Source organism: Lacerta agilis, chromosome 7 (genome assembly GCF_009819535.1).
Source record: "Lacerta agilis isolate rLacAgi1 chromosome 7, rLacAgi1.pri, whole genome shotgun sequence".
Taxonomy (NCBI): domain Eukaryota; kingdom Metazoa; phylum Chordata; class Lepidosauria; order Squamata; family Lacertidae; genus Lacerta; species Lacerta agilis.
Window position 1 is genome coordinate 13,058,485 of NC_046318.1, and position 72,089 is coordinate 13,130,573.

Genomic DNA, 72,089 nt, shown 5'->3' on the forward strand with positions numbered 1-72,089 from the left:
TAATTATGTAATCCTAGATATCTTTACTTTATAGTCCCATCAAGTTCAGTGGCACTTGGGGAATGTGTTTACGATTGAAGGATGAGATCCAAACCAGAAGTGATGGTTGAATATCTGCATTTAACATGTTAAGTTTCTTCTCCTCCTCCTCAATAACAGGTATGGTGTATGGGAACAGGGTTAACCCTTTCCTCCCACCACAGTCCCAAATAAAACCATCCCTTCAGTTCCTCTTAACCCCAGGAAGGAAGCTGCCCTGCCACCAATAAAAAACTTCCTTCCTCTGAATGCAAGTTGCTGTGGAACACAAGTGGGGAGTGTGTTGTGGTGCTCAGTTCCACAGGCATCTCCTTGGCTGCTGTGACAACAAGATGCTCAACTAGATAGGCCTTGATCCAGCAGAGCTCTTTTAATGCCCCTGTGATCTGTGCCCCCACCCGCCATGGCTGTGAAGTAGAAAAGGGGAAGGAAACAGGACACATTAAATGGGATGACACATCTGGTTTTGCCCTGGTAGCTGTTTCTGAGGAGACAAGTATTACCACTCATGGCATCAGCCAGTCGTTAAAACAAATAATAGCTTTTTTCTTTGGCTTCTGGAGTATTATCAGGTACGTTGTGCCTGTGAAGGCATTTCTCCAGCAACCCTGCAGACAGTAAGGCTTATGATCTTGAGGATTTTCATTACCTGTAATGCTGTCAGGTGCAGCAGCAATAAACTTTGTTTCAGCAATAGGCAAGACCAATGTGCAAGAAGCTTAAAGAAAGTGATCTGCAGCCAGAGTAAAATCAGTAATTAAATATAAGATGATGGCATGCGTTTACTTAAGAACCGTTTGGAAAATCCTTGTTGCCTAAGATTCTGTCATTCAGGTTGTGGATGGAACCATTCACCAAATCATAAGCTCTTCATTGTCGTCATCAGTGCCATTAATTTATTAATTGCTTTCTATACAATTGTCTAAAGGCAAAATACCAATAAAAGCAGCTTCAAAAATACACAAAACCTAGCAGATGCCTTTAAAATAAAACTAAAACCATAACATATGCTCAGGGCAAAGACCTATCTATTCAGCAGACTGTTGGAACAAAAATGTCCTCAGTTGTTTCTACAGATAATGGATGCCTGTCATCTCCACAGGAATGCTAGTCTACAGAATAGCAGCCACACTAAAAGCTCTGCTCTGAGTTACTGTGGCTTGTGGAATTTTTGGGACTCGCAGAAGAAACTTTCTCACAGACTGCAGCAATCTACTAGATGTATAACAGGTAAGCAATCTCTCAATATCCCTTAAAGAAATGTAAGGATTCTCAAATTTCAGTCACTAGTTCCCAGAGGGTGTGTATATATATATATGTGAGAATGACCTGGAACTGACTTCTTTATTCGGATAGGTTGGATTTGAAACTAGGAATTCATCAAGAGAGTACCTAGGCAATGAGAGTTATTATAGGAATGATCTCTGAGGCATGAGTAAGTTTCTCCCGTAACCAATGAAGAAAGAACATCAGATGTGAGTCAGGCTTCAAACCAAGTTTAAATCACTTTATCCTAGATTTGTCTGAACCTTTGGAGTGTCAAAGAAAGTTTTATCGATCCAAGTAGCAGTGTTCTATTAAAAGGGAAATTTTAGTGTATTGGAGCAGATCTCGTTTTATGAGATCAGGGTATTTGGTCCCCATGGCATAGTACTATTTATTCTTATACAAGATGTCTACAATGGATAGTTGTAACTGCTGGTGGCAATTATTACAGTATGACATTTTGCAAATTATAACATATTTCTTCTACAGATGGTCATGCACGCGTGTAAACACACACACACACACACACACACACACACACAGAGTTCATTTACCCAGATTAGATTTTAACATTACAGTACATAGGATTTGACATCAATTACCGGTAATCACATTTATACTGTTTTTATCATTTATATTCTTTTTAAATCTTCCATTTCAGCACAACCTCCCTGTCAGGAAACCCCCCCCTTCACCTTGGTGGGAAGACAGCCCGCTTTTGCAGTACCGGGAACCCCCTCCTGCCTTGAGCAGCTCATCGTCTTCCCAGAGTGAGGGAAGCGACAGCCAATCCAGTGGGGAGGGGGAGCTGGTAGCAGGAAGTTGGCGCAGGGGCTGTGACAGAGTTGGAGAGCCTCAGCACCAGACAGGAAGTGGGGAACAGGGAGCTTTTCCCGTGCCCCGTTTTCGCAGCGAGGAAGGACGTGGAAGGGGGAGGCGGGGGTTCAGAATCCCGCGCCTCTTATGTTGGACTAAAAACCGGAAGCAGACATTCCCGGACTCTGCAGAGGAATGAGCTGGACGTCTTTACTGTAACTCCACTGTAAATATCGGCACAATAAAGAACTTAGTTTAGAAGAAGTTCTGCGTCTGCCTGATTCCTCATGAGCAACCACTGAGAGTCCTTACACTCCCAAAAAGAGATATATTTTTTGCTCCAAATGGCCTGAGAGAGATGATATTTTATTGCATATTAAACATTTTCACGCTTTTGTGATTTGACACTTGTTCTGGCTTGTCATTTGTTTGTTAAACAATCCTCTTTTTTGACTAATGACTAGAAATCTTGACACCCTTTTGCAGAACATCAAAGTAGGGATGGGGGATCAATTTTTGTTCAGTTTGTATTTAAAAGCACTTTTTGAAACAATGCATGGATCAAAACTCAGTAGTACTTCAAAATTTGTATGTCTGTGAATTCTGCAGTGCAGTTCTCCAGCCAATTAATGTGTACAAAGTACATTTGAAAACAGTGTAGAAAAATACATTATTTGAGGGGAAATGCTTGCAAAAAAAGTATTATTGGGCAAAGCCGCATATATTAAGAGAAATTTGCACCAAAATGCAGATTAATATTCATGATAGTGTTTGTTTGTTTGTTTGTTTGAATTACAAACTGATGTGGAAATGTGGAAAACTGAGCTTAACATTGGAAAATGGAGAAGCTGGAGAAACCAAAGCTGACAGATTTGCACAACCCTACACCAAAGGTGCAATCCTATGTACACTTAAAGGTAAAGGTAAAGGACCCCTGACAGTTAAGTGCAGTCGCAGACAACTCTGGGGTTGCGGTGTTCATCTCACTTTACTGGCCGAGGGAGCCGGTGTTTGTCCGCAGAGTTTTTCCCGGGTCATGTGGCCAGCATGACTAAGCCGCTTCTGGCGAAACCAGAACAGCGCACAGAAACGCCGTTTACCTTCCCGCAGGAGCAGTACCTATTTATCTACTTGCACTTTCTGTGGTGCTTTCGAACTGCTAGGTTGGCAGGAGCTGGGACCGAGCAACAGGAGCTCACCCTGTCGCGGGGATTCGAACAGCTGACCTTATGATCAGCAAACCCTAGGCGCAGTGGTTTCGACCACAGCGCCACCCACGTCCCATACACTTACATGCGAGCGAATCCACTGAACTCACTGGGGCAGACTTCCGAATAGGCATGCGTAGAACTTTATTGGGGGAGGCCCCCATTTTGAAGAAGTAAAACTGATTTATTTTTAGGTCTCTCCAATAATTTGGCATACTTTAGACTGTGCAATTTTTATACTGCAATCAGATGGTAGCAGATGAGCCAAGGTATGTTCATGGCTACAGCTTGCGCTTAGAGAGGAGAGAACTTAGCCATGAGCTTGAGTGGCACACTCAATGCGGCATAGCAGTTAAAAAGGACCAGGAAGAAGCAAAGAAGCTTGTAAATAATGGTGCTTGTAAATAACGAACCACTCGCCTTTGTTTTGTAGCTGACATTTCTCCCCTATGTGTACTAATGCTTACATCTGTATCACTGTTAGGATTCCTCACCTACATAAGGCACATGTTTCTTACAGGAATAAAGAACAGAGAGAGGCAGGGAGGTGAGGAATGCATGCCTCTTTGATGCAAGGAAGCAAAGGCCATATTGGCTCAACCTCATCGAAGTATTCAAACCATCAATTTTGTATACGGCAGCTTTGTTGTGTGTTTGGGGCTCATGGGACGAGGAAGAAAAAAGCACGGAGGCTAGGTTAGCGGCATTTGCATTTGATACAGAACTTGCTTTTTAGAGCAACAGGTCTGCTGTGATGCATCCATAAAGAGATTGCTGAAAAGAAAGAGAGGCCATTGTGGGTCTTTGGCCTCCAGTCATATGAAAGCACAAAGGGGCAAAGAAGCGTGATTGGAGATGAGCAGACTCTGCCTAAGCAATGGAGGCATAAACGAAAAGAACAATAAGTTCTGCTGTGCTGTGTGATATCAACTCTTAGGTTTTACTTCTACAGCCAGCAGGATTTTCCTCATACCATTCAGAGTAAGAGATACTGGTGCCTGCTCCCTTTCAAACAAGCATCAGTTTTCCCTCCTGCAAGTCGCTTCTGTTGATTCAGATCTCCCTACCACCTACAGATGGATTAAATGTCTACATTAACAACATGTAAACTGATCAGTTATATTCGATGTGAGACACTAATGCTATAGACAGGTCCCTCCATTGTCTAGTTATGATGCTCCTGGCTGCTGAGAGTAGGTGGCTTATGAGTTCTTTGTGGTGTGAGTGTGCATTATTGTCTTCGAAAATATTCAATAGGGCCAGTTCTGTAGAAAGGATTCTATGAATGGAAAAGAGAGGTGCTGTATGTACTTTTGTAACAACCACCACCACCACCACCACCACCACCACCACCACCACCACTACCGACACACATACAAACAACTTGAAGCTCAAAAGCACACTAAGAAATTCCTCCTTTGAACTTTGCAGGCTGATGTATTACTTTTATAGAAATTCCAGTTCATTAATACATGACAACTGCAATAAAGTCAATGGGACTTGCTTGTTAACAGGCCGCCTAGATCTAACTTAATTTTTATTATTACTGTGTTCATTGTTTCCAAACAGTTAAACAATGATTACTCGGTCCTGGGTGCTGCTTAGAGTCAAGTCCATGGTCACCTCCCGATTGGTTGGTTCTAGGACACAGTCATTTGGGGTATCTATGAATGTTGCCTGCTTCTTGTGACCAGAGCATGTATTCAGTGTATGTGCAGATAATCAAACTAACCCTATTGCCACAATGCCTTTGGATGAATCTCTGATTTAATTTTCCAACTCAAGATCACCCAGAGCACTTTGGTAAGAGGGGACTGATAGTACACCCTCAGTGCTAAATTACTACTGGGACCTCATATTGTCAACCAAAGCAATTCTGTGGGGGAGCCTTCTTTCTTCTTCTACACTACAGCATCTCACATCCATCTTTGGATACATGCCTCTTCAAGTTGCCTCCAGCGTTCTCTGGAGAGATAAGCCCTGCTGTTAGTTTTAGATTATCCACCCATCATATAGGTGGCTGTCCCCTTGAGCTTTTAAAATTGTAGGGTCTCCACACTAGCGCTGCTCTGCTCCATCAAACTTGAAACACTTCAGGTTGTATAGTATTTTCTGGAGTGCTTCAATAAATACGTTTCTTGGCCTCTTTTCAGATTCATGCCACTTCGTTAGATTTGCTCTTCTACAGTGGAATAGGACTCTTTGTGGCATCACTACTCTAAGAACGAGAGGTTCCAAATTAGTCTATCCTACCAATGCCTCGATTTGGCAAAGCAATATTGTACTTTGTTCTCTCCCCAGACAAACCGAACAAGCTTAAATGCGTGTATTACATATATATTTAACACTGGCTTTTTCAAGTGCCAAGCAAATGCAAAGCTGATGTTGCCAACTCTGAATTGAGATCATTTCAGCGCAAACACTTTGTTTTGCCCCAGACATTGTCATCTAGCAACAACAGAAGACTGAGATAAAGGCATTCATCTGCTTATATTTCCCATGGATTTCTTCCTATGCGCAGTATGCTCTTGGGCAAGTTATCAAAACCATCTTGGCAGCACACCAGGACAAGCTAATCATATATTGTGGAATCATAATTATCTGTCTGGGAGTTATTTGCATGGCTCTCCGAGTCAGTATTCTCTGTGCTCTTGCAAAATTAACCCAGAGCTTTAACTGCTCTAACAGCTAAGGCCTCTAATCATGGCTGCAACCCGGGAAGCTCTTTTTGGTATACCCATGAGCTTGCATGTGCCCTCTGGGAATTGATGTTGTCTGTTTTCCCTAACTATTTTAGATGCTTCTCAAGCTTCAGAAGTGCCTTGCTATGCAGTATAAAGGAGCTTTGCCTGGCAGTGGTGGAAGGAATATCAAAGGTCCTGCTGTGTGTCTGAAGCTAGTTTCTGGTTCTCTGGAGAATACAAATATGTGCCTTCCGCTGTCTGTGATAGAGGTACTCATTAAAGCAGTCCACCTGAGAGATGATGGTTGTCTGCATTGTGCATGCAGATCTCTCTAAAGATCCACCACCTCCTCCTTTGAAATGTTGTAAGTTAATACATTTATTTAATAATTGTAATCGCTGGTAGATTGATGTAGCAAGGCTACAAGCAAGATAAATTAAAGCTGCCAAGTGATACCTGTTTTCTTCCAAATCTGATCTCTTTCACAGGGTGGTGGGGTAACTAATAAGAGCCCGTTATCCTGGAACAAAGCAAAAGTACTGGGGTGATGTTGGTTTTTAAATTTTTTAATGTATCTATTGGATGAGGACTAGGATATTCGTTGTGGCTCCCATCTAAGTAAAAATGACCAGTATGCAGATGGATTGGTGGATTAGGGGGGCTGTGGTCTAAACCACTGAGCCTCTTGGGCATGCTGATCAGAAGGTCAGCAGTTCAAATCCCTGTGACGGGGTGAGCTCCCGTTGCTCTGTCCCAGCTCCTGCCAACCTAGCAGTTCAAAAGCACGCCAGTGCTAGTAAATAGGTACCGATGCAGCGGGAAGGTAAACAGCATTTCCGTGCACTCTGGTTTCCATCATGGCGTTCCGTTGCGCCAGAAGCGGTTTAGTCATGCTGGCCACATGACCCGGAAAGATGTCTGTGGACAAACGCCAGCTTCCTTGGCCTGAAAGCGAGAAGAGCACCGCACCCCATAAGTCGCTTTTGACTGGACTTAACTGTCCAGGGGTCCTTTTCCTTTACCTATACTCTATAAATTATCTCTTCTTCTTTTTCACCAGTCCTTCAAATAATTTAGTAGTCTGGTGGGCTATTCTATAGATGCCTACTCGGAAGTAATCCCATTGGGTTCAGTTGGACATATGCTCATTAAAGTGTATATAGGACTGCAATCTAACTTTGTTTTCAAGCAATGTTGTTTGTGAATCATGTCAGGAGCACTGTAATTTAAAATAAATAAATAAATAAATGATTTCATGTTCTCATTGAATATTTGTTTTGCTTTTGTTTGATGTACAGGAAAATGTATTTATGAATTTGGAGCGAGACTTTAAAACAGAGAAATAAAAGATTGTTTAAAATATAAACAGAGAATCCCATTGAACTGTGTCAGGCTAGCTGTGCATAAATAGTCACTGTACAAAGGAAGCCAGATGTCAAGAGAAAAGAGTGCTAGATCAACCTTCTCCATGACACATTGTTGTCTAACAACAAGAAAAAGAGAATATTATAAAAAACATATGGATTTCTCGGTAGCAAATCCCACTGATGGTCCTGGCTTCACTCCATCCTCACCACATTGTGTGTTCATTCCTTCAGCAGGGGTGCTGGACTATTTATTGTGCTGTTGGCAAGATAATGCCTTTGCATCTATGCTAGTCTTTCCAGTCTGGCGATGAATACCGAAGTGTGTATAATGAATACTGTGGCCAGCTTTGCCCATGTACGGACGTAGGTAAGGAGCCTATTGTTTCTCTAAACTGGTTGTCTCTCCAAATTGTCTGGGAATTTCTCAATAAAGGCCCATTTCAGTGCTGTAAATTCTCATTTATATATTTAGTGTCTGGCTTTGCTCATGGTGAGACCTCCTTTCCCCATCAATCTCTTGGTACAACATTGCCCCCAATCCACTACTGGTGGTATCTGTGTGCCAAGTAGAGAATGAATGGCTTACTTGCAACTGCAGAAGCTAACACTGGAGCCTATGTTAAGCACCAAATGATCTCATGAAACATTTTCTTGCAATCTCCATTCCATTGTGCTCCAAAAGATTCCAGTGGATCACGATAGAAAGCCTCTGATGGTTGCCCTGGTATTCTTGTTTTTCTTCTCCTTCTGGGTGTTGTTTTGCTGGACTGGTACTCTCGTTAGACCATTCAGTGGTTTAGAACAGCAGAATATTCAAGCACAACTTGTCTATAGCATCCAGTAAATCTAGGAAAGTATTCAGAGCCCTGCAATGGCAAGATTGTGACCATTGTCCTGCAATGTGACCATTGTCCTGAGTATAGCCCTGCAATGGCAAGATTGTGACGCTATGTGCTCCTTGAACTTGACAGATATCCTAGAAAGCATTTCTCAAGTGACAGATTAAGTCAATAAGATTCTAATCAGTCCTGCATCTTTAATAGTCTCCCCTCCTGTTTTCCAAACTATGGTGAAGTCATTCAGATAAGCCACCACTTGCAGAAGGTTCAAGTCTCCCAAAGCTTTTTCTATGAGCCTCTGGAAGGTAGCAAGAGACCCTGAGATGCCTTGAACCATCTTCTCAGGCTGATAGAATCCCACAGGGCAAATAAATACTGTGTTCTCTTTATTGTCCTATGCAAGGGTAATCTGGTAGTACAGCGGTACCTCGGGTTACAGACGCTTCAGGTTACAGACTCCACTAACCCAGAAATAGTACCTCGGGTTAAGAACTTTGCTTCAGGATGAGAACAGAATTTGTGCGGTGGCGGCACAGCGGCAGCAGGAGGTATACCCCGCATCACTTGACATCTTAACACAAGAACTCTTGCAATGGCTGGGCAACATCTATAAAGTCTCATGTACTCTCATATGTTTGCAGTTATCATGGGCATAGCCTGTTGTGCAAACCTGCGCGCAAACCTTGAGGAAAGCATTTATCTTAAGCAACAACCTTGCATCTGTACATTAAAACGTTCTATCCATTTTCAATTATAAAAGCATTCTGATGAAAAGGGAATCTTTATTTCAGTTTTGCACCTGCTGCTTAGTCCTCTTTTGACATCCTAATCCTTTGTTTGTGACAGTATTCATTGCCTCAGCAACCAAGTAAATGCGAATTTTCCGAACAGAGGATTAGGACTCCAGGTGGGAAAAACGCAGAACCAAGAACAATGAACCTCTTCTCTACCCTATAACCCCCTTTCCGAGCAATGTGCAGACAATATAGCCCAGATTTGAAAATGTCAAAGAGGGCATCTAATTGCTTGCAACAAAACCTGGGCCATTTCTTGCCACTGAAGCAGTTTTGGAAACTTTGCCTCAAACAGTTAAAAGATCACACGTGTTGTTAAAACGAATGGCGACCAGATGCCATCTTAATGGAGTATTAGACAAAACGCACAGACAGGGGATTGAGAGAGGAAGAGGCTGAAGGATTTCTCACTGCCAATTTCTCATCAGAGTTACTAATATATTCATTTGGCTTCTAGTCTGGCAGCCTCCGCAGAGGACTAAACAGACTTGGAACGAAGCCCACGAACTTCTTGTAGGCTGGCAAATCCTGCCATCTCTAATGGTGTTGACTAGATGGGAAGTGACCTGTGACAAGATATTGGCAACGATATCCCAAAATCATTGTGAACGGGAAAATTAAAATAGCAACATTAACACATAGATTGTGGAGGAAAACACCATCAAAAATAAGTTGGGGTGGGGGGGGGGAGAGAAGCATTGGAGATAAGGTTGCAGTTCACTCCATCACACTTTTCTTGACACATGTGTGTGGCATGTCTCTTACAGTCTTGCCAGTTTGTGGAAGACCTGAAGGGTCATATTTAGAAGTTCTTCCTTAAGACATAATTCCCCAGCCCTGACATTTTGCAAGGTACATGTCAGGAAACCCCCCTCCCCATGGCAGATAGCATCCCGGGATCGTTTGCAGTACAGGGAACCACCCCCTTTGTTCACCAGTTCGTCATCCCCCTCTTCAGGAGGAAGCGACCATTCCTCCAATGGGGAGGGGGAGCTGGAGGCAGGAAGTCGGCGCAGGGGCTGTGAAGGGATTGCAGAGCCTGAGCACCAAAGGGGAAGCGGGGGAACAGGGACAATTCCCGCGCCCCGAGTTCACAGACAGGAAAGACGTGGAAGGGGGAGGCGGAGGTTCAGGATCCCGCGCCTCTTTTGCTGGACCAAGAACCGGAAGGGTTCATTCCCGGACTCTGCGGAGGGATGAGATGGACGTTTGAACTTTTGCTCCACTGTATATATCTGCACAATAAAGAACTTAGTTTTTAGAAGTTCTGCGTTCGGCTGATTTCTCATGAGAAACCACTGAATGTCCTTACAGTACATGTTCAAGGTACATGGTACATCTGTTGCTGGACTGGCTTTAGATTCCTGAGTGAATATGCGCTGTGGTTATATTAGCTGACAACAGCCACTATCACCAGCCTGGGTCACTTAGATGCTACTTAAATATTAACACAGGCTGTGGGGGGGGGGAATCTTCTTTAAGGCCAGGGACCAGACATATAAGGTCCTGAGTTCTCCCTTTGCTCATCCCCTTTTCTTTCAAGAAAACATGTAACTAAGCAAAACAGGAGATTGGTTAAATAAAGTGAGTGCAAGCCAGGAGAGAGGTACAAGTAGCCATCTAAATGTTGCTGGACTCCCACCAGCCCTAAACACCAGAGTGGTTAGAGTTGATTAGAGCTGATTATGGAAACTGCAGTACAACATTACTGCAGTACAACATTGTTCAGAAACAAGCTCCAGTAAGTGTTGGAAATGTAAAGAAAATGAAGGCACATTTTTTTCACATGTGGTAGAATTGTAAATTAATTAAAAATTACTGGGATATGACTTATAATGAAATGAAAAGAATGTTTAAGATAACCTTTGTTAAAAGACCAGAAGCTTTCTTATTAGGCATTTTAGGTCAAGATTTGCCAAAAGACAAGAAGAATTTATTTATTTATGTATGCTACAACAGCGGCTAGAATTTTACTAGCTCAAAGGTGGAAAAGCGATGAAAAGCCAACGAAAGAACAATGGAAAGAAAAATTGATGGAATATGCCAAAATAGCGAAGCTGACTGAAAGACTTAAAGATAATGCCAATAGAGACTTCAAAAAAGATTGGGAACCTTTTGTGATGTATCTACAGAAACAATGTAAGGAAATGGACTTACTTGCAGGATTTGACTAAAACACTTAAAATTAACGAACATAAACAGAAAACACAAATATGAGGTTAAAATGTTAAGAATATAACAACAATTTACAATTTTAACTTTATTACATAACGGATAAAAAATAACAAGCAGGAGAAATGAATATGTTATAAACCAGAAAGGGAAGTTGGGGGAAGTCGGGGGGGGGGTCTTGAGAATTTATTTTGTGATTTTTTTCACCAGCTGCGATTATGTTAAAATTTGTTGTAAAATTTAATTTAAAAAAAATTTAATTGAAAAGCGTTCAGAAACTACAATGGCTGTAAGATGCTGCAGCCAGGCTTGCTGTGGCCAGAGCAGTTGACTGCACTGCTGGATCCACTTTCGTGACTTCCAAGGTCAGTTCAAAGTTGTGATGATCACCTTTAAAGTCCTAAGTAACTTGTTCTGATGATACCTGAAGGACCATCTCCTCCAACATGAACCTCTCCATTTGCTCAGGTTGGGGAGGGCGGGGTGTTATGTACTGAGTTGAATAGGATCCAAAATGCAGCAGTCTGATTGGTCCTAGAGCAATAGGATTCAGAATGCAGCAGTCTGATTGGTCCGCAGGAGCCACCCAATCCAGCTCCAGGTGGAAGTGAATCCGCAACCTGATTGGCCTACAGGAGTATCCCGGAATTAGCCAATCACGTGGGGGCCATTGTGTAAATAATGTATATAAAGCAGACGTTTCGGGGGAACTTCCAATTCCTCACTACTATGAGCTGAATAAAGAGCATGAAATTCAATCTTGACTCAGAGTATATTTCACGGGGCCTTCTCGGCATTCTGCATTTTGCATTCCCCATGGCAGCCCAGGGTGAAGATGTCTGCGTCCGGAGATCTGCCCAGCTCACTCACTAATGGCATTTTGCTGCTGTATAATGACACTGCTTCAGCAGACATTTGGCCTAACTCTGCCAACTCCCCTTGATTCGGTCACTTTCCCCATTCAATCCAGATTTTCACTTACCCTTCCCTTTTGTGGAGTATCCTTAATATGAGAAAGTCCAGGCTGAGGGAAGGGAAAGGATGGGAAGCCAGCGATTTGGAGAATGTCATTGGAGAATTAATGGAGGTATAAGAAGCATACCATCTACTGTACACTAAACAACACTGCAGATGGGGGAAAGGGGGTAGAGACCCTGAGATCAGGGACTTTGCTAGAATGTGAAATTGCATTAGGCCAGAGCACTTTAAGGTACGTCATAGCAGTAAGAGTGGAGGTGGTAGTCACAGAAATTGCAGGAAAGTACCAAGGAGGTTAGAATAAATGTCTTCTGAATGAGATAGCTGCGGCCTTCAGAAATATCAAGAAGTTTGCAACAATGGTTTTCAGCTCCTTTCCTGACAGAAACACCTATGATTTTCTTCGCTACAATACACTAGTAGGTATGATTCCCCCACACCTTTACAAAGCTACACAATGCATCTCTATCTGGGAAATGGCTGTCAGCTTGGCAAAGAGGAAATAATTAGGGGCCAGCCTAGCCAAGACGTTAGAATTAGATGACTGCATCCGGGATCTCTGTGTGTTTCTTTTTAAAATCAGCCGTGGGCTCCCCTGAACTGGATCGTGGCTGTCCGTATAACAGTTACACACTGGGAGAAGTAGGTTAAACCTTTTCTCTGTGAAATTTCCCCAATCACGCAGGCCTCCCGGGGCCACATGATGCCAGTGCATTACGCGTGCATGCCGTCACAGATGCTTGCCCCCCACCCACCCGCCAGCCCCATCCGGTTATTTGTTCATAAAATACACTGCTTTTGAAGCAAATATCAAGCTCAAAAGGATATTTGTTGGCATTATAAACATTACCAATAAGATGGCATCCATAAGACAGTAGTTTTCACACTGTTTGATTCACTAAAGGTAAAGGTAAAGTTTGAAAGCATGCCAGAACAAGTAGATAAATAGTTACCGCTGCGGCAGGAAGGTAAAAGGCCCTTCTGTGCACTCTGGTTTCCGTCACGGTATCCCGTTGCGCCAGAAGCGGTTTAGTCATGCTGGCCACATGACCCGGAAAGCTGTCTGTGGACAAATGCCGGCTCCCTCAGCCTGAAAGTGAGATGAGCATCACATTCCCATAGTCACCTTTGAACAGACTTGACCGTCCAGGGGTCTTTTACCTTTACCTTTTCCCTTTACCAATCCTCCAGCTTTCTAGAGAATGTCTAGGACTAAATGGCAGTAACCAGTGTGAAGACTGCAGCCAAGTATTGTTACAGGTTTTGGGTGCCAAAGTTTGAGGGGGCAAGGCACTCCTACTTCCTTCATTTAGAGAAGGCACAAAAGCAAAGTTTGTACCACTGGCTGGCTTGCTCTGTGACAGCTTATGCATTCTATGTATTTTTCTGGAAATCGTTTTTTTTTAAAGGAGTTGCCATCATCTTCATATGATTATTTATATTTGTGAATTCAAAGCAGCTTTCACAGACTGATATATATCACACTGCTTTGCAGGAAATTCTGTCAATCACTTCAGCTATACACCCACCAAACAAGTGTACGATATTAGCTGCCCTCAGCCATTACTACACTTGTTTTGTGACAACCACACATTGCTAAAAATTAATTAAAAGAGCTATTTAAGCAGAAAAAAGTGCATGCGTGGGGTAGGTAATTTCAACCTTTTTTCCTTGACAACAACGTGCTAGGTAATGCTATACCCTGTAGCAGTTGCTTTATTTTGCTCTCCAACAGTAGGGTGTTTCCTACCGCTCACTTCCCATCTGTATCCCATTTTCTCAGTCACTGAACAAATGCAATTAGCTTGCAGTCAGCCACATAATGATCTCCTACAAGTACCACTAAGGTGTTCTGTATCCATGGATTCTCACATCATTTTTTTCAGAATATTATGCTTTTCAACACTCAGTCTGATTCACAGGTCAATAGGATTCCTGCACTTCAGCCCGTTTCAAAAGTAAATCAAGCAGATTTTTTATAGGGTTTTATTCTAAGAAATTTCGCTTATCAGAGCAACTTTAGATTCACTGGACACATGCATGCTCATGACTGTGATGTGGAAAGATAACCTGAATGTTATCACAGATATAAGACCACACAGAGAGCTTGCCCTTCTGTGGTACAATGGGTCAGTGTGTCTGGCTGTTAACAAGAAGGTTGAGGGTTTGAGCCCAACCAGGGATGGCTGTGGGCAGGATTCCAACATTGCAGGGGGGTCGGACTAGATGACCCTTGGGATCCCTTCCAACTCTACAATTCAATGATTTCCCAACACCTGAAACAAAATGGAGTCCATTTATAAATCCAGTTACCAGTCACCACATATACAGTAAGTAAAATAGTGTACAGAAATTATAAGGTGTGAATCTGCCATTGGCTGAACTGGATTGGAGACCCCAGGGCATATAATACAAATCTTAACATTTCATGGCGAACTGAGAGTTATATAAAACTATATTCAGTTAAACATGATATACTTTATCTTGGGGATCAATTCTAGGTAATATATTTAAAAGGAGGAGGCAATAATTATGCTCCAGCAATATAAAATAAGTAGCAATACATGTAAAAGGTAAATGGCCCCTGGACAGTTAAGTCCAGTCAAAGGCAACTATAGGGTTGCGGCGCTCATCACGCTTTTCAGGTCGAGGGAGCCAGCGTTTGTCCACAGACAGCTTTCCAGGTCATATGGCCAGCAGACTAAACCGCTTCTGGTGCAATGGGACACTGTGACTGAAACCAGAGCACACGGAAACGCTGTTTACCTTTCCGCCGCAGCAGTACCCATTTATCTACTTGCACTGGTGTGCTTTTGAACTGGTAGGTTGGCAGAAGCTGGGACAGAGCAACGGGAGCTCACCCTGTCACAGGGATTTGAACCGCCAACCTTCCGATCGGCAAGCCCAAGAGGCTCAGTGGTTTAGACCACAGCGCCACTCGCTCCCTAGCAATATATTGTATGCTAGTCCAAACAAAGATCTTATGCTGGGTCTCACAATATGGAAATACAGCTATCATATATGTCTGCATATATGCATTATCAATGATAAGTATAGTAAGATTGCCAGCAGCTTTTCCTGTATTCCTTTTTTTAAAAAATTGGGGAGCGGGAGATCACTTTCATTGTGTGCCGCATCTTTGTGCCATGTAAACCCTACATGTGTAGGAAAGGACGCCAAATCCTCATGGATTCCATTAAACCAATATTGAATGTATCTAGCAGTATTAATCTCAATCGGCCTCAGCGCAGAGGAGAAAAAACATTGAAAAGGGCATGCTGGTGCTTATCACCATATGCATACAATAGAAGATGCTAACATGGGAAAGCGCCCCAGGGGTTCTACAACATGCTATGCTTGGCAGCTTTCCTTGTAGAAACCAGAGGCAAAACAAAAGCTTTTATTATTTTTTTATAGGTCTCTTTAGTCAGCTAGCATATGTTATCCCATTTTAGACACTTGGCCCAGCCCAGTGCTGTCAGAATATTTCATGTCTCGCTACAGGAAGCTGCCATATGTCCAAGAAAAATCACTTTCCTTACACCTTAGCCACCCACATAAGGAATCCTAACAGCCTCCGCTGGGAGGAGATGACTGACTTGAAAAGTAGTCGGCTATTTGAAAGTGTATGGGCCATCCCCCTCCTCAAAGGTTTACAGTACATAACCATAGAAACACAAAATCCTGTTACGTTCAGCTAAAAACAATACAGGCAGTGCCACATTCTTATACATGTCTACTCAAAATAAAGTTCCCCTTACCACAGGGAATTGGAGATGGGATTGCAGACTAAAGCACTAATCCGCTTTTAGATTAGCCCTAGTTTTGCCGCAAGCCAGAAAAATATATTGTTATAGACAGTGCTTTTCTTCTAGGGAAAAAAAAGGTGTCGGTACCCTTGAGTACTCCTGCAGAAAAAGCACTGGTTATAGATTTGAGGGGGTCCCCCCCCAAACCCTAGCTGTCGACCCTCCCTGCTGTTCCCCACTGCTATATACATAGCTGTCAACCCTCCCTGCTGCTTCCCAATGCTATAATAAGGGAATTTCCCACAAAAAAGGGAAAGGTTGACAGCTATGCCCTAAACCTCAGAAATTGATAAATGGTAGGATTCTGATTATTTGTAGTATTGCAGGACCCAACAAATACAATTAGATTCAGTTCTGAATAAACATGCATAGAACCACGTTGCTAGCAACCACAATAAAGATTTTAGTGGCTTTTATATAAAAAGCACTGTTTAAAGAAGGTGACAAAGAGCACACTTGCATTACTAAATACAGAAATCACAACCAAATTTGATGTTTTAAAAAAAAAAACCTGAAAAATCTACATTGTGTTGTTTAATTCAGGAACTCTGGTGTATGTACTTCCTTTCAGTGTTAGAAACAGAATGTAATCTGAAGCCCAGCTATAAGCACATTGAATGCATTTATTTCAATGTGACTCAGCATGCCTGTGCCTCTGTAGTCATGACTGCATGCATTGCCACCAAGAATACTGGGGAAAGTATTTTTCTTCTTCTCGTGGTTGCTACTGTCAGAATACCCAAATGTTAGTTATATATTTCTCTTTTTTTGCAGACTATAAACTTATCTCTAAGTGTTATGTTATCAATTTCACTTCATGTTGAAAGGATTCCAAATCCGTCTCATTTTTAAAATATTATACAGGTAAATCGCATCTTGTGCTAATTTCGCTTACGGAGATGCAGATTAATGTGTATTGACATTTAAAAAAAAAAAAAACTAAAAGGGTGGGGAGCGGGGGGGGGGACCCCTGGAAGGGCCATCTGAGACCTTGTGGGAGGCCTTACACAACCTGCTTACAAGCTGAGATCTATATTATGGAAAAAAACTACACAATATATATCTGCTGTATAGTATATATAAGATTCTACTAAATCATGCTCAGAGCAGACCCACCAAAATGAATGGGAGTTGAAAGTTTGCATTGGCAACTCCATTGATTTCAGTGGGTCTACTCAGAATATTACTTAAACACGTGGAATTATATTTCTTCCCTATACCTTTCCGACTGTTGGGATACAAAATGCCATTATTTTGACCGCTGTAAGCAGATGAAAACATTGATTTCAATGTCACTTGTAATGTAACAAAGATTATGGATAACATGGATGGATATAAAATATAGAGTATGGAATAATATGCAGTTGAAAATGTTGACAATAGGACCCATGGAGGGGATGGGGGGGTGGGAAGTCTTGAGATTGAGAGAATTCTCTATACATGGATATGTATTTGGTATTGTTATAAATTTCTATCTGTAAAATCAAATAAAATGATTTAAAAAAAAACAAAAACAAGAAGCCATTATTTCATCTCAACCTTCACGTGATTCACAATGTCAAATTTGCCCTCTGCCCCTTTCTTACCTTGTTTTCCATACCGAATCACTAGATTCTTTCTCCTCAGGGCCACTTTATTGTGGGTTCCTCAGAAATGCCGTCAACTTTAGTTCTCAAATGTTTCTTAGTAGCTGTATTTTCAACTGCTTTTCTTCCGTTTTAGAAAACACACTCTTAACCACTGTAAGATATAAAAAACAAGAAACACGATATTTGACAAAAATGTAATAAACATTTCAAAGGCTAATATTGTCTATTTTAAAATCTAAAAAAAATTCACTACCATCCACCAATATTTAATTGCCTTCCCATACTTCCAACATGTGTGCATGTCTGTGAACTCTCTTCGTTATTTACAAATATTTACAAATATTACATCTCCTTGGAAGACACATTCCGTCATGGGGACAGGAGGGGGAGCTTTTTGGTTTTGTACAAATTTAGTACATTCAATCTCCTTTTCACCAATTGTATTCATTTTGCAGGCCCATAAACACCACTGTACATACATCTAAAAGTGCTTTTCTTTATAATCTCTGTACCATTTCTTGATAAAGGTTTTATATTCTTCTACCTGAATATTAAATAATATCCCGTAATCATTTGATAGCTTATTTCTATTGGTTGGTGCTAACTTTTCTGGTCTTTTTACCTTTAACCCATGATTTACTCCTCACATTTTTTATTTATTTCCTTTCATCCCCAGTAAAATTGGAAAGCATTCTAATTATAAAGTAATGGGGGGGAGTGCATTAATTTGGAAGAAGAATGTGCCTCCCACAAGGTGTTTAACTATGATGAATTGCCAATCCAACAGCATTAATTGTAGGGAGTGCCCAGGAAAAGAAGTGGTTATCAATTCTGAAGAAACCAGACTTCTGGTGATTAAGAATACAGCAGTCATAATTAGAGATTATCTGGTACTTAAAAACGAGTCGAAAATACATTTCTATCTTCCTAAATAAATAATTTCTCTCTTAAACGCAGCCCATTTTAATACTGCCTGCTGCAGCCTAGCCATATATATACTTCACCAAGCTCCCTACATGAAAAATATGAGGTTATATTACACACAGACTTAGTGGAGACAGAATGCAAGGCCTTCACAATGCATTATTTATAGCCTACTACCAGTTCATATTCTTTGGGAGAAAAATGCACAGAGCAAAAGCCCTGAACCTTGTGATTGATAAAGTATGGAACAAAGTTAACAGAAATCTTAAATCATCTACCAAAGACCTGAAGGTAAAGCTCATGCAACAGCAAGTACCCAGCAGACTACATCTAAAATAGATAAACAGGGAATCAAAGCCTCCGACAGGGACTGGGAATATGGAAAGCTCAATATAGCTCCAGCTTCTTTGTTGGGCCTTCAGCTGCAGCAGTTCAGTTTTTGAGGCAATGTGATGTATCAGACTAGTAGAGTTATAAATCAGCCATTTCCCCCTATTTTTTATAATTCTGCAATTCCTGATCTTCACCACATTTTATCATGTTGAAAATTAGTTGGGGGGGGGTCAGGATGAGCAGAGGACTGAGTGTGGGGAAAGAGAAAGGGTTGGGTTTTTTATAATCAATCTTTATTAAACATTTTCAACATCCAATAAAAGCCAAAATAATCTAGAAAGAAAAAAGGAAGAATAAGTAAAGGAAGAAAATAAAGAAGAAGGGGGCGGAGAAAGAGAGTAAATACAATATTTCAAACAGTGAAAGTCCAGACGGAAAAGTTACTGAGCTTTATTTTGTTTTGCCCAAAGTTCAAAAAATGCCGTTTTTGAGCTATTTTAACACCAGCCAAATTGCTCACCATACGTGCAGATTTTCCGAGAAATCTGGACGATGCTGATGAATGTGGATATGGCATTCTGGGCGTATGGCAACCCTACAATTATATATTTACCCTTACATGTATTTAACATGCAGAAGAGTGAACCCCTCACCCAGGGCCCTTCAGAGAAAGGATTGTGTAACGCTTTTCAGCCCAATAATCTGGCTGCTCAAATTCAGCCCTTCCCAAGGTGCTTTCCTCCCCAGAGCTACACAGATATTTATGATATAGCTCCAGCCTGAGCCCTACGTAGACAAGCTGTATGGCCAGAGACCTACAGTGTACAGTTCAGAATTCTGTTTGCTTGTTTGTTTAACTGCGTTCAGGTGCCACTCTTCATCCGAAGATCACAGAAAGAAAAAAGATCAGAAATACCATACCCTACCTCCACATGTGGTGGGAGTGCCCCAAAATCCAAACATTCTGGACAACAACCGCGCGAGAAATATGCAAGATAACCAAGCAAGTGCTAGAAATCACCCCAGAATTGGTCTTACTAAACATCTTCCAAGACGACAATGCCCATGTACACCACAAAGAACTCATAACCCATCTACTCTCAGCAGCCAGAAATGTCATAACCAGACACTGGAAAGACCTGTCAGGAATAAGCATGGACCAATGGTACCAAGTGGTATGGGAAACAGCCCTTTTAGAAAAACTAACCAGTAAGCTGAAACTGACAAGAGGACAAATGGAAGAAGACACCTTCACCCCGGTATGGTCTCCCTTCATCATACACACACAGCCCAACAAGACAATGACAAAAATCTACCAACAGCATACAAATCAATATGGCTAACCTGACCAAAAACACCCACCCACCCCACTCACACAGGAGACCAAAGAACACCACAGCCAACCGCAAAAGAACAATCACGCCCCACGCCAACCCCGACCTCTCTCACCACTAAAGGAGCACAAGCGAACAACAGAGAACCTGCACAGACAACGCTGACACCAAACCCTATATTAAGTAAAACAGAAACATCGTCACCCTACCCCACCCATCCCACCCACCTCTCTTCCCCTTCTCTCCCTAATGTCTCAACAACAACCGATTTGTAAAAATGTTATATGGAAAAATACGAGAGAGACATTGCATTACTGCTGTAAATCAAGAAAATATTTAATAATAATAATAAAAGAAATACCATACCCTGTATGCAACCAAAACTACTTAGTGAAGTATCTGTCAGTAACAGAGGTGCAAAATCTTAGGCATGGACAGCTGCGTTTGGCCTCTGGAATTGTACCCATCCCAAGCTTCCTCTTTTGGCCAGACCTACATGTGTTCTGTGCTCACTAGAAGGACAGATCCTGAAGTTGAGGCTCCAGTACTTTGGCCACCTCATGAGAAGAGAAGACTCCCTAGAAAAGACCCTGATGTTGGGAAAGATGGAGGGCACAAGGAGAAGGGGACGACAGAGGATGAGATGGTTGGACAGTGTTCTCGAAGCTACTAACATGAGTTTGGCCAAACTGCGAGAGGCAGTGAAGGATAGGCGTGCCTGGCGTGCTCTGGTCCATGGGGTCACGAAGAGTCGGACACGACTGAACGACTGAACAACAACAACATGTGTTCTTGAACTGGGATAATGCCTCTTGCTTGCCTGGCTGACTTGTGAAACGTTTCTTTATCACAGGGACATGCAACTCCCAAGAGACTGCGATCTACTCCCGGGGGGGGGGGGACTGGCAGTGATCTACCCATAGGGGGGAGTTCAGAGTTGTTGATTTATTTTTAGGGGGGCTGGTCAAAGATGTTGAGCTTTTGGGGGGGCTTCCCATAAATTAGGGACGCGGGTGGCGCTGTGGGTTAAACCACAGAGCCTAGGGCTTGCTGATCAGAAGGTTGGCGGTTTGAATCCCCACGACGGGGTGAGCTCCCGTTGCTCGGTCCCTGCTCCTGCCAACCTAGCAGTTCGAAAGCACGTCAAGTGTGAGTAGATAAATAGGTACCGCTCTGGTGGGAAGGTAAACGGCATTTCCGTGTGCTGTTCTGGTTTGCCAGAAGCGGCTTAGAGATGCTGGCCACATGACCCGGAAGCTGTACGCCGGCTCCCTTGGCCAGTAAAGCGAGATGAACGCCGCAACCCCGGAGTCGTCCGCGACTGGACCTAATGATCAGGGGTCCCTTTACCTTCCCATAAATTATTTCGCTCACCAACAACACAGCCACTAACAGACGAACACTGCGCTACAACAGACAACAAAGGCAACCTAAACAAAAGAACATTTGTTTAGGGCAGTGGTTCTCAAACATTTTACCTCAGGGCCACACCAAATTTTTAAATTGATAAGGAATACATTGGAAAACAAAAGGAAACAACTCCTAGCATTGCTAGATGTGTAACATATACTACTATGATCATGGGACATGTCGATTCATAATAATCATTCCCAAAATATAATTATAAACAAGCCTCTTACACATGTACCTTAATTATGTATATAAATTCAGTGAGAGGTGTGAGCTTGCTTTTGCCACATAATCTTTTATATCAGGTCTCATTTGTGACAGACAAACTCTCATCAACACAAAGAAGCCTTTCTCTTTTGAGCTTTCATATTTGTCAAGAGTTGAAAATCCCTGTTTCCATATCTATCCATATTCTGCAAATAAAATAAAACATTTTGATACTATACTATACTACACTGAAATGCTTAAATGTTTATTTGTTTGTCCTTGAATCTTCCTGCCATATTTGCCATCCTCTCCTGCCACACCTTTGGAGAACCACTGGTTTAGGGCCTTCTGTATTCGGCCTTTATGCATTTCAATAATTCCTCCCTAGTTTTCATTTGCGCATTCAATCAAGACTGCAAGTCATGTACCAGTAACTCCTTTAACTGACTAACATTACAGCAGCATGTGCTTAGGTGCTGTCATACCATGTCTTGCTGAGAAGGGTGGATTTCTAGATTCTGCTTTTCTAAACTTGTGCAATCACTGTCAGAGTCCAGGTTACTGTGACATATTTGTTGGTTGTATCTTTAACCCAATTACTGCTATCGAAAAAACAGACAGTGTTTCTGGTAGCAAACACAAGGCAGTTAGCAACTATGGCTCCTTGGTGACAGGAGTTTACTATCTGCAAAAACAAAAAAACACCAAGCAAAACCTCACCACCAGCCTTTTTTAGCACCTTTAGCAACGGTTCAGCGCCAGGAGACCTTGCTAAATAACTCTTGGCTCTGCAGTTATGAAAGGCATAAAATCCTGCTTCAGATTAGGTGCTGGAAATACTACAAATGAAGAAATAATGCCAATGTCTATTTGTGTTTAGAATTCAAAGCAAAGGCGTTGCAAGATAAAAACTGGAGGTGCAAAGGTAACTGCAAAATGTACTTACTGGTATTTTGTTTTTAAAACACTTATTTATAAAGATCCTTTCCAACAGTTCCCCCCTCCCCCCAAAAAATATTTTATAGCAAAAAACAAATTCAACCAACATAACTTGTATAAACAATGGGCAAGGAAGGGGTGCATGCTTTACAGTATAAAGAAATATATGTAATTTCACATTTTTACTACTTTTTGTGTAGGTCTGCTGTGGTATTGTGTTCTCGAAGCTACTAACATGAGTTTGGCCAAACTGCGAGAGGCCGTGAAGGATAGGCGTGCCTGGCGTGCTATGGTCCATGGGGTCACAAAGAGTCGGACACGACTGAACGACTGAACAACAAAAGCTGTGGTATTAATAAAATGGTGTTACACCGTAATAATCAGGAGTACAAATGCTATAAGCAAGGTTAAAGTAAAAAGACAGTGGAATATAGTCTATCCACAAACAGGACATCATCTCATATTCCCACGATAACCAAACGTTCTTATTTACTTCTGGAATCAAGTCATAAATTACTGTTATTAGCATATTGTCTAAAATCCCACCACACTGCACAAAAATCCAAAGGTTTTGCCTTTCCTTGAATGAATTTTAAACTAAATGTATTTCCCCCCTTAAAATGCAATGTTCCATACATTTTATACCACAATTGTATAGTTATCAAAACTTTCCTATGTTGGATAGACAGCCTTGCTGCAATCAACAAGGTGGTAAGTTCTTTAGATGCTAACTCTTTATTTGCACTGTGGGACATTGTTAAAATAAAGACGTTCTGGGGTGAATTTATTATTGCTGTTTGTGAAACAGAGGCATGCTGGTACAGTGCCCCTGTACATGAGGGCTCTAGATAGTCAACAGTAGCTATTAAGCCAGGTTGGCCAAAAGCAGGCATAGGCAACCTTCGGCTCTCCAGATGTTTTGGACTACAATTCCCATCATCCCTGACCACTGGTCCTGTTAGCTAGGGATCATGGGAGTTGTAGGCCAAAACATCTGGAGAGCCGAAGGTTGCCTATGCCTGGCCAAAAGGCTTGTCTTCCATAGCCTTCCCGACCCCACTTTTTAAAGAGCATGCTGTTCATTTCCTAAACATTTTACTGCCCTGCCTATTGAGCAGGCACCTTCCCAGTACTCTTTTTAAGTACTGACTAAAAGCTGCTGTGTATGTTTAGCCTAGAGAACAGCAGACTGAGGGAAAATATGACAACCACCTTCAAATATCTAAACAGCTGTCACATCAAAAAAATGGAGTAAGCTTGTTTTCTCCTGCTCCTGAAGGCCTGCACGCGCCTCTCTCGCCTTCCTTGCTTGCAGGAAGAGGAAGGAGCAGCCGTCCTGCTCTTTCCGCGCGTCCCTTCCTTTCTCTCTCCTCCTCCTCCTCCTCCTCCTCCCGCTTCGCAGCGCGCTCTGACGACAGATCCGTGCGCAGCCAGAGGCCACGTTGGCAACTGAGGACGCTGCTGGAGGAGCGCCTTGATCGAGCCGCCGCCAGCTTTTGGGGCTGACTCTTGATTTGCAGCAAGCAGCAGCTTCAGAGCAAGCATGTCTTCGCCATCTAAAGACAAAACAGAGACCCGGGCTGGACACCCTCCTGCTGGTACTGCTGACCTTTCCCCCCCTCCCCCGATCTCTCTCTTTTCCTCTCTCTTTCCACCTCTCCGGATCTTGGCTTGGCGTCTCTCACGGGAGTTTGTTGTTGGGAGGGGTGATTAGGGGGAGGAGGGGGAAGCTGGTAAGTTTTATAAAATTAAAAATCACCACCACCACCCCACGCACACACAACAATATTTGCATGTCGTCCTAAATGAAGAGTGGGCCGGGATGTGTGTGGACATGTTTTGTGTGCGTGTGTCATTTCGCGCATCAGGAAAGGAGGCGGACGCCCAATTCTTTTTAAAGCTGCAAATCCTGTGCAGGTTTACTTGGGAGCAAGCCCCGTTGAGCAGAGTTGGGGTTGCTGTTGTTTTTCTGAGTACAAGAAGCAAGCCCAGCTTCATTGAGGTGACGGTGGCGGCTGCAGCCCAAAGTGTGCTTACCAAAGAGTGAGCCCCGTTAAATCTGCGGGGCTTTCTTCCGGGTAAGCAGGATTGCAATGTTACTACCTAGTTAGCATACTGAGGATCGGGGTGCACGAAAGGTACTGCACTGTTAATATGTGCTTCCTTACGCCTTTCTTAAAGCAACAAAAGTTTTGTATGGCCTATGCGTGTTGAAACTTCTGCAAAGTAGGACTTTGTCCATTTCCCCCCTTTCCACTTGAGGAGGCCATGCCAACGTATGCAAGAAAACAGATCCCTCAAGTGTCTGATGAAAAGCCACTTGGAGGTCACCGGATGGATCCTAGGATTCAGGGGCTCATATGAGCCTAGCTTATAGAGACCATAGCACAGAGGAACATTGCAAAGTGTGTGTGGATGCCATAATACAGTACGGAGAGTTATTGTTTACTATTGCAGCCAGATCGTATAAGCTTTTTTCAGTGAGTTTAATGGTGCTTAATTCTCAGGTCGGCTGCAGTCCTATACACACTTTAGTTACATTCTCTGCAACAGCAAGATTTGAAGCTACCGTTAAATTGAACAGTATAAAAAAGAATAAAACTTCATTAAAGTAACTGATTTTTTTAAAAAAATCCCCAAAGCGACTGTCCAAAGAATTTGCCGTGTCCTAAAAGTAGAGGTTAAAACAAAATGTTAAAAAAGTAAGCAAGTTTCTTATTTTGTGTTAATCTTTCCATGAAACCGCAGAAAATGTTACTGATTTAATTACTGCCGTGCTTTTCATAAATTATTGTTGAATTTTCAAAAATAAAATGAAAACTCCTGAAGCAAAATTTTCAATAGAAAAAAATTAAAAACATTCCTGTCCACCCTGAGCAACAGGAATGTATTGGCTTTGTGTTCACGTGCTGATTTATTCATTTGTCTCTTCAACATTTGTTGTTCAGAGCAAAGTCTAAGCAACTTCCCAAACATTGTGCAATACTGAACATGGAGCTGTCTTGAAGCTGCTGTGCTTGTAAACCTTGTTGATTTCAGAAATCACCAGTGGAAAAAAAAGAACTGCATTTTTGAGTGTCTCTTCGTTTAACTTCCCTTTCCTCTTCCAGGATTATATTGCTCACTTGCAGGCAGTACTTTTCTTACTTCAACCTCTAACCTTCCTAGTCTGTTCCTGACCTGTATGACCCCACTGTTTCATGATGCCTTAATCCTGAAAGCCCTATGCGGAAAGTAAGGGAAATAGTTTTTAAAAATTTCATTATTATAAGACAAGGAAGGGAAGAGATCTAGAACAGTGGTTCCCAGTTAGCTAAGTACTGCAGACCCCACTGTTTGTCAAAAGCCAAGCCTTGGACTCCTTACTTTTGAAATTTTCCCTATCCCTATGGTAGTTTTTGATACGTGAATGGTTCCACTGACTCCCTGGGGTCCACAGACCACCAATTGGAACCAATGATCTAAGACATTTCTCCTTATGGTCCTTTTTAATTTCCTGGAAGTGAAGAATACTTTTATTTTTCTTATTTTTCTAAGTACTCCCCCCCCCTTCCACTATATATAAAGAACCGTGTAAACTGAAGGTAATGAAGAAGGAAAAGTAAAAATTATTGCAAGCTTTAGAAGGGGCATGTATGACTTGAGCTCTGTAGTTTGAGAGAGGACCAGCTGTTGCTTAGGTAAACAGCTGATAAGTGTTGGTGGTTTTAAGGAGCTGAAACGCAGATTAAGAGATCAATTCTATGCACAAGAAGGTAGCATAAAACCAAGACTGTGCAAATTAAGCCAGCACAAAGTTATATTAGAGCCACACTCCACTCGGCTGCAAGGCTACTGGTGGCTGAGCTGGCCTAAGCCTAGGGAAAACAAGCCTTAAAAGTAGTGTTTGAGTTACACCACCCTTCTAGCTATCTTAATTTAAGCTGGGTTGCCAGGTCATGTGACTGTGATGAACAAGGTTAGGATCCAGCCTATTTCCCTTCCCCTTGCGCCCGCCATGTTCCTTTTTCAGGCAGGAACACTGGCTAAATTACACTGGAGGGAAATGTTGAAAAATCAGTGTGTGGCACTACTTCCAGCCCTCATATTTCCCCCTCCCTGCAGGGCTTTGCACATCAACTTACAACTCTAATCAGTGCTATTTTTCTGGGGGGGGGGGGAGGTGTAGGAACTCACCATGAACACCTCCCTTGTTCTCTTTTAATGGCAGTGGCGCCCACCTGAGAGTTGGGATAAAAGCTCTAGCTCTAGTTCAGATTTTCATCTTTAGGAATGAAATAAACAAAAACTTGATTTGAAGTAATTGTTCAGAAATTGTCTCGGAAAATGGATGGCCCCTAGTTAATCAGCTGCGAGCATCCTGCTCTTCTAAGGGCCGGTGTGTGTGTTCCCACATCTTCACTTTCCCCAAAACTGCCCCAAAGTGGCTTCTTGGCTTTCGCCTGCTTCTGGCAATCCTGCGCAGTGTTTTTAGACTCAAATCTAGCACACTGTTATGTGGGCTCAAGCCCCATGGATTTCAGTGAGATTTGAGTGCTCATAATTGTGCAATGGATTGTGGTGTTCATGTGCAGAGAGGAAAACAACAAGAGAAGTAGCCTGGACAGAAATTACCAATCAGCCCTGGAGAGGAATAGGGGCCCATTAATGTGTTGTGTTAATAGGCACTTATTACAATCACAAGTCCCTATAGACGAACAAGCACAAGTCCCACTGCTTTAGAAAAACATGTAAGGTGTAGGCAGTCAGTCTAAATATAGTTCATGTGCATCAGTACAATCTGAAAGATGGAGATGTTTTTACCGGCCAAGTAAACAAAATATTGGGCTTCAGGTAAACGCTTTCAGAAAGAAGATGGAAGATTTTGAAGTCTTCACACAGACAAGTTTTGTATTAGAAAATCAGGTGAATATATAGATCTCCACCTTATGAAATAGGCCACTATTATTCCCATTTAAATGTTGAGAGAAGTCAGGGCTAAGAGTGGCTTGACCAAGTCTAAGTCAATTGGCAGCCCTGTTTAGGGAACTATTTAATGTTTGATGTTTTATTGTATTTCTAATATTTTGTTGGAAGCCACCCAGAGTGGCTGGGGAAACCCAGCCAGATGGATGGGGTATAAATTTATTATTATTATTATTATTATTATTATTATTATTAGTCATGGGGTAGGTCAAAATCTACACCTGTATTGACTTTGTGCTATTGCACAAAGTTTTGATGGTACTGGAACTAAATGCACTTAGATAGGAAGTGCATTTCTGGATGATCTGCAAAACAATACACACACACCCTTTAAAAAAATACTGTAGTTCTAAAGGGAATTGTTGAAGGGAATCTGGATCTTTGGGAGAAATTATATTGTTATTCAGAATGATGAATGAATTTACAGATCTATATTGAGGGATATCTCACTGATTTCCAACAGGAAATTGTCCCGTGTAATGTAGTAATTCACACAAGTGCTTTTCAGCTATGTACATGCATTGTACATGCAAAAAGATCAAACTTATCCATTCTGAAGGAAATCAGCCCTGAGTGCTCACTGGAAGGACAGATCCTGAAGCTGAGGCTCCAATACTTTGGCCACCTCATGAGAGGAGAAGACTCCCTGGAAAAGACCCTGATGTTGGGAAAGATTGAGGGCACAAGGAGAAGGGGACGACAGAGGACGAGATGGTTGGACAGTGTTCTCGAAGCTACTAACATGAGTCTGACCAAACTGTTGGAGGCAGTGGAAGACAGGAGTGCCTGGCGTGCTCTGGTCCATGGGGTCACGAAGAGTCGGACATGACTAAACAACAACAACAACATGCATTGTAGTTTAGTGTTGACTACCCCACATCAAACGCTGCCACCAGCTGCAAGTGATTTGATTGTCCCCCCACAATCCCTGGGAAATTAATCACGACTTTAAAAGATTGGGAGTTTTTCATCCCAAATCCAGACAACATTATTGGCAGCCAAAATACAGTTCACAGGCTTTGTTTCCAACAATGGTTTTTAAGTGTCCTGATTTGTTTTGGGTGCACTGTCCCTGCGAAAACAGCTTTAAGAATTTGATTTCCCCTAAACTGGTTTGAGCCACTGTACTCATCTGTTAAATGCATTGTAGCAGTTTGACTCAGTAGGAGTGGAGCTGAGCATGGCTTAAAAGTCTAAATTCAGTTTTCGGAAACTGCAGAAATGAAGTAATATAATAGCATGGCTGTAAAGGAAAGCCTTTGCTTTTGGTGGTCTTTATAGCAGGCTTGGTATTGGCCTCAGCCGTGCAACTAAAAGGTTGGGGGAGATTGAAGTTACCTATAAGGAGCGGTTATAGGAAATGAAAATCACTGCTGTTTTTATTTTCTATTCCTCTCAGGCAGTACGATGAAAATAATGTTGCATCACTTCTGTGTTTCATTCTCACAATTGGGTAGAACAAAAACAGCATTTGTATAGCGGTCATTACAATATCTGGTCCATTTGGACCATCAGAAATGCGCATTCTGATGTTGCAGTACTAATTTCTAACGTTTCATGTGGCTTTAATCTGTTTGCTATCATGCAGTGTATCTGAAAAGCCCCTTTATTTTTGTTGCAGTCAAAGCTGGTGGAATGAGAATCGTGCAGAAACATCCACATGTCGTAGAAACCAAAGAGGAGAAAGATAAGGAGCAGGAGGACTGGGAAAGTGGCACCAGGTGAAGGCCTTTCCATCATGTGTATTGTTATAAATGAGCGAGGTGCTTACTCTTTTTTCCAGCGAAGCACACTTGTGGGGAATTGGACAGCTTGGGTGAACACGGAGGCAGCCCTGTGGCAAGATCTGCCAAAATGCAACAGATCTCCGTCTCAGCCAAAGATGCAGCAATGGAACTTGCTCAGTTGGGGCTCAGCTAGCTGAGTTGAGGCTGATGTGAGTCCCCCAAAAGGGGTGATCTGGGAGCGGGACCAGATAAGGGACGGCAGGGCAGGGGACTTAGACTGGATCTGGTGTAACTTTACGCTAGCTGAACTTACTCTGGCTCCCTTTACACCAGGTTCTTTTTCATAGGATGCCTCCCTAAATGTAATATAACACGCACTCAACAATCCACATTTATTTGTGCTAATCCAAGTGATTGCTTCACGGTTCTTAATGACATCTAAGGTGGATGCAAGGTAGAGAATTCTGTAAAAACTGAAAAGAGTTGGAAAAATAGAATTCCTGCTTTGGTGGGGTGTTAGCCTGTTTCTTTTTAAAATCTGTTTTGGCCGCCACCTCTTTTTAGCTTGGGGCCAGCCAAACCAGGTGGTCTATTGAAGATTAAGGTGGGGTTGCAGATACAGGTGAAACTTGAAAAATTATAATATCGTGGGAAAGTCCATTTATGTAAGCAATTGTTTTCATTAGCTACTGGAGTTTAATGAGATAGACTCATGACATGCAGAGCAAGATATGTCAAGCCTTTGTTTGTTATAATTGTGATGATTATGGCGTACAGCTGATGAAAACCCCAAAGTTGAAATTGTTAATTTGGGTTTCTCATCAGCTGTACACCACAGTCATCACAATTATAACAAATAAAGGCTTGACATATCTCGCTTTGCATGTCATGAGTCTATCTCATATATTAGTTTCACCTTTTAAGCTGAATTACTGAAAGAAGTGAACCTTTCAACGATATTCTAATTTTTCAAGTTTCACCTGTATGTAGGAAAAGGCTTGTAGGTAGTCTAAAAATTTCTTTTATGAGCACAGATCTGTTCAGGAGCTTCTTGAAATAGTCTTTAGTGGAAAATATTCAGGAAGGGAATGAATGAATGAATGAATGAATGAATGACTGGGACCAGTAGCAGCTTATAAACCTCTGGTGATTTTCTCCAGTTTCTGAGCATGGAATAACTGCACAAGCAGAAAATCTCACTTCTCACAGGCATCTGCTTGGCCACCTGTATGCTGGACTCAATGGGCCACTGAGGTCTTCCTGCTTTCCGCTGCTGCTTATTCAGTAGAAATTAAAATTGACTTTATTTACTAGTTTATTCATGTTTTGCTACCTAGAACCATATTGCTGAGATTATAGCCTGGGGTAGGCAACCTAAGGCCCGGGGTCCAGATGCGGCCCAATCACCTTCTCAATCCGGCCCGCGGATGGTCTGAGAATCAGTGTGTTTTTACATGAGTACAATGTGTTATTGAAAATGCATCTCTGGGTTATTTGTGGGGCCTGCCTGGTGTTTTTACAAGAGTAGAATGCGCTTTTATTTAAAATGCACCTCTGGGTTATTTGTGGGGCATAGGAATTGGTTCATTTCCCCCCCACCCACCCCCAAAAAAATAGTCCGGCCCACCACATGGTCTGAGGGACGGTGGACCAGCCCACGGCAGAAAAAGGTTGCTGACCCCTGTAATATAGCCCATGTGGCCAGATAGGTGTGTGGCTGGTGGGATATGATTTATAAAAAGAAACATCCGATTTCGAAAACGTGCCAATAATGTGTGTGCTGTATCCTAAGTTTTTTTATTGTTAGAATCTAAAGTTTTACAGTTAAACAATTATTTGATGGTTGAATTTCCCCCCCCCCCCTTATAATCCAGCACTCCCAGCAAAAACGGCAAACTTTTTAGCGGGGGCAATTAGAATAAGATCTATTATTTGATTATTGATGTAAACCTCCAAAATGTAGTTACAGGTAGGTAGCCGTGTTGGTCTGCCATAGTCAAAACAAAATAAAATAAAAAATTCCTTCCAGTAGCACCTTAGAGACCAACTAAGTTTGTTCTTGGTATGAGCTTTCGTGTGCATGCACACTTCTTCAGAATGTATTTTGTATAGTTAAGTTTTTACCTCTTATCTTCAGTACATTATATTATATTTTATTATATTTTATTTTATTGCTACGGCTAGTGGCTGATGCAAATAAAGATTCTTCTGATCTGATCTGATCTGATCCATCACTCTCGTACAGTGGGCTTCCAGGTGCCTGCATGAAAAACTCAAGTAGGGCACGAAAACTACACTGCTCCCCTGCCGTTCGTCCCTGGCATAATGGTATTCAGAGGTACCACAGAGGCATGTGGTATTCTTAATATGATGCCATGTTTATATTGCTTGCATTTAGTAAGCTTGGCCAAGAAGCTGACCTTTTTTTTAATCAACTGACATTTGCCCAGTGGATAACAGAGGGGAAACAATCAATACAGAAACTGCACATTTAAATGCATATAAAATAAGTACTCAAGGTCCATGAGTATTATTTTACCTGAATACTTAAAGAGAACATAACACTGCTGTGCTAGGTTAAATCAAAGATCCATTTAGTGCAGCGCCAACCGGATGCCTTTGTGAACCCCAGAAGCAGATCATGACTACTTTGACAATAGCTCAGTTGGTTAGAGCAGGCATAGGCAAACTCCGGCCCTCCAGATGTTTGGGACTACAATTCCCATCATCCCTAGCTAACGACCAGTGGTCAGGGATGATGGGGATTGTAGTCCCGAACATCTGGAGGGCTGGAGTTTGCCTATGCCTGGGTTAGAGCATAGTACTGATAACACCAAGGTGATGGGTTTGATCCCCGTATGGGTGCATATTCCTGCATTGCAGGGGGTTGGACTAGATGATCCATGGGGTCCCTTCCAACTCTATGATTCTATGAGCACAGCAGCCTCTACTGCTGTTAATCGCCAGCGTCTGGTGTTCAGAGGCAAGGTGCCTCTGATCTTGGGGGTAATATATAGTCCATCATGACTAGTAGCCATTTGTAGACTTATCGGGCACGTGTTGTCTTATCCCCCTTTAAACCCATCTTTAAATTGGTGGTTCTCACCACTTATTATGGTAACAAATCCCATATTCTAACTATACGCTTAACTGTGTGTTGAGAAGCATTTCCTTTTGCCTGTCTTGAGTCTCCCGCTGTTCACAATGTGAAACACTTCCGAGTGCTTTGGAGGAAAAACGCTGTATATGTACAATTATTTAGGACTATGCGCCTGTCGTCAGTTTACTGGTCAGGCTGTTCCAGGTAGATTTGTGCTCCCACCAGCGCCTTCTGTGTTCTGCCCTTGAATCAACAGCGCCTCATGGATAACAGCATAAAGCAATGCATGAAGATGTAATAAGCCAGCAGGGTACAATTTCTCACATCGACCTCTAGGCAAAGATCATTAAACAAAGCCAAAAGCACAGTCCATATCCAAGTGGAAAGCCAGACTGGCAGGAAGCCAGGAAGCCAATAATGTCCAGGTGTGCCTGAAATTGCAGAGTAACCCCCTACTTTGCAGTTAAAAGGGAATGGTATAGTTTTCTCTTCATGTCAGGTCCTTTGAAATGCAGAAACCCAATCAGGAGCAAGGGATACAAGCTAGTAATAAATTTTGAACAAAGATTGATGGTTCTTTTCCCCCAACATCAAGCCAAGAAGAGGGGTGCAAGTGGAATGTATATGTTTCTAATACTTGAAAGTCCCAACAATATACGGAGAACCACATGTTCCCCATTCCTGATCTACTCTTACTGGCAGAAGCTTGGGACTAATCCTGGAATCTTTTGCATCTAATGCGAAGGGACAAGTGTTGTATATTTCTTGAAATCTTCTTGTGGCTGCAGCCAAAGAGACTCGGGTGGCTATTGCACAAAGGGTTGGATCCAGATCAAGTTAGCTACCGTTAAGTTCTATTGAACTCAGTGGGACTTTGCATGCAGTGCAATACTGTGAATGGCTACTCAAAAGTAAGTCCCATTGTATTTGTTGGGACAGTAAGGTAAAGAAAAAGGGACCCCTGACCATTAGGTCCAGTCACGGACGACTCGAGGGTTGCGGCGCTCATCTCGCTTCACTGGCCGAGGGAGCCGGCGTACAGCTTCTGGGTCATGTGGCCAGCATGACTATTAAGCCGCTTCTGGCGAACCAGAGCAGTGCACGGAAAACCGTTTACCTTCTCGCTGGAGCGGTACCTATTTATCTACTTGCACTTCGATGTGCTTTTGAACTGCTAGGTGGGCAGGAGCTGGGACCGAGCAACGGGAGCTCACCTCGTCACGGGGATTCGAACCGCCGACCTTCCGATCGGCAAGCCCTAGGCTCTGTGGTTTAGACCACAGCGTCACCCGCGTCTCATTGTTGGGACAGTAGACCCTAGTAAATACATTTGGGATTGCAGCCTTAGTCATGACTAACATTTCAAACGGATTCTTTTTTCCATTTGCCAAAAATAATACCCACACAACAAGGATCATTTCTCCTCTCTCTGAACATTGTACACACCCACCATTTACTTTGGGTGAAACCAAGTTTTAAGGAACTGTAAGTGTCTGCAGAAAGGAATCTTACTCAGGGTAGTGTTGTGGGAATAACCTTTAGAGGAATTATTTGTATTAGGTTCTTAGCCAATATGTAAGTTCCCAGCTAATTAAGGTGGGGAGCCAGAAGATAACCAGCCAAAGATAACAACTGGATTGTTGGCAGAGCAACAAAGGTTAGTATCTTGGCTTCAAAAGAATTCATGGAGGGTGTTGAATCAAGACGTGGTCTAGCCCTTCTCTCTCACTTCTTAGCTGGAACTGAGTTGTAGTCCGAAACATCTGGAAGGCACCAGGTTAGCAAAGATTAGCGTATATATACTTTGAGGAAGTGGAAGTGTCTCCCCACAAGGGCACCTAACCTTCCTCTCTTGGCCCAGTTTGTGTCCATTTGCTGGGCTCAATATTTGTATGGGGGTTTTACATTTAGGCTTGATTCATAGGAGCTTTCTCCCTTGACATCGAGCAGTAAGCTTCTTGTGGCTTGAGCCCTATGTGTTCTGTACGGTCGTACCTTTGAAGTCGAACGGAATCCATTCCGGAAGTTGGTTCGATTTCCATAACGTTCGGAAACCAAAGAGTGGCTTCCGATTGCAGTTGGAAGCCGCAGAAGCCCCGTCGGACATTCGGGTTTCAAATAACGTTCGGAAACCGGAACACTCACTTCCAGGTTTGCAGCGTTCGGGAGCCAAAACATTTGACTCGCAAGGCGTTTGGGATCCAAGATACGACTGTACTCAGTACCCAGCCATTTCCCCCAACAGGGATTCAACTCACAAATGGACTGACGTAGACAGACATTCTAACCTACTCTTCTCCACTTTCTATGTGCTGGATGCTTTTTTTATATATGAAGCCATGTTCTGTTATATGAGCCCCAAGTTGCAGTCTGGAGTGCTACACCCCAGACAGACGCATAGTTAAGACGACTGTGAACATTTGATCGTAGGGACAAGGCAGACTGAAGATAGTGTTAATTGCATGCTCACTCTGCTCACTTAATTGTGCCTGTGGATGGCAGAAGAATTGTGTTGAACTTAACAAATGGTGAGCGAATAAATCCTGATTGTAAGTTAGCGTGATTGAGAAACTCACAGTGGAGTCCCATCTTCGTTTGTTTATTGACTTTGAACTTGGCCCAGTATATAAAATCCCTAAATAAATATTGCAGGTTTTCAGCCTCCATGTTTCTGATAAAAAATGAAACATTTATGCTATTATTTTAAGAGCTGGTTTTGTGCAGTTGCCTTGCTTCTTCTCGCTTCGTTTATTCATTCAGCGCCAGATCCTGGTTTTGATTGGCATTCGTATGTACGCTGGCTGTCGCTTGGCCGTGTCATATTTATTAAGATGAAGAACTTTAATTAAAACCTTAGATTAGGAATTCCTGAGAGGACAACAGATCATTTTGCAAGATCATTTGTTGTCACGAGTGGTGACATGGGGGGTGGAATATTCTGAGCTATTTAGACTGAAATGATCATAACTGTTGGATTGGGCCTCTGGAGTTGCTTGCGTGAGGCAGGCGTAGAATTACATGCCGACTTGTCTGTCAAAATCTAGAAAGTTAATGCAACAGATACACTTGAAGGACAAACAGGCAGCAGTTCTGTTTAATTATTAAAGCCTTTATTAGCCTCTGCTTGTGCGCCCCAAGAAATATAGGCAGCAATTAGTTTAGCAAAGAAATATGGGTGGCATTTTCTTTCTTTCTTTTTTCTTTCTTTCTTTCACAAACAAAATCGTTTGCATTTATTTGATCTGAGCTGGAAAGGGAGCTTCCTCAGTGGTGCCATTACCCAAAACTGTGGTTCTTGCTTGTGCATTTATTGCTGCTATAGTTTTATCTTCTATATTTCAAAGTCAAAACCAGCTTTAGATAATTGGCTAGGATAAGGACTATGATCGTTTTGAGGCAAATGAGGTATAAAATGAAAGCACGGAACCAGTAGGCTTGCTAGTTTACACAAACAAAAAGATAAATATGTCAAAAGATTGGCGAAGGGGGAATGCTCAACTCTGAGATCAATTCAGGCTGCGGTGTTTGGAAATTCCACAGTTTATTTGGCTGTGAAATACCCTGCTTCAGTTTATTGAAATGAGTCTTCCATAACCATTGGCTCAGCTACTGTTATGGAACTGAGGAAGTGGACTCTGATCCATGAAAGCTTATTCAGGAATAAATTTGTTAGTGTTTACGATGGTGCAAAGCTCTTTGGCTCTGTTCAAGTGTTTGCCCAGACATGTGACATTGTAAACGAGGACGGGACAGCAGCTGGCATGGAAGCATCACCCACAGTGGATGTGCCAGTTGTCCTTTAGACCTCCGTGAGATTAGTACACAGGTCTTTAAAGGTAAAGGTACCACTGACCGTTAGGTCCAGTTGCAGACGACTCTGGGGTTGCGGCGCTCATCTCACTCAATAGGCCGAGGGAGCCAGCATTTGTCTGCAGATAGCTTCCAGGTCATGTGGCCAGCATGACTATGCTGCTTCTGGCGAACCAGAGCAGCACACGGAAACGCTGTTTACCTTCCCGCCGGAGCAGTACCTATTTATCTACTTGCACTTTGACGTGCTTTCGAACTGCTAGGTGGGCAGGAGCTGGGACCAAACAACTGGAGCTCACTAGGCCCAAGGCTCAGTGGTTTAGACCACAGTGCCACCCACGTCCCACAGGTCTTAAAGGGTTCCTAACCATGATCACTCCTGTGCACCTAGAAAACACTTTTGAATGCACCAAGGAAGCTCACTGCAGTTGGCAGCCCTGTCTAATCAGGGTTCCGATCACGGGGAGAGTTTCTAAGGGCAGCCTATGTGCTGGGGGACATTGGAGGCATTGCAGATACTGGCAAATTCCTGAACACAACATTTGTTGGGTGTCCGCTGGAGCAGGCTAATAGGGCCATCCTTCTGGGTGGAATGTTTTCTATGAACTTTCCAACTGCACAGACTTTTACATTCTCCATCATGCAAGGGCTAGGGATGGGCAAGAAGGTTGGTATAAAGGAGAGCAGAGGAGGAGGAAGAAAGGAACCCTATTGCTACCATAGTCAACTGTTAAGCTGCAGAGTACGAATGAATTATTATCAGTGATATTAATACTTGAATGGTATTTGCTTTCTCCAGAGATCTCAGGACTGTATATGTTTGCTAACCTACTTTCCACTCACAATAACCTTATGAAGTAGGTTAGGCTAAGAGAGAAAAACTGTCTAAAAATGAACAAGTGAGCTTCATAGCTGAGCAGGGATTTGTATCCCAGTCTCCTGAACTTGAGTCTAGCACTCTACCACACTGGGTCTCTGAGGAATATGAAGTGTGTGTGTGTGTGTGTGTGTGTGAGAGAGAGAGAGAGAGAGAGAGAGAGAGAGAGAGAGAGAGAGAGATGTCATGAGGGCTGTTAGTGAAAGTGGTTTTAAGAGACCTTCAAATTCCAGAGTTAAATATTTGATTTTGTACGGAAAGAGGGTAAGAGAATTTTTTTTTTAAAAAAAAATGCAAGCAAACCTCCCTAGCATTTTTTCATTGTTCCAATCTGGGGTTTTTTAAAAAAATAAATAAATCTTGGAATACCAACTGTCTCTCTCTGTCTACACTCCTCCACATGCAGCTGCTGGGTGACCTTGGGCTAGTCACACTTCTCTGAAGTCTCTCAGCCCCACTCACCTCACAGAGTGTTTGTTGTGGGGGAGGAAGGGAAAGGAGAATGTTAGCCGCTTTGAGACTCCTTCGGGTAGTGAAAAGCGGGATATCAAATCCAAACTCTTCTTCTTCTTCTTTTAAAAAAGGTCCTCCATCCCTTGCTTTACAGTATATCCAAGTTTAAAGGCATCATTCACTGCTATCCCATCTAGTTCTCTTTCAGTATTTCTTTCTTTTGTCCGTATTTTTTCCCTAGATAGTCTGGTATTAAGGCCTTTGACCCCATGTACCACAGTGTGACTTAGGTTTGTATTAAAAACACACACAAAAGCGTGGTCTGAATCTGGCATGCCTTTACCGCTGCAGTTTACACCATTGATCTTAAGCGTGGTTGGGTCATGACCCACAAGTCTACTGCTCTCGCTAGTGGCATCATTTCGTTTTTAATTTGGTTTGAAAAGAAGAGGGGAAAGTGAGTGGTATAAAAACAGGCGTATTTAAAAAATAAAAAGTAGTGTCCATCTTGGATCTTGACGTTCAAGGCAAGGTCTAGATCTGAAAATGTTACTATTGAGGGACTGTGTGGCAGAAATTAAATGCTAACTATATTGCAAACACACCTGTTTTCTCTCTCTCTCTCTCTCTCTCTCTCTCTCTCTCTGTCCTTCTGCCCCAAGGCAAGTTGATAAGTAGTACAAATATTCAAGGTGAACAGAATGCTCCCAGCAACTAAAGGGGATGTAGAACAAGTTGTTCGAGTTGTTCTCTTTATCTGTTTGTTGGTAGCTTTCAAAATGACCTCTCTGCAGTTAGCTTGCTTACCCCCCCCCCGCGCCCTTTAGTGACAGAGAGCTTTGAAGGTCAGTGCATTTTTCAGATTTGTCACCCAGTCCATATTCCTTGTGAGTGCTACTGTATTTAAGGAAGGACACCGCTGTGTCCCTCACTCCTAAATTACAGGCTTCCACCACCATATTGGTTATGCAGATGTTTCCAAAGGGAGATATTTGCCCCTGAATTTTGATCTTGCTTCCAGTGGACGGGGCAAAAAAAGGTTTTTAACCGGAGCAAATATTTCTTCCGGGTCAAATTCAAGTCCTTTTACCTCTTGAATGGTTTAAACTGATACTGAAATGAGCCAGGATACTCCCTCTTTTTCTCTTTCTAAATGCCACCTTGAGCAAATAACAGGTTTTGCCATCAAAGCTTTTTATTTGATGTCCTGCGCTTCAGCAGGTTTTCAAGGCATTCTTGATTAAAAGTAGGCCCTGATACCCTAATCTTACATTGTTGAAGCTTGACAATAAGGTATGCACGCTCTGCTTTGAAAACCTGATATGAAATCATATCAGCACTCAATCATACATTTAAAAGTGCATGTTTTGTGCTGTTGCTAAAGCAAGCTTGTCTGTTCTGCTTCACTGTAATAGCATGGCGTCTTTACCACATTGTGCTCAGTCAACATGATTATGTTTTATACAAATGCCTAGTTCTCACAAATAACAGATGCATTGATAAACCTGTTACTTGATTGTGTATCACTTCAGATTGCCGGTGGGGAATCGCATGATTGAACGAGCCCCCATACAAAATTTAAAAAATAAAAAAATCCCCTATTTTGCATATTGAGGAGAAGGCCCCGACATCCAGATTTCTGCACGGAGAGAATTTTTCCTATGAATGAGCATTTATTTACGGCATTCCCCAGCTGCAGTCTGAAGTGGCATAGTCGAAAAAGGTTTACCATTTCATCTGCTTTTTTTCCTGAAAACCAGGCCAAAGTGACATTTAATTGGTGAACTTGTCCATGTAACAGTTGCGTGCAGAATCTGAATTCTGGGAACTGAGCTTGGTTCAAGCGATGGCTTCCCGAGAAGGCAGAAGTCACGGGTTTTATCCTGGCTTGTTTACTTCCAAGGCCCCATGCCATCTGAGATAAGGCAGGTGGTTGCACACATTTTCACACGAAATAAAAACTGATTGATTGGAAATAAAAGTTGAAATAAAAACTGATTGATTGGAAATTCCTCCACACAAGTGCCGTTGAAATGAATGGAAACTATACAACAGCACATGTGCAGATTCCATTGCATTCAGTGGTGCTTATCCAGTTTCCATCTGATTATGCCCAGTGTACTCAATTGCGTACAACTGGGCGTAAAGACTGCATCCTAATTTATATCAGCAGCTTTAATAAATGAAAAGGGTGGAGGTGTTTCTGCCCTTAATATTTGCCTTTTTTATTTTATTTTATTTTATTTAGATTTGTATACTGCCCTTCATCAGGGCGAGTCACAGGATAAAATACATGGTAAAAAGACAAGTAAATAGTTAAAACAACAAAACAATCCCCCCCTTAAAACAATCTTGACATCCTTAGTCCTTCAAGTCACAGTTGATCAAGTGTTTGTTTAGAAGCACATTTCTGTAACCATACAGATTTCTCACAAATTTACTGTAAGCTTTTCAGCTACCCAGTGTATGTTTTATACCCAGGGTAGTATCTTTTTCCTTATCTTTCTTGCGCAGCGAGAAGAAACAGATTGTGCTGCCTGTGAAGCCTCCTTTAATGAGACAAATCCCTTAAATGCGTGATCTCGTGCCCTCTTGACTCATGCTCCTTTTGAAACACACACATACACAAAACATCACTCACTTTTGGTATGCTGTTGGGACAGTAAAATTGCTCTGCTACTTGGGATACCAGGGGCCATTCAATTAAACAAGCAAGTTCAGAACTTCATAGTCTTGCAGACCACTGTTTTGGTTTGCACGCTTTTTCTTATATTTACCATATCGCCAGTTGTCTGAAAGGCTCCAAAATGAAAACTACTTCTGGTCTCCAGTGCAGCTTTACTTGACCACACAAGGTGAGGGGGGGCGTATTCAGTTGACATTGGGTAAGTATTGCTTGACTTGCACATACTCTGTTACCAAGATATTTGTTTGGTAAGGCTCTAATCTATAGCTGCTAAGTTCTGCACTCAGACCTTTGCCCTCCCGTTTTTGTAATGCTTTCTTGCAGAACCGGATTAAAATGAAAGTTTCATTCATTGTTTTCATTTAAAATATGCTACCTTTTTGGGGATACTAACAGTATGCTATTCCTTTTCTAAACAACTTACGATCTATTTGAGAGAAACATGAAAAAGGGGGAAGGGGAAGGAGTTAAGGTGTAGGAAAGATGCAGGTGAAGTACACATAGAGTGGTTTGGGAATGGATTTGCCAAAGCCATTACTCAGTGGTTCCAGTTTAATTTATTGGCTTCATATTCTACCAGAATGGCCTGTGAATGTTCTGTAGAGTGAAAAGGTTTAGTCTGAAGGTCTGTTAAGAAGCCACCAATCAACTGAGTAACTGAGCTCTCCTAGACTGGAGTTTTCAGCTTCGTATTATTTTTGTAGTAAGGTTGATCATCATTTATTACTTTCTAGCATATTAAACAAAATTGCTTTCACTTCTTACTTTATGTACATTTTACTTACCTTTTGCACATTGTCTTCTGAAACATACCTGAATATTTGGAAGTGGTAGAAGGAATGGTGGTTGGATTTAAGAGTTCTTCAATATGTTGTCCATTAAAAAAAAAGGTAAATGACCCCTGACAGTTAACGTATAGTCGCGAACGACTCTGGGGTTGCGACGCTCATCTCGCTTTACTGGCCTAGGGAGCCGACGTTTGTCCACAGACAGTTTTTCTGGGTCATGTGGCCAGCATGACTAAGCCGCTTCTGGCGAAACCAGAGCAGCGCACGGAAAAGCCGTTTACCTTCCCATCGGAGTGGTTCCTATTTATCTACTTGCACTAGTGTGCTTTCGAACTGCTAGGTTGGCAGGAGCTGGGATAGAGCAATGGGGGCTCACCCCGTCGTGGGGTTGCGAACCGCCGACCTTCTGATTGGCAAGCCCAAGAGGCTCAGTGGTTTAGACCACACCTGTAAATTTCCAGTAATCTCTGAATACTCCACAAACCCAACCTATGAGATTGTCTTGTTGTTCAGTTTCTTAATTTAAAGGGAACCTGATAAATGTTTTCAAGCTAGATAATAGTTTCTGATCTAAAATCTATATATCCTGTGAAATGTGCATGCTTTGCATTTCCCCCATCAGTATATTAATTAATTACTGTTTTACTTCTTTGAATACTTGAGTTACAATGATAATAGGCAACTGACAAATGTAATTCCGTCACTCAGTATAAGCTGTTAGGTCAGGTGTGATTCAACATTTAAATTTAACTTGAAATATTGTGCTTTGTATGTACAGTGTTGAGAAAAATTATGGCTGCTCAACTGGAAGAAGAGGCATTACTTTTGTATAATCCTTTTAAAAGGGGAGGGCGGGGAGGTGCTGCGGGAAGAAGCTTTAATTGCTGATGCAAATGAAACACTGGTGATTGCTTACCTGCAAAATTGTGTGCCTCTGTCCTCTCTGTTTTGGAATGTGAATTTCTGCTGTCACATCTTACTGTGGTTAACTGCCATCCCATGCGGTTCAGATAGCATCAATGCCGACCTTAATGTTAACGGTGATTAGGCCCTATATGCCACTTCAGAATGCAAATGGGTCTCACAAGTTTAAATGACCCGACATGTACGAATTAAAATGTTGTCTCACCTTGTGAGTAGCAGAGAGGTTCATGGGACAAAGGTTTTGCCAGATAACTCGAGAAGCGGATTTCCCCTTCAGACTGCAAACCAGAAGCTTGATAATATTGAAGACTGAAAGCAGGCACTTCCTTAAAATGGTTTGCCAGGGCACCCTGCAAAAGTTGGTAAGACTTGCACTGCTGGATGAAAAATATATATATATATAGCGCTGTTAGAATTTCATCTAAAGTTCTGGTCATATGAGACTTCCATCAATGAACCTTAAAAGGGCAGTGAGGTTTCTTCCTTTGATCAAAGCAGAAGTTCAAAAGAATTGGTTCAAGCCCAGATAAGTAGGGGGTCAGCTCTGTAAGGTATTGTTATCTTCCAAACCAACATAATTAAAATTGCCTCTTTCACAGTCATGGAATGCTCTAAGGCTCTGTCCAGGATAAGATGAAAACTGACAGAGTAGCACAGTGATATTGGCTTTGAAATGAAAAAATATAATTGCTGCTAATAAGAATAGGATTTCAGGCATCAACCTGGATTAAGTCCTGGCTAGGTAGACAATTGCCTGGCTGCCACTGCCAATTTGCAGTCGGTCATCTTCCTGGGCTTTCTCTTGCATGTTGTTGGGGTGACGGCGGTGGTGGATACTGGCACAGAAATGAAAAATCTGCCTCCTACAAGGCAAGGAAGTGGACTTAAACCAAGTCAGCCCATTGCCCCATTATTTGCACTGGTTGACAGTGCCTCTCCTCTCCAAGGTTTTAGGCAGGAGTCTCTTCCCCCCCCCCTCCCAGTCCTGCTTGGAGATGTCAGGGATTGAACCAGGCAAAATGTGTGTCCTGCACACCTTGCACCTGAATCAGTGGGCCTAGATGTGAAAAATTCACTTAGCAAGTTTTGGGTGGTCTTGGCTGCAACCCTTTATTTGCAGGTGCCCCTGGCAACTCCCTCCCCTGGATTTTATGAGGTAGTGTGGGGTTAGTTTCCTATCCATGAGGAGTCAGAAGGAGGGCGGGGTCAGCCTTTCACTTGGAACCTGACTGGGACACACTCATAAGCTTTCTGAAGCAGTAAGAGAGCAGTAAGAGAGACATTCTGAAGCAGTAAGAGAGATTCCTGCCAATGCTGAAAGTGTCAAGATGGGAGCTTCCTCCTTTTTTGGAGGGGGGGCAGGCAGGTGTGGAGGACTGCCTGGTCCTGAATGGGGTAACTTTGCCCCTGAAGGACCAGGTGCACAGCCTGGGAGTCATTTTGGACTCACAACTGTCCATGGAGGCGCAGGTCAGTTCTGTGTCCAGGGCAGCTGTCTAGCAGCTGCATCTGGTACACTGGCTGAGACTCTACCTGCCCGCAGACTATCACGCCAGAGTGGTGCATGCTCTAGTTATCTCCCACTTGGACTACTGGAATGCGCTCTACGTGGGGCTACCTTTGAAGGTGACCCAGAAACTACGACTAATCCAGAATGCGGCAGCTAGACTGGTGACTGGGAATGGCCATCGAGACCATATAACACTGGTCCTGAAAGACCTACATTGGCTCCCGGTACATTTCTGAGCACAATTGAAAGTGTTGGTGTTGACCTTTAAAGTCCTAAACGGCTTCGGCCGAGTATAACTGACGGAGCATTTCCACCCCCATCGTTCAGCCTGGAAAATGAGGTCCAGCTCCGAGGGCCTTCCCTCACTGCGAGAAGTGAGGTTACAGGGAACCAGACAGAAGGGCTTCTCATTAGTAGCGCCCGCCCTGTGGAACGCCCTCCCTTCAAATGTCAAGGAAATAAACAACTTTCTGACTTTTAGAAGACATCTGAAGGTGACCCTGTTTAAGGAAGTTTTTAATGTTTGATGCTTTATTGTGTTTTTAATATGTTGGGAGCTGTCCAGAGTGGCTGGGGAAACCCAGCCAGATGGGCAGGGTATAAATTGTTGTTGTTGTTGAGCATTTCCTGGTCCAAGCCCCAGCTTCTCCAGGTTGGGTTGGAAGTGAGCCCTGTCTGAAATCCTAGAGAACTACTGCCAGTCAGTGTAGGCGATACTGAGCTAGTAGACCCAATGGTAGCTTCCGATGATGAGGGTTTTCTGGGTTGGAACCTAGCAACTCCAGTGTAACATGAAAAGCAGCTTCTATAAATAGTGGGATAATTAGGCACCATAGTACAGTCATACCTTGGTTCGTGAATGCCTTGTGAGTCAAACATTTTGGCTCCCGAACGCCGCAAACCCGGAAGTGAGTGTTCCAGTTTGTGAATATTCTTTGGAACCCGAACGTCTAATGCCGCTTCCGATTGGCTGTAGGAGCTTCCTGCAGCCAATCGGATGCCATGCCTTGGTTTCTGAATGTTTTGGAAGTTGAACAGACTACCGGAAAGGATTCCGTTCAATTTCCGAGGTACCACTGTATACTTGTTCATTCTTCACAGACATGCCTATTAAGCCGAAATCATACTGATAAAATAGTGTATTTTGGGCACATAATATACAAGCAAGTGAAGGTTGTTTTTGACAAGATTCCTTTGAGGCTAAAAAGCTTAGTAGAGTTCAACATAAGGTTAGGCATTATGATGGATTATGAGAAAATCCACAATTGTTAGGATAATGTTTCAGTTAGGGAGAGGGTGGATTCCCTTTCAAAACCAGACATGGGAGAAATAGTATTTTGACCCTCTAAGTCTACTCTAAAGAAGTTAGAGCCCAGCCTACAACCTGAACAAAACACTTCAGCAATGTGTTAATAGGCTATATATAAGTTCACACTGCTTTTCTCTGGCTCTCTGGGAGAATTATTTAGGTTTTCCCTGTTATCAACCAACCTCAGAACTCTTATTAGCTTAACCTAGGTTTTTGATCACTTAACAATCCTTTTATACCAACAGTTGAGATTTACTGATGAGTTTCCTCCACTCTTTCACTGCACACAATTGAAGTGATGTTTGATTATAAGAGGACTCAACAATAGTTAGTATGTAACCAGAAAGCATCAATATTTTATTTTACATATTATTAAATTTGTATACCACCCTTCATGTGAAGATCTCGGGGTGGCAGGTTGATTAATTCCATGAAAAGGGGGTGTTTACTGGATGTGGGTGGCGCTGTAGTCTAAACCACTGAGCCTCTTGGGCTTGCCGGTCAGAAGGTCGGTTGTTCAAATCCCGTTGCTCTGTCCCAGCTTCTGCCAACCTAAGCAGTTTGAAAGCTCACCAGTGCAAGTAGATAAATAGGTACCGCTGCGGCGGGAAGGTAAACGGCGTTTCCATATGCTCTGGTTTCCGTCACGGTGTTCCGTTGCACCAGAAGCGGTTTAGTCACTCTAGCCACATGACCCGGAAAGCTGTCTGTGGACAAATGTCGGCTCCCTCAGCCTAAAAGCGAGATGAGTGCTGCAACCTCATAGTCGCCTTTGACTGGACTTAACCGTTCAGGGGTCCTTTCCTTTTTACTGGTGTGCCCTTAAACATTGTTCCAAAGCATGGAGGCAAAGTATTAACAGTCATTCTCCTTCTTCCCACCCCACCCCCATATTCCATTCACGCTAATAGAGCCCACTGGAGTGCATTGAGAAAGTAGGAGTGCTGCATGCTTGCTTTGCTCGGACACATTCTAATTAAAATAATGGAAACATTTACATAACTTGGTGGCAGTAAGACATTAAGCTAAGATGCCACTCAGCTCGTTGGATGGCTCGCTGCAGATTATTGCTGTTGTCAGCCATTTATGTAATGCCAAACGGCATGCTGCTTTGGAAACAGGAGCTGAAAGTGTGTGTTTTTGAGCAACACTAATCTTCATGTAATCTGCGTAATGTGGCAGATGGCTTGCCTGATTTCCCCACCCCACCCCCACCCTGTGAATGAAATTAAGACCAACGTACTCTTCCCCCCGCTCCAAAGACTTCTGTCTTCGGTCTAAAAACTGAAATCCTTTTTCCGCGCTTCGTTATTTTAACTAGGTAATTCTGTAATGTTTTGGATGTAATCCAGTGGTGGCCAAACTCGTCCCTCCAGATGCTTTGGGGACTACAACTCCCATCATCCCTAGCTAACAGGACCAGTGGTCAGGGATGATGGGAATTGTAGTCCCAAAACAGCTGGAGGGCCAAGTATGGCCACCACTGATATGATCTCACTGGTGTGCTTCTAAATGATACCAGGTGCCGGGAGTATTGCCTTGCTTGTGGCCTTCCTGGAGGCATCTGGTTGGTTGCTATACAAAACGGGATGCTGGACTAGGTTGGCCATTGTTTAGCTCCAGAAGGTTCTTCTCATGTTCTAGTGTGGCTTCTCCAGGCAATGGAATTCCAGCTGCTTTTGGACTACAATCAATGGCAGCTGTCATAGTTGTGCTGGCAAGGGTTCATGTAGTCCAAAACATCTGGGAAAGGGGGACCAGGTTTTAGTGTGTGCTTATTGCTTTTGGTTATAGTCGTGTACCTGTACGCTTTTTTGGGTACAGAAGCAAAAGGGGTTGGTGTAGAAACGCAGTATAGATTAAATCTGGTTTGGGATTAGAGGGAAACTGTTTAAAGGGTGAAAAATGGAGAAAGGTCATCAAATGGCACAATCCCTACAAGAAGGAAGCGCTTCTTTGGTCCTTCACAATTTCATCGCTTTAAAGAGTGTAAAATGTAGATGGAGTCAGTAGGACTTGATTTCAATCATTTTTTTTTTTACAGAAAGACTCATTCTTGCTGGTATAATCTTAATATTTACAACCAGATGAAGGTTTCATTTTTGGAATAATAAATTTTCAGAGTAGTTTTTACAGTTATATAAAAAATTACTGATTTGGAAATTATTGTGAGTTTTAATATGTTAACTGTTTATATTTGGACAACTTTTCTGCTGTGCTTTGTTGGAAGGAGAGAAATAATCATTTCCTTAATAACAATTTAAACAATTTATTTAACTAAAACAATAGCATATGTATCCATGTTTTTTAACTGATGTGGTTTAAACGGTTTTTTTATAAAAAAAAAAAAACCCAAACCTTAGACTGAGTTTTAGCACACATGTAAAACTTAGAACAAATCCTTATTTCCTGATGAATAGCCTTTGGACTATAATGTAACTTAAATAGAAAGCTATCTTTAGAAAGATTTTTCCTCCAAAAGCATTTTATTTTAAAAATCAGATTTAAATTTTAAAAATTCTGATTTAAATAAAAAACATCTGATTTAACTTTTTTAAAAATCAATTATATATATATTTATCCACCCTGGATGGAGCAAATCTGCAGCAAGAGAATGCCACCATTCCTGAAGACTACCACTTAGGAATGCAAGTGATGTACATGTTTCATTGTGTCCTCATGCATAGAAAGATGGGGGGGGGGCTTTCCTTGCTCACACAGAAAACTTAGCATGTACTTAGCCCTTTTTTGCACACACCAAGGGTAGTTTTTTCATTAGCTTGAGAGAACATTGAATTCTGTTCTGCCACCCTCACTTCTATTCCTGAAGCAGTGCAGTCACGGAAAGGCTGCACCATATGATACATTCTTCCTTTCCCTTTTCATTCAAAAAAAATGAATTATTCCCTTTCATTTGGTAATGGAGGTGGCTCAATGGATCACAGGCTACAATGATGCCCACAAGCTAACTTGCAGCTGCTGGGTGTATCATCCCCATTCATAAGGGTGTGATAAAAGTGATGTGTTTTCCCCCCTCAGTTGTTCTTGAAGATTACTCGGTGGGATGCTGGTGTGTTGAGGGGCCATGTTCATGACTGTTGTTCTATTCAGTTGCTACATGCATAATGGAAAACAGATTATTATGGATGAGGGCAAACTGTGTTTATCTGCAGTGTGGTTTCTGAGCTGGTGTCTTGTACAACAATAACTTTGAAGCACAGTGTGACAGCTTGCTCACTTCTGGTGACGTGACATGATCCACTGTCGATGCCGGGTTGTGCGTATGTGTGTAAATCTGTAAATGGTTTATATGTGGGATGTATCTTGGTTATTGAAGAGAGTCTCTTGCCTCAGGGTAAGGCTTTCATTCTATGAGGCTACCTTAGATAAATCTTCACAGCCTTTACCTAATGTTGCTCTAGGTATATGGGGAAGAGTCTGTTTTCTGTTTCTTTCATCACCCAGGATTGCTGAGGCATACAAATACTTGCATGGGTAGGTTTTGGTTTAGTGTGTCTTGGTGTTTAGAAGGGGAATTAATGTTTGCTGTCAAAAGGTTCCAAGGTATTGAATGGAGAATCTTCTTTGAGCTTTTTGCAAGCAACATGGTGCCTGAAAAGGGACTCTGTGGGTTTAATCGGCGACCTAAAAATTGTAGCCTGAGCTAATGTGGACCCTGTGTCCTTGAAGCCATCTTCAGGTACAGTAGAAATATAGGTGTGTTCAGCAATGAACACTGCAAGTGGGAGTCAGCAAGAATCCCCCAAATTGGCTGTGTGTTTTTAATAGGTATTAGGGGCATGGCATTCTACCTTTATGTAGTTTGTGGAGCAATACCAGCTGCTTGTAGCAATTGAGACCACAGCTTTTTCTACCTTCACTGACTGACTTTAGGGATCTTGAGATAATGCCTCATTTGAAAATCAAAGCATTACCCCTTATATCCCTGCCTCCCTATCAAATGATTGTACCTGGTTAGGTACATCCTCGGGGTTAATATTGCCCTTACGCTTTCTGTAAGTTCTGGAGCAGATGAAAAACTAACATTCCGATATAGAAGTCCTGTCTTCTTCACAGAGGAAAATTGCATGCATGTGAAAAGTCATTGTTGTAAATAATCGATAGGGGGAAGTTGTACACTGGCAAAATAACTGTGCGTGGAAGAAAAAATTCAATACACCTACAAAGCATACACATAGCTAGCATAATATTAATAGGGGGCATTACCAGTAGGTATATAGTTGCGATCAAGAAACTTAACATGCCTCATAAATATACCCTCTTGCGAAGGAGAGATAGCCTATAGCTTTAGATAGTGCCTCACAAATGCCTTGTAAACACAAATCTTTTGATCTGGCAGAAATGAATTACTGTTTTTAAGAGCTAGTGCCTGAGCCTGTCTGCTTAGAAGCACTGTCCCAGCGATGGATTGCGGCCTGGTAGTTAACGTGACTTAAAGCAAACAAAAAGCAGTGGCTCTTTGGGACATGGGATTGTAAAGATTTTGCTCACTCCTGCTGTTTTCTTTCAGCCGTTGCCCACAGAGCAGCTCAGTTCTTATGAGGGCATTGGCTTCCTTCTGCTTGTGCAGATAAAATCATGAATGAGAGGGAGCTAGAACAGAGGAAGAACTTCTTGGAGGCTTCAGTATGATTTGGGCATTTGTGTAGTCTGTATCACTTAAAGCCAGAAGCAAGTGGAATCAATCCGCAGTTATTAGAAGCCCGAGGGCCTTTGCTCCAGCATATTTTGCTTCTCTTGAACATTGAAAATTCATCTTATTATTTTTTTAAGAGTAGGCGTATACTCACTAGTTCCTCACATATCTGAAAATGCTTTAAAACATGACATGGTCCTCAGAACCAGTTTCTCAGAGGTAGTTAAGCCATGCATATTGGTTCTTACTGAGTCTTGAACTCTGTGGAAATAGAGACCAAATAAACAAAAGTAGCAGCACCTTAAATTAGGCTTGGAAGCAAATGGGAAGTCAGTGTAGTTCTTTCAAAATTGGGCCCCACTTTGTAGAACCAGCTAGTATTATGAAAGACAGGTTCTATGCTAATTGAAGCTTTTGAGCGGTCTTCAAGGGCAGCCCCATGTATAATGCATTACAGTAATCTTGCTGGGAAAGTCAGTAAAGGACAGAATTTAGTGTCATTTCCATTCACCACCACTCACACTCACTTTTGCCCTCCACTCGCCCACGATAAGGATCAATGATTGGAGAGATTGTCTCTGTGTGCTACCTTCCATCAAACTGTGATGATGGGAGTACAGGAGGGACTAAAGTAGAGATTTTCAACATGGCACCCATGGGTGCCAGTTTACCACTATCTTTTCCATCATGCAGGAAATCTACAATTCATCAGAGACTGCTAGGTTTTCCTGCTCAGATCCTGTTTGCTCAGTTTATCCTACATTGAACCCCCACCCCAAAGCCACACCCACAATTCATTTGATTTCAGGATTCGGCTTTCATCCATTCTGAACAAAGGAAACATAGAAAGAGTTTCCCTTTGTGAGTATTTGTGGTTGATATAGGTGCTTTCTCCGTTATTGCTGGGGCAGTTGGTGCCCGGAGCATTTTTTGGTCCTATTTTTCTGCTCATTTAAGTGAGACAGCCATTTTGTGTTATGCCACACATCTCACTATAGCCATTTTGTGACTGGCACCAGTAGCACTTTCGCAGGATTTGAGATGTGCCCAAAGTGGTTGGTGGTCCCTGGACAAAAGGAAAATTCATCGCTACTTGACAGCTGGAAATTCTGTCTGGTTAGAGAATGATTTGTCCATGCAGAATCCGAATTAAGAGGTGGGCTTGAGAAAAAATGGATTGATGACCCATTATGACTCATTTCCATATGACTGGTTTTTTAAAAAGTTAGAGCAAAGCACATAAAGACTTACGGTAACTCTTTATGCGCTCTGAGAAGTTTTACTAAATCAATTTGTAAATAATTATTGTTGAGAGACTGTTTCTGTATAGCTACTTTATTTGTGTGAAAATAAAAGCTTGTGCAATATAATGCATGGAGTGTTGGACTTGTACGGGGGGGGTAGAGAATTACAGTGGACCCTCCAGATACGAACTTAATTCGTTCCAGGGGTCCTTACGTACCCCCAAAAGTCCGCAACATGAGGCGCCACTTCTGCGCACGTGCACGGCGCGATAGAGTGCTTCTGCACATGCGAGCAGAGCACTTTTGCGCATGCAGGTACAGCGAAATCCAGAAGTTTGCCGCATTCACAACCTGAAAGTTATGTTACCCAAAGGTAACGTAACCCGAGGGTCCACTGTATTCCAATGCCCACTCACCCTGTCTCAGAAGCTCTGTTCCTCCATTCAACGACCATGTGCGACCATGAAATGCAGAAGGGAGTATTGGGCTGCAACTGGCAGCCCTGTCGCAGCATCCCTGCCCTTAACCACCTACCCCAGCATTTCCACATTTTGCTGGAAATACTGATGGGAATTTTTTTTTGGGGGGGGGGGACGTTGTGGCAAACCCACATAGACTTCTCCCTGCAGTCCGGAACCTCACATGAAAAATCCTTTCATAACTTTCTGCTCGGTGGCATTGGTAGTTCTGCTGTCCTTTTATGCTTTATGTCCATACCTGTGTTTTGAACCTATAAATGGGACTTCGGTCCAACCTACCTCTCGGGGCTGTTGTGAATTTAAGATGAGAAATCTTGTGTGTATCACCATGAGCTCCTTGGAGGAGATTTCATTGAACTTTCCAATTGACATCTTTATGAATTAAACGTATGTATGCGTGTGCGTTGTGTCCCGTCCCCCCCAATCGCAAAGAATTACATTATTTGCAACTGTGTTCTAAAATTAGAGGAAGAAAGGATCGGCTTGTCTTTTTAAGATTGCTTGTTTGCCTCTCTGCGAAGTTCGGAGGCTCAGCAGTGCCATCCTGTGGAAAAGCTTGCACATTTTCAGCCTTGCACATTAGGTTGCCAGGCAAGAAAACCTCCCTCTTGTGAAGTGTTTTGGAATGCTTTGATTCTGTGCCGATCTGCTAGCGAAGAATTTGATATGTGAGAAGCAAATTATCAGCAAGTGGCAGCAAAGCATTTCAAACCTTGTTTTAACTTCAGGACCACTCGTTAGAAAAGTCGCATCGATCAGGTGAAATATTGAAAACAATAGAATGAAGGTTGAGCACCCCCTGCTATAGTCACTCTTTGGACTCTATAGGATTGGTGCCTGCTTACAGCTGTATCAAAGCAACTAGATGGTTTTTATTATATTCCCTCAGGTCAGGGGAAATCCATACTTTTTATTAAAAAAATAGTTGACAGTTCCCCTGTGCTTTTAGAACTCTCTCTTTTTAAAGTATTTTTACACTTAAACCTTCATCTGATCTACTATCCGTTTTCCACAAAGGTATGAGCAATGGGTTATTTCCCTAAGTATTTTGCATAATAATAATAATAATTAACTGTTTTGTCCTTCTTCCCCGAAGATCTGGGAACCCACACTCTTGCTTATTTGGGGACATAGCATTTCCAGACACGCGCCCCCCCCCATTCAGGCATTTACCACATGCTGCCCTTCCCCCAACTTCCTTTGCATGCCAGTAAAGCCCCCCCCCCAACCCCCAGTCTTCGAGACTGGGAGGTTTGATAACACTGCGTTCCCAGTTGCAGTAAGACTTTGAATCATGTTCAGCTGCACAGATGCTCCCCGAGTAATTTAGTGTCCTGGTTCCTAATTGCATGGGGAGTTTGCATGGGAGATTATGCTGCCTGCAGGTGGTTTTATAAACAAAAGTATTGATTTTGACCTGTAAATACCTTCATGGCTTGAAACTGACATATCTAACAAGTACCCCGTATCTCTCGTACCATTATATCTCTAGCTGAGTATACCCTAGGAATGAGAGAGAGACCAGGAATTTTGAACCAGGTGTGAGAGGCTCAGTTGCAGGCCTTGCTCCATGCTGACTATCCCATTCCACATCCAAATAACAATTCCACATATAGAGAGAATATAGAAGCACATAATACTGGACTACCGTATAGTTGGGGACGCGGGTGGCGCTGTGGGTTAAACCACTCTGCCGCTTGGGCTTGCTGATCAAAAGGTCGGCGGTTCGAATCCCCGCGACGGGGTCAGCTCCCATTGTTCAGTCCCAGCTCCTGCCAACCTAGCAGTTTGAAAGCACATAGTGCAAGTAGATAAATAGGTACTGCTCTGGCGAGAAGGTAAACGGCGTTTCCGTGCACTGCTATGGTTTCGCCAGAAGCGGCTTAGTCATACTGGCCACATGACCCAGAAAAACTGTCTGCGGAAGTGGACAAATGCCGGCTCCCTCGGCCTTTAAAGCAAGATGAGTACCGCAACCCCAGAGTGGTTCGCGACTGGCCTTAATTGTCAGGGGTACCTTTACCGTACAGTTTTTGTAAAGATTACTGCAATGATGTGTGTGAATTACTTTGAACAGACTTCAGAGTGGTGTGTGAGTACTTTATAAAATGAGATGGAAGTGCTGTAACAATAATAATAATGATGAAACTAAAGACCTCAAATCTTACAGGATGAAGGCAAAAACACTTTTTAGTATTCCTCATATATCTCATTTCACTGGTTTAGTGGCCTTTTCAACTAATCAGTCTTCTGTGTGAGTTCTCTGCAATGTCAATAACTGCCTTGTTTAAGCTTTAGTAATATGAAATTTAGAATTCCATATTATAGGATTAAGAATAAATGAACTCCTTGAAGATATTGATGTTCAACAGGTGCTTTTCTTAATAGAAGCACTGAGTGCTTCAAATATTTCATCGTAAGCAGGTGTTGGATGTCTTCCCATATGTTATGATGTTTTAAAATGAGAATATTCTCTCTGAAAGTTTAGGTTTTATAGTGGCACTTCTTTGTTTTCATTATTATTTTTAAATTGCATCTGTTTATATTTGCTAAATGCATTTGTTAAAAACAAGTGTTCCCTACATTAAAGGAGGCAGTCCTTTAAAAAATTTATTTATGAAAGCCTAGAGAGAAAGGTATGCTGTATCTTCAAAACAACATCTGTCAAACTGGTTTTCATCAGATTAAATATATCCTCAAAGCAGCCATTTATAGCTTACAAAATACTAGAAATGTAGGTTACACTATGCGTGAAACGCCAGCAGAATGCAAAGCAATTGAAAGAATGAAACCCTGTTTCCTCCTCCCTTCCATTTCTCTGGAGGATTGGAGAAGGAGGAGGGGAGACTGCTGTCAGGATTTCTCTATCCCTTTCTATTTTTAGCAGCTATTTGTGGAGATGGCAGCGTTGCTGATGTCAGGATGCTGTAAATATCATAAAATCAGGGAATTGGTGTCTTGATCCAGAAATCAGACTCTTGATTTCTTCAGGAAATACAGATGTGCAATATTGGCCCCTATAATTGGAAGGCAATATGAAGGCTCTAGAAAGACTAGGCCTGGTATAAATACTAGTCACCTGTTCCTCTCCCCCCCCCCCAAAAAAAAATATTGAACAGAGCAAGCAAGCGTCATCTAGCCTTCACTTCCAGTAACTCATCTCAGACACTCTTGCTTGGAGACACACATTCTAGGCCTGTATGCAGGTCCAATCGGTCATGGCCCCAGCCTGGCTCTGACACACGGGAAGTGAATTATGTCAGGGAGTGGAATCCAATCGGTGAACTTGCACTTATGATAGGCTCTGATGTGGAGGTTCCTCAGCTCTCTGGAGCTGATTTTTTTGAGGCAGCAAAGGGAATCGGAAAAGACACTTGTCCTCTTTCATTAGCGGAGGCATCCACTGACTCAAAAACACCTTCATCACCACAAAGAAGGGCACCAGTTGGTTGTCAGAGATTGCTTTTTCCAGCTTTGTTCCCCCCCCCCCCAGCTGAGCCAACTTGAGGTAGAATCATGTGTTCTTGGTGGGGGGTTTTGCCTCATTTTCCTGAGAGGTTGCCCTTAGATTGAAACGGCTTTCACATGGAAGTCTCCTAAGTTGTCTCGGCAGAGAGAACCAGTCCATACTTCTTTGACCCGAGAGGCTTCATTGCAAACATTTTCTTTGAGCAGTGCTGGTAGATAGATCTGGTGGCTGCAAGTGCTTCTCAAAAAATGCTACTCCAAAATTTCATGGTTCAACTGAGAACAGTAAAAATTGAAAGGTCACAGGGAGAATATGTGAGGAAATCATTCAAATTCAAATTTGCCATTACGAAGCCTTTCGGAAAATGTCATGGCAAGCAAATATCTGTGCGGAAACTAGATTTCATGTTTTATTAACACGTTTGCTATTCATTTTTTCTTACTGTCATGTGTGTTTAAGTGCTTAACACAAATTTGAAAAGTTTGTAAATCAAACATCCTCCCCAGAAATGTCATAACTAGGTTTCCTGGATTTTGATGCTGTAGTGTTAGCCTTAAAGACTGATGTAATATTATTTGCCTTATGTTTACTACTAAAACTTGACCCATCAGAAGCTGGATTACTGCTTTGCATTCTGGGCACAGCACATTTTAAACTCCCACTAAAGCAGATGATAAGGTAGTCGTAGTTCCTTCCATCCACCCACTCCTTCCACAGCCCTCTTACAAGCTCTCCACCACCCATTGTACCAAGCAGAGCAAAGAAAAGGAGAGGATGACTTGAACCCCAGAGAACGTAGACTGAAGGACCTGTTGCTGCCTTGTCATATTGCTTATTTGGGGTTCCATTTTTATTCTCTCTGCATTATTTAATTTTGAATCTAGAACATCTAAGAATAAATCTTCCAAACTCAGCCATGTTTGCACCTCTGGTACATTAAGTAGTACAGCAAGGATGGGCTGAATAGATAATTCATGGAGATTGCTATGAGAATGTTAGTTTCCAAGAGAGTGTCTGGTTGTGTTCATTTAAATTGATTATAAAGTCTGAGTAATAAAATCTTTGGAATTATCTGTTGTGGCTTTTTGCCCTCTGGCTGTATCAAATGGGCACTGTTCAGTTATATAGCTAAATATTCCTCTTTAATTTTCCAGTCCACCTAAACCAACTGTGTTCATTTCTGGAGTCATTGCAAGGGTGAGTTTCCATCTTTGTTAATTTTCAACTGTTTTAAAATCAAGAGAAGCTTTGCCAGTTTCTTGTGAATTTCAACTTCCTTTTGGTTTTGATCTGATGTCTCCCCTTCTCATTTTTAATTTATGTCATCATTCACACATAAAGTCCCTAATATATTATAATATATTATATTATATATTATAATATATAATATATTAGTACAAAGATTGAAAGATAACACAGCTCCTGACCACAGGCGCACAGTCTAATAGACAAAACCCCAAAAGGAAAAGGTATGGAGAAATTACCCGAATTGCCCCTGCATGAAGTACATCATTTAACTTGTGTGTGTGTGTGTGTTTGTGTGTCAGAAAAGGGCTACTTGCTATGCACTTTATAGTGCAGAATATGGCCTTATTCATACCATTTTGGAACAGCATGTACATTTTGAATTAGAGAAAGATTGTGGGCACCAGTCACAAAATGGATGCCATGGAGAGACTTTGCCACCGTCTTCCCACACTTGGTAGGCAGCAGCGATGCAGCTACCGGAATGCTCTCATCGCGATACTACAAATTCACACACATCAGCTTGCCAAGTTATGCAGCGATTTGTTTCATAAGTAGTAAAATGTGCAAAACCTGCATTTTAAGCCAACTTCGTAGATTCCTGTAGAGCAGCTCATTTTAACTGATCTGGTCAGCTGCAGTTTGTATACACCATGGTCATTTCAACAACAGGTAAATGTTTATAAATGGCAAACTGATTTGAACCACAAGCTCATATTCTATAGTCCAAGAAACACTTTGTAAGAATCTCTGGCATTCTGGCATGTCAGGCTGGAGCAAACACACACACAACTTGCAGATGAGACAGGTGTTCTCTCTTTTTCTTTTCATTCTGATGTGTTTGTTTTTTAATCAGGGTGATAAAGACTTCCCTCCAGCTGCAGCCCAGGTGGCTCATCAGAAACCACATCCCTCTGTGGAAAAGCATCCTCCTGCACAACATGTCAACCAACACATCCACCAACCCCGCAAATGAAGCTCCTGTCCCAGGATCCAGCCAGTGTTTACGGATGGAATGATTTAAGAGATTTGTGCTACCAGATCTTTTGAAAGTGGTATCTCATGCTTTTGCCTTAATTGCCTATGGTTTAAATGGTTAAAAAGGGGTGGGGGGTGGGGAGGGAAGAGTCTTCAGTCCTATCAACTCAGCTGGAAAAAACATGTTCCTGTGTACTGCCAATCAAAAAATATTATGGTCACAGAAATGTAACAGGATTGGGAAACCCTAGATCTTTGAATAATTATTTTAAACTTTTTCATTTCTGGATTTTGGCACTACTGGAATGCATTAGATTGGGGTGGGAGGGGAAGAGGTGTATTACTTTTTGCCTGCCCTCTTCTGATGAGAGGTTTTTAATGTATGAGTAACTTTTAGGGCATCCTTGCAATTATTTTTATTTTTATTTTCTTTTTCTCAAACAGCGCAATTATTTTTATTTTAGTCTAGGATATGAAAGGACCAGAAAATTCTCAGATGGGTAGATCTGTCTTGCAAAGTGTGGGTCTTTAGGAGATTTATGTCGCAGCCTAGCCAAAGATGAGCCAGCTGGTTGGCCCGAAGTCTACATCCCCCCCCCCCAAGAAAAACCTAACAACAGAGCAATAAGAGGCAAGAATCCAGTTAAAATGGCAAGATTAGATGGTCTGCCTATTGCTACACTTTCCACATGCTCAGAAAGTACAGGAACCGTTTCAAGCCCTTGAAACAGATTTTAAGCCTGCAGGAATTACACGACAGCACAGCCATTGCTAAATACAGTCGTACCTCTTGTTACGAATGCTTCAGGATGTGTACAACACGGGTTACGAATGCGCCGAACCCGGAAATAATGGACTGTGTTACTTCCAGGTTCGGCGGTTCGCACATGCACAGACACATCAAATGACGTCATGTGCAGAAGCGCCGAATTGCACCGCGCACATGCACAGACACGGCGCTTCAGGTTACAAACGGGACTCCAGAACAGATCCCGTTTGTAACCAGAGGTACCACTGTAGATAGCTTCAAATTGTAGGATCTGGATGAATCACATGTTTGAATGCTCCGCCTGCAATCTGAAGTGCCTGCAGTCCAGGAAGGACCCCGCCATATACAAACTTGAATAATCTTACAGTGGCAATTTAAGATCTATGTTATATTAATGCAGTAATGTGTGAAGTACTGGTGGACAATGACTTGTCCTTTTATTTCATCACAACAAGAGTAAATTAGCTCTAGTGTGTGGCAAGTGGTCTCAAGATGGTGGTGTGTATTCTCATATATATCTGTTAGATCCATTACACTCATTGGGGAACAAGATGAGTGTTGCATTGCACACCTGGAGATCTCCATCAGCTGCCTATGAGGATATCCACTGCTAGATTTGGGAGCGGGGGATGTAAAAATCATTATGGTGAAAGCTAGGCCTGGTCACACAAACAACCTTGTACTTCAGAATCACTTTGTTCTGTATACTGTACCCAAATTTCATTTACATTTTTATAGGTACTTTATTTTTTAAATGGTGAAACTGCACCATTCTTTTTTCTTCTTTTTTTAATCCTGTAGACTACAATGCATTTTAATAACTTCAGAAAAAGTTGGCTGCTAATAAATCATTGTTGCAATTTCTCTTCCGGCAACCATGGAAGATTTCCACTCCCCTTGGGCTTTGAAGAATCATTTACTTTTAATGACGAATAACACAATAAAACTGCAAGAGGAGAGAGGTTTAATAATAATAAAAACCCACTGAAATACTGCTTAATAAAAATGTGTAATTATTTTACGACTGCCATGGTTTTGAAACGAAACAGAAATAGGGTCTGTTTGGTTTCTTCAGCCACTGTGGGTAAAACAAGTCAAAGCTTTACAAAGGGCTGCGTACTACTATTTTCCTCAATGTTTAAAAATGCCCACCTTGCCATTAGGCACAGAGGGAACCTTTTTACCCTTGATCGTTATGCCTAAATTGATGACAGAACTCTAAGAAAACTAGGTCAAACAGCAAACTCTTGAAATACAAATCAATATCTGCTTCACAGTCAAAAGTGTCACAGAAGAACTGCACGTAGAAAAATGCCCCCAACTGGATTGGACATGGTGGCTGCTTGCATTGGGTCATTTCTCTAACCCTTGAACATGTGTTGCTAGGGTGTCATGCATAACTGCTCTCCAGCTTGTATGTGAATTCAGCAACCTAGTCTGCAACATCTGGACCTTTCTATGTCTTCGTCAAGACATGAATATAGATGCTTTTCTCACATTTTAAGGCGGGGGTCTGCAGCCTAAGGCCCATGGGCCACAAGCGGCCCATGGGGGTTGTTTAACCAGCCCACGAGCTACCCCCAAACCAAGCCGCCCGCTCAGCGAGTCCCTGCCAAGGACTTGCTTCCACGGCGCCAGAAATCACATCTGCGCAGGTGTGGGAAATCACAGGCGCTCACATGATCTAGCCCACCGAGGGATCTCCACTGGAGTGAACTGACCCAGGCGAAGTAAACCTTGCCGACCCCTGTTTTAAGGCATGGTTGCCTGGTTCTTCTATGAAAATCTTAGAAATGGATACATGATTGTTGGATGATAGAAGGAAGCTATGCTTCAGCAAAAAGAAAAAAGAGTAGAAACTGCCTAATACATGTGGTGCTTGTTGCAGTATGGCCTAGATGTCACTGTGCCATAGAGCCTACCTACCTAGACACCGATTCATCAACACGCACATAGTTGGTGAATAGGAGCAACATGTTGCCTAGAGTTCTTTACATGGAGTTGATTTGCTGCTCTCTGTATCTAAATAGTTGCAAGCTAAATGGTTCTCTTGTTTGCATGTTTATTTTCACATATAACTGTGAAAAATGTTTTCAAACCCTTGAGGCATTTCAGTGGCAGAATATCTCTGCTGAGGAAAACATTCATGTAGTGTGCTTCTCGTGTGCTTATCCATGGTAACTAAATTGGAACTCAGCAGATGGAGGAGGAATATCTCTGTGTGATGGAGAAAAGGCTATCATTTTCATGCCCTTTCATTGAGTGCTTTGTGAGCACTCAAAATCATAAAATCATCAGGCTGCCCACTGGAAATAGAATGCTAGAGGGATAAATGTTAAAGGGTGTCCTTATACTTATTTCATGTACGTATATGCTTATCAGATTTCTGTGCATAAAATAGCTGAAGTCCTAGAGATACTTGACTTGACCAGAATAAGCCATGTGAACAATAAGAAGTGAAACCTAAGGTGAATGTGTTATTGGCTTTAAATGACTTGGTTCCAATTTGTTTCCAGAAAAAAAAATTGTGCATTTTTTGAAATCAAGCTTCAATGTATGTAGCTTATGAGGCAAACTCTTCTTCCTCGAAGTGCCATTAAAATGACTAACTTGTGACAAATGAAAACTGAATGCTAGATAATAAATAAAATGTTTTGCATACACACACACACACACACATATAATTTAAATGTTATTGTCATGAGGTGTAATGTAGCCATCTACTATCTGAAAGTCTGCTCGTCTCAATAATTGTACATGTGATGTATTTTATGGATATAAATCAAACTGGGCTATAAATGTACATCATCAAAAGAACATGAGCAACTCTTCGATGTACGAGAAGTCTCACTAGGTTCAGTGGGGCTTTTCAGTATGTTTAGCATTGCAACCTAGGTCCTATCTGGAGTTCACTGAAACCAGCACTTAATACCTGGATCCACTGAAACCAGCACTTAATATCTGGATCATACACCTGCGACAGTTTTGTTTCTATCCCTACACTTGATGATAAATTGACTGACTTGAAAAGCACTGCAAGAGAGGAGATGTTATCTGCCCAAGGTGGTGTTTGTGGCTGCCCATGCAAGGCTGCTTTGACTAAGGTCAATATACCAGTGGATACATCCATTCCCAACAGGGCAAGGCTATGTTTGCTGACTAGTGTCCTTTCACTGTATTCAGCACCTTGTTCTTTCTTAATAATAGCTCTGAATTAAAGTTTCTGGAGAACTGCAGCTCATAACTGTCTTTGGGTCATTGGATCCTGTTCACTACTTGTGCCTGGTGAATAGAGACCTATGTGCTGTGACCATGGCAACATGAAATATTGCAAATATCCACAAAACGGCAATCACCAAACAATGTGTGATAGATAAATATGGAATATGCCAAGTTCTGTGATTATTTTTTAAATTGTCAAGTGTATCTGTAATGAATCATTCAGACCTGTAAAACCTGTGACCAATCAAGCCAAATGTATATGACCAGCCTTACAAAGTTGCTCACTAGTGGCACCGGGGAGGGGGGGGTTGCCTCTAGTATTAAATTAATATATCCTGCATTCATAAAAGCCTAAAAGAGAGTCATTATTACTAAACACTAACAAAAGAAAGCACAGTATGTTGAAAGACTACCAAGGGCATCCTAACCTATCCACTTACCTACTTGTCTGTTAATATCTTCTAATTTTATGCAGCCTTGCTACTGGCATAAAATGCATTGTAAAAACTTTACATTAATTATCCATGCTGTGGTGGTAAGAATAAGCATTCATCCAAAGAATGTATTCAAAACAGTGACAGGAGAATGTTAAACTCCTATTACCTCTATTTAAAACATGATAATGCAATACAGTTGTATTCAATGTTACATCAGTGTAGACCAGTGTTTCCCAAATTTTTGTCTCCAGCTCTCTTTGAACTACTAGTTCCCACCATCCCTGACCACTGGCCCTGCTGGCTAGTGATGATGGGAGTTGTAGTCCCAAAACAGCTGGAGACCCAAGTTTGGGAGACACCGGTGTAGACCCACTGAAATTAATAGGCATGACAAACTTAAGTCCATAAATTTCTGTGGGTCTATTCTGAGTACAGATGGTGACCCAGAAGAGGGCAGAACGTGGGCAGGATGTAATGGGGTGTGGCATGCTTATACGCTGCCAGTGTGTGGGGGGGCTGGGAATGGAACCACCACATGAAATGGTTGCCATCTGTATAACTTGGTTGGATACAACCAGATTTGGGATTGCATTTTGGAAGTAGAATTGTTAGCCAAATCTTATTTGGAGGGAGTGTAGTTTGCTTGCTTAGTTGTCACCAAAACATCATTGGAGTTGAATTCAAGGAGACATGGGAGCGGTTTTTGACGCAGAAGTCAAATATTACATCTTGGGGAATCCACTTAGTTTTAGCAAAATTTAAGAGCGAAGTATGTAGCATTAAACCTTGCATCCTATTGCACAAGGAAGCCAACTGCTTTTGAATTTAGGATCTGGCATCTTATTTATCTTGCAGGTGCAACGTTAGATTAGCTTTCAATGGAGCCATATTTATTAAATACCTTGTGGCAGCCTTGTCCATTTAAAAATTCAGCACAATGAATAACTGCATTTTAAATCACTGCTGCTTTTCTGTGGGGGGGAAATTAACCTGAGCTGCCTCACCATGAGCTCATGATACTATGATCAACTGGCAAGATGACATCCACAAGTGATGGTTTATCAAACAGAGAGGACATTAGCCCACAACTGATGTGACAAATGTGACACCTGGAAGAATCTGGAACAAAAACAACATCCTTAAATAAACTTCAGTTGAGCTCATTAGGGGAACATTTATTAAAAGCACAGCTTCTCCTTTTGCTATTCTGTATATGTTGGAAATGTACGGAGCTAAGGTACTAGGTGAATTGCTAGTGTGTTGCTAAAACTCTTGGATTTTTTGGACCCCCAATGCAGCAGAAATACACACACACACACACACACACACACACACAGAGAACAACAACAACAACACAGAGTGGGCTGCTTTTGTATGTCGCTGCTGTGGATAATGGAGCTTTAATCAACCTAGTGACCTTCAGGTGCTTTTGACAACCATTCCCATCAGCTCCGGCTAGATTGGGGACAACTGGCATAATGGATGAATAGCTGAAACAAGACACCAGCACTGTGCAGCTGCAGTAGTATCCTCCTACACTTAACCTCTTTTTCTGAGCTGTTGTTGTTCAGTTGTTCAGTCGTGTCCGACTGTTCGTGACCCCATGGACCAGAGCACACCAGGCATGCCTATCCTTCACTGCCTCTCACACTTTGGCCAAACTCATGTTAGTAGCTTCGAGAACACTGTACAACCATCTCATCCTCTGTCGTCCCCTTCTCCTTGTGCCCTCCATCTTTCCCAACATCAGGGTCTTTTCTAGGGAGTCTTCTCTTCTCAGGAGGTGGCCAAAGTACTGGAGCCTCAACTTCAGGATCTGTCCTTCTAGTGAACACTCAGGGCTGATTTCTTTGAGAATTGAGCTAGTTAATTCTTATTAATCTCTAAGGTAAACTCCCACCACCCGCCCCCCAAAAAGAAAATATGTACAGGACATATAGAACACACTGAAGATGCTATCTTATCACACAATAAGTGGCTTCCAGTTTTATAAAACTAGACAGTGAAAAAATGTTTCCACCACTCTCCATGGTAGGGAAAATTCCCGTTATGTTTAATTTCTGTGTCTTGTGCTGCTGTTGGAAGACGCAGGAAACAACAAAAAGGAACAACTTATTGCACAGTGCACCAATTTAAAAGGAAATTATAAAAATATATAAATTATAAAATTTATAATGGGGAGTTCTGAGCAGGAGTCCAGATTTTGCCAAAGTAATTATCTGCTTACAAGATTGCATTACAGCTGTTTGACTGGTGGCAACTTAATTAGGTTAGTTGTACTAGGAAAGGAAACTGAATAGGACAGATGCCTTTGCCTTCATCTCACCATCAAGAGGCTGCATCTGTGACTGAATCACATGGGGAATCCTGTTTCCTGCCATTGGGTGAGATACATATTCTATCCAATGTTAGTCCTACTCCAAGTAAATCCATTAAATTTAATGGGCATGACTAACTTAGGTCCACTAAGTCCAAGACTGAGTTGGCTATGACCTTAATTTCTAACTTTTCAACTGAACTTTGAACCAGATTACAACAATCAAAGATGGATAAGAATAGCATTAAAACAAATTGTGAAAATCAGAGAAATGGCAAACAGGAAAGCAATTTAAAATTCAGTTTGAGCATAAATTACAGTTTATCTTTGGGGGGATGGGAGAGAAGAAAGCATTGTTTAGCCACCCTAAAAGAGAACTGCCCTTGCAAGGCTTTGCTGGGAAGACAGTTCTATAGTGAGGGCACCACTAGTGTAAAAGCTCTGCTCCTTGTTCCTTTAGTTTGATGCTAGAGGAAGATGAGTAAACAGGTAAAAGCTTCTGGGTTTAAAGACCTACAGTTTGAGCATATTTGTCATTAACTCGGAGGCACCAAAATGCACATAGGCAATTGGTTCGAGTGTTATATAATGTTCTGTTGGTTATGAGGAAAATACCTGATTCTCCATTTCGTTGGCATTTAGCCACACAGGGAACCGCTAGTTTGGCCTGAGTCGTCCTATCTCTTTCCTCCATAAGGTAACAAAATAGAAAATTCTTTTCAGTAGCACCTTAGAGACCAACTGTGTTTGTTCTTGGTATGAGCTTTCGTGTGCATGCACACTTCTTCAGATACACACTTCTTCAGATGTATCTGAAGAAGTGTGCATGCACACGAAAGCTCATACCAAGAACAAACACAGTTGGTCTCTAAGGTGCTACTGAAAAGAATTTTCTATTTGTTTCGACTATGGCAGACCAACACGGCTACCCACCTGTAACTCCATAAGGTAAGTTTTCTTTGCTTTTCAAGGGTCATATCCAATGGTGGCTTTGCTTTAGTGGAAAGTGCTTCTGGTTGTGCAAGTTGGGACACCCAATTTTCACCCATCTTCCCTCCCTCTTGCAGCCCTCCAAGCCATATCTTATGCTGTTCCCGGAGGTCCCCCCCCCCCCACACACACCAATGCCTGGACTTGTGCAAGCAGCAGTCCTTTCTGCTAAGGTCAGGCCAGTTGAAATTCAGAAGAGACATGTGAGTGGGCGGAAATTTCCAGTAGTTGGTGATGCAGCCTTCCTGTATTGCTTCTTGCCCTTCACTATGATTGGTAAAACCAGAGTCAATAAATTGTTATAATTTGGCTATTTTGGGGGGTATATTGGAAAACTATTTTTTTAATTATATATTAAGAAACACAATGAGTAAAAATTGCATGTTAAATTCTGCAAAAAAAGAAAGCAGTGACAACTGTTTTCAGACATTTGTTGGTTGGGGAGGAGTGTAATGGTGTGGGAGAGGAATTTATCTTAATTTGTGGGAGACAGTTGCTACTTAGGTGGACAAGTCTTTCTGCGTTGCTTTGGTGCAGAATTTTATTTTTAGTGCAGAATACATACGGGGCATATCTTCACTCAGTGGTGTAGAAAGGAATTAAGAGAGCTCTAAGGAAGAGCAGGACACGGGTGGCGCTGTGGGTTAAACCACAGAGCCTAGGGCTTGCTGATCAGAAGAACAGTGGTTCGAATCCCCACGACAGGGTGAACTCCCGTTGCTCGGTCCCAGCTCCTTCCAACCTAGCAGTTCGAAAGCACGTCAAAGTGCAAGTAGATAAATAGGTACCGCTCTGGCAGGAAGGTAAACGGCGTTTCCATGCGCTGCTCTGGTTCGCCAGAAGCAGCTTTGTTATGTTGGCCACATGACCCGGAAGCTGTACGCCGGCTCATTCGGCCAGTAACGCGAGATGAGCGCCGCAACACCAGAGTCTGACACGACTGGACCTAATGGTCAGGGGTCCCTTTACCTTACCTAAGGAAGAGCTAAAATGTCCTGGCTACAATTATGCAAAAAAATCAAGCTCATGGGGTGCAATTAATTGTTGGTTCTGTTTTAAATCTGTGATTAACCCAGTGTTCAGTTTATTGCTCAGTTAGTTGGATGCTGTTTTGAAGCTGTAAATTAAATAGACATTTGGGAAGATGACAAGAAGTATTGGGGACAACAACAAAATATTATTTATTTATTTTGGTAAAATGTAAAATTAGACACCGGTTTGGGTTTGAGGAAACTTGAATGGCCTCAGTTATGTATTGTCTTCTGGGTGATATAACTGTATATAACTGTACTCGAAAATAAGACACCACTACAACTATTAACTAGTTAAAGCCACTGCAAGAAAAACAAATTGAACAGTTTGTATTGACTTTCATTTTAGGAAAGTCTAGATGAAAAATGTGTAGCCCAATATTACAAAGGGTTTGAAACAGTGGAGTAGATCCAGGAATAGTGTGTATATCTATATACCTAGACATAATACAAAACGATTGCATAATGTCTTGTGCAAAGATCACTACCAACTTTCAAAGTGAAAAGGTGAAAATCCTTCAACAATGGCCAAACATACAGTTGTGTGATATAGTATTTTTTGCTTGCTTGCTACCTTCTAGGGTTCTTTTCTCATAAAGAGAGTTCAAATATTGACTCTAGGTGTAGTAGCATAGCACTGCTAATAAATCAGTGAAGACTGAAACTCAGGAAGCAATAACAGAAAAGCAAAGTTTGACTTCACTGTAAAAACACACACGTACATCAATGCTAGCAGAGCTCCATGTATCTCTTGGGCACAATATAGCTAAAGTTCTATTAAGCTGATAGGAAGACACTGGGGGCGGGACGACTAGTTTCTTGTGTTTGCTACCCCAAGATGCAGTGGTGGCAACCAATGTGGATGGACAAATTCATGGAGGATCAGACATTCAGTAGCTGCCAGCCATGGTGGCTATGTCCTACCTCCACTGTCAGAGGTAACATATGCCTGTGAATACCAGTTACTGGGAATCACAGGTGGGGGTGCTGTTGTACTCAATTCCTGCTTAAGGGCTTCCCACAGGTATCTGGTTGGCCATTGTAAAAATAAGATGCTGGACTAGATGGGCCTCTGACATCATCTGGCAGAGCTCTTCAGTTCATTTGCTTTTGGGTACTATGGCATTTAACTGGAGAGCAAGCACATAAAAGATCCCTTTGATATCAATAGAATGCCTAAGTTTTATAAGCTCTGCCTGAAGTTTTCAGTAAGAATCGGATTTATTGTGTTGTGCAAAAATATAGATAACACATTCTAGAAAATGGTCTCTCTCTCTTCTTAACAGTTTTGAAAAGAACAATTGACTTACCTGAAGTGTAGATTTAGGAGTGGGATGCTGGGGACAGTGGACTGGGTGAGTCCTCTCACATGAACGCAGGCAGGAGCAAAGACTTGTAGAAGGCAGGCACTTGCTCAGTTTTTTTGGACTTGCCAAACAGCATAATAACCAAATATTAATACAGCATTAAACATTAAAAACATCTAAACCATACACTGAAGCACCTGAAAATGGAATATTAGCCTGCTTCCCTCCCAGCTCTTAAACCAATTAAAAAACAGAAGAGACAGAACCCCCTCTAAAGAACATAAATCAATGTGGCTGCAGACCATCTTAGGGAAGGCCAGTGGCCTGGGACATACCACAGCACTTCCCAACAACTGGGTGGGTCCACACTGCTGGTGCATTGATTACAAGACCTGATGTAATACCGTGCGGCTAAAAGCTACTTCAGTTGAAAACATTTGATCTAACTTATAATGTCTTGTGAAAGGGAGGGAGACAACCAAGTGGCTGCCCTACAAATCTCCACTAATGGAGCATTGGCCATAAAGGCAGCAGAAGTTGAAGCTGACCTAGTCAAATGTGTGAAGGTAGGAGCTGGGTGGGGCAATTTTATGGTGTTATAAGCTGATTGTAAGATCATGCTGGTCCCAAACCAAACTGAGGTAAGGCATGCCATAATTTAAACAGAATTTATTGTCTCATAATTGAAAATATAACATATACACATACAAATGGGTTACACCCTTTGAACATTTCTGTTTAAATTCATCCCTGAGAGAGTGTAATAGTGCATTTCAGCTGAACCTATCCTTTAGATGATTATCAAAGTGCAAATTCATGTACTTGCTTGTCAGAATTGATTTTAAAAAAATAAATAAACTGATTTGATATGTAAATATAATGTGTTGGCTGTGAAGAAAAAATATATCATCTCTAAGAGAAAGATGCATACTGTATAGGCAGTTTTGCCATGGGCATCTAAAAGCTTGCCCTCTAATTACAAAAGAAAGGGGGAGAGCACCGTTTGAAAATCTTACCTTCATCTTTTTAGGATGCCATAAATTTTAGTAATAGCAGAACTTAAAACATATCAGCAATTTTGCTTTGTAGAGAACTGGTTTAAAAATGGACAAAAATGTATAGGCATTCATTTAGTTGATGGTCTTCCATACTAGAAGCATGCATGATTAGCTAGAGCTCCTGACCTATATACACCAGGTAGTAGTGCTGGAACGGTCTCTCAGTTTGGTATTCTGTTTCTCATTTTTCAAATCTTAGATTCAGTTCTCCACATTTCTGCATCAGTCTGCATAAAAAAACTCATGCAAATCCTTTCGCATTTTAGTGCACATAAATGTATTTTTGGATGCTGTTTTGACTAGTGTGCACCTTTTGACAAGCAATTACTCCTAATATAGTGTTATTTTCACCAATATATTCATTTTTATGCACACTTTTGCTTAAATTATATACATGCATTTTTGTAAGCACTGGTTGGAAAACTGCATTGCAGATTCAGATACATCTGAATTTCAAAGGATTGATGTATTGCAGTTCTTGTTTTGATAAATTTGGCTTTAAATGAGAACTGAATCAAATCTCTACCCTGCCAGCAAGTAAATTCATTGAACTCAGTGGGGTTTATTTCTGAGAATGGTTATGTTTGCACTTTAAGTTCAATGGTGGTGTTCAACAGAATTTTTGCATGTACTAAAAATGCCTTGAGCTTCTTGGAAGAAGCACCATTCCCTCTATTTCTGATGTTCAAGAAATGAGTGCAGCTTCTTATAAAGCAAAAAATGGCACTGCTCACATGCAAACTGGGAATGTATCAGCAGGTATAGGGGTCTGCATAAGAAGAAAACATAATTTAGGAAGAAGTCGGGAGGGATTCAAAAGATGCTCAAATGTTCAGTGGTCACAGCATGCTGACTGGCTGTTGAGACTTCAATAAATAAATAAAAATGGTGTGGCTGAGGAACGTGACTGCTGAATCCTGAACAGGGAGCACATCGGGTTGCAAATTTTGCTGCAGATCTGTTTCAGAATACAGAAGTGGGAGAACCTAAAGTTGAGCATAATCTTGAAAAATAACTGGAGAGAATCCTCAGAAATGTTGCATTTTGTGAAATTAACCCAATTCGTAGTAGTTTTTACACTTTTTATAAATAAACAGTAAAATTTCATTAAATACAAAATATATAATTTCATACCATTTTGTTTCCATTAACTGTCTTTCAGAAGAAATGCTTTACAAACATTTTATTCTAAAAGTTGGTTTTCTACAAAATGCCCTGAGATTTTTGCATACTTTCAATGTTTTGTTTTTTGTTTTTTGAAATTTCATTACAATGTCCATATTTTCTTAAAAGCAAGCATCAAGCTAAAGCCCTTTACTTTAGTGTGGGGGGTGGGGAGATCATAATACACTTGTACAAAATCCGTAGACTTGTCTTTTCACTTATCCTCAAGCCAGTGCTGATGTAATCTATTTTTAATATTAGTTTCCCTTGCAAACAAACTCTGTAGCTTAATACTCTTTTATGTATAGAAAAATGTCTGATATCCAAACTAACTCTCCCTTCTTGGAGTTTAATTTCATTACCCCTTTTGTGGGACAGCTGTTTTCCACCCCAAGAAAACTACCTTTTCCATATATTAAACCTGTTCACAGATTCTCTAAATATTTCCTTACATTTCTTGACGTACGTACACTTTACCGTATCAGTTGCTCTCTAGATGATTTCTTCTCCTTTAAACTGTGTCATTCAACTGGCCCCAATACAGCAACTTGACTTTTGTATTGATCTCAGTAGTGCTATCACGAGTCTCAGCCTCAGTTCAATCAAGTCTTGCTTTTCACTGGAGACCCTTGCTTCTGTTTCTGAGCTGCTTCTGCTTCTGCTTTTTTCTTTTCTTCTTCCTCTGCCTTCTTCCTTTCTTCCTTCAGCTCTTTATACCTCCACTTAGGAATCTGCAGGTAAGCCCCATCACCGGCACTGCTTTTTCGCCTGACTTTCTCTGGCTGGAAAGTAGGTGGAGGTGCCTTGTTGATTCGGACTTTGGGGATGACAAACCCTGGGCGCACACTGCTCCTTCTCAGTAAGTGCAGTGGCAGCAGACTTGATTTCCTTGGAACCACAATGCTAACCTGAGGTACATTTAGACTGAAAGGCTGGAGGCTGGCTCGCCTTTCCTTCTTTTTGGAGACTAACATAACTCTGGAGTTCTGAAACAGCTTCTCATAGCTGTTAAAATGGTCGTTGCTGTCCATAGATTTGATTTCTTTGGCTCTTTGTTTCCTAAAGATCTCTTGCACAGCAGGCCTGCGTTTTCCTATGCCAGGTGGACTTCCAGGGCACACGGTCCTACAAGCTATGGCAACAAAAGAGCTCCTTAGACTTGTCGTCACCCGAACCATATGATCAAGGACACCATCTTCTTCAGGGCCTTTGAAACCTCTGGAAGCTATTACTGACCTCACGCCTTCCGAGATCTTTTGCAAACAGGTCTTTGGCTCTGCAGCCTTGGCAAGAAGTTCTTTCAACTTTGGCCATTCTAGCTCATAGTGGTCACAAAATTGCTCAGCACACGGCTTGTCCATAAGTCTTTGCATAAGATAGGCAGATTCTATTCTTCCTGTGAAACACGCCCATTCCTGAGGAGTGAATCCGCGGCCTGGGTCTGTGGCATAAATGTTTGCCCCTCAAAGGAGAGAGAGAGAGAGAGTTAGTTTTTTTTTAATTAAAAAAAAGTGCAGCTGACTACATTATATAGGTAAAGCTAAGCATATTCTGAATTTTGTAAGATAATGCGTTAGGAAACCCTAAAACCTTAGCTGCTTGACAACTCTATTTTGACTGTCAGATAGTATTTTGATAAAATAACCCAATTTTACTTTGTTTTTTTTAGCTACACAAATTATTTAGATATTTATTGCTCAGTACAGAACTGTAGTAAGAGCCAGCAGATATTGTTATGACCCCATAGCTACACCATCAGAAATTAGAGTGATGTTTAACATGTGTCATCATCACAACACAAGTAATAACTGCTGCCTGACCTTGCATTTATTGTCTCATTGAGTTGGAGTGTTGAAAAATGCTGTATCAATCTCAAAAGTCTTAATGAAGTGCAGTTTTGTGTTAAATCTCTGAGGTACTTTAAATATTTGTTTAATTCAAATTGCCAGTAAAGAATGTTTTGGAAGTGTGTCTTATGAATGAATGTTTTTTCTAGGTTTGTTCCTAGGAAAATATGATTCTACCATGCACACACTTCTCACATTAAACTTAAACTTCCATTTATCTTATTTTGTTACAGCCCATGGCAGGGGTGGTACCAAGGGCCACATTACTCTGCATAAAGCTGTTTGTGGCCCCATATTAGTAGGCATGGCTAGATCCAAGCTATTTCCTGTAGATGCAGATACAGTTGTACCTTGGTTCTCGAATGGAATCCGTTCCGGAAGTCCATTTGACTTTTGAAAACCAAGGTGCAGCTTCTGATTGGCTGCAGCAGCTTCCTGCACTCCATCGGAAGTCGCGTCAGACGTTTGGCTTCCAAAAAACATTCGCAAACCAGAACACTCACTTCTGGGTTTGCGGCATTTGGGATCCAAAACGTTCAAGTCACAGGCGTTCAAGAACCAAGGTACGACTGTGCCATAATTAAATAAGTGTATCTCCACTCAAGTTTCTCCTTTGCTTTTCTTCAGCCTTCCGCCCGACCCCCAACATTTGTTTTCAACATTTGTTAAATGATATTGCGGACTACATCTTAATCTGTCCTGTCTGTGTAAAAGGCAAAAGGAACTCTGTAATCCCGGAAGAATGCAAATAGTGTCAGTGCATAGTTGAACAGCAAAATTTTACATACAGCTATTTAAAACCTCAAACTTCAAAATGCAATTACACCCCCAAAACAATTTGGGATGCAGTTTTGGGGATGTAATTGCAGACTTGCTGAGAAGTGTTTCCCTCCGTGATGATCTTATTGCAAAGGAACTGCAATTGACATAACATCAAACCCACCCCAGAGGGCCAGATGAAATTTGGCTGTGGTCACATTTGTTCACACAAATTAAGTTTTATTCATTTCATATTACA

General features: G+C 41.9%; 2 protein-coding genes across 2 annotated transcripts in view; one reads left to right on the plus strand and one right to left on the minus strand.

Moving 5' to 3' along the window:
- Positions 1–24,185: 24,185 nt before the first annotated feature.
- On the plus strand, positions 24,186–57,249 carry LOC117049592 (death-associated protein 1-like). Its single transcript, XM_033154387.1, has 4 exons — positions 24,186–24,306; positions 29,295–29,394; positions 55,861–55,903; positions 56,808–57,249. Exons 1-4 carry the CDS (start codon positions 24,252–24,254, stop codon positions 56,925–56,927), a joined length of 318 nt encoding a protein of 105 aa, XP_033010278.1. The 5' UTR covers positions 24,186–24,251; the 3' UTR covers positions 56,928–57,249.
- Positions 57,250–69,826: 12,577 nt separating this feature from the next.
- The window catches only part of LOC117049593 (ankyrin repeat domain-containing protein 33B-like), an 11,341-nt gene continuing 9,078 nt past the window's right edge, over positions 69,827–72,089 (minus strand). The window contains exon 3 of the mRNA XM_033154388.1: positions 69,827–70,686. Coding sequence (XP_033010279.1) covers positions 69,827–70,686 — 860 coding nt within the window. The remainder of the gene's footprint in view (positions 70,687–72,089) is intronic.

Bases quoted from the DNA above. Each gene is read 5' to 3' on its own strand.
- LOC117049592 (XM_033154387.1), top strand. From the start codon at position 24,252: ATGTCTTCGCCATCTAAAGACAAAACAGAGACCCGGGCTGGACACCCT. The intron at 24,307-29,294 runs GTACTGCTGACC...TTTTTGTTGCAG, and splicing joins GGCTGGACACCCTCCTGCTG to TCAAAGCTGGTGGAATGAGA. The intron at 55,904-56,807 runs GTGAGTTTCCAT...TTTTTTAATCAG, and splicing joins TTTCTGGAGTCATTGCAAGG to GGTGATAAAGACTTCCCTCC.